We start from the raw sequence: 72,089 nt of genomic DNA, 5'->3' as shown, positions 1-72,089 counted from the left end.
ACAGGAATACCCACATTAGCTAGCTAAGTGAGTGAGAAGTAAACTTCTTTTATGTTAAGTCACTGAAATTCAAGGTTTTATTTTTTATGTTATGGAGAGCTACCCTAATTACAGAAGAAATTCAGCATTCTTCTATATACATGAATTCCCTTTTTTAAAAATTGCAGTATCTCAGTGATTATGTGAATGTTTATTAGATACAGTTACAAATTGGTCTCCTAATAATGACTTATTAAACGAAATCCAGTATATATATATATACACACACACACACATCAGTCATCCATACTTCAGCAGTGGGATAAAATCTAAGTCCAAAGGTTAATATTTAGAAAACTGCCTGAAAAGCAAAACACACGTGCATACATTTTTATTCATCCAACTTATCAACACATGGTGGAATAAAAAGGCAAGTTGGAAATATGTTTTCTTTCTCTAGGGATTACTTCACCTCCTCTTTTCTCTTTATTTTATCATGTTGTGACATTGCTATGGGGATATGGGAGGCCTATTATTAAAACAATCCTTAATCCTAAGGGAAAGAAACAAGCTGGTTATGCAGATGGGATCTAAGTAAAAAGAATAAGTTATAAAAAAGTTCAGTGAAATCATATTACAGGAAGAATATACAGAACACTGTTTTCCCCATAGAAATCTATGATTATATGAAATTAACTTTAAATTCCCTTTGTTATTACTGATTGATAGTCAGATGCAACATAGCTAAAAGATGAAAAGAAGAAAAATCCAATTAACTACTTGACTCTACTTTTAATAAAAAATATTTTATTTATTTACTAATTATATAATTATATTAATACAATTTCCATACATAACTGCCAGAAATTCACTGAAGGGTGAATATGAGTCTGGCTTTAAACACTCCATGGTAGGATCAGAATCCTTTGTTTGCAGAGACTCTCCACTTTATTTGTTCAGTCACATCTAACTAGACAAGGAGCAGGTACCTCACTTAGCAAGAATAATCAGAATTTCATCCCAAGGAATTTTTAATTGGTGATGTTAGAAATCGTTTTCTCATGGCACTTGGATGTTTAACTTGTAAACTCATGAGCTCTAAATAGGCTCTTTTGCCATATGGACTCAATTCCTTCTGGAAAAGGAATAATGTTGCGTGTGACCAGCAAGATAAAGAAGGAGAAACACTGTGGATCAGCTTCTGAGGGATGCTTATAAGCCTTTCCAATCATTAGCTCTCCTGTGCCCAGCTTAGGAAGGGACCCTGTATCATATCCCTTAATCTAACTTCATTCATTAATGTGCTATCACTTGAAAACCCCCCAGAATTTTTTAAAAATAAAAGCTCTAACTAATATAGATATATAAAATAATGTTGGAAGAAGAAATGAATTTCTTATTCTGGTAATTCTTTGAATCATTTATGCTTTTTGACCTGCTGTAGAACTGCTTCAGCAAATTTAACAGCATCAATGGCCTATATTAGGACTAGAGGAGAGACACTATGCCTCATTTTTCTGAACTCTAGAATGTATTCTGTCTTTGAAATCTGTGAACTTCTTTCTCTTCTGTGTGTTATAGTTTAACCTCTCACAGTTCACCCTGCAGCAGTTAAGAACAAAACCTCTATTTAAAGTGGTCCCATTCTCCATCTCTTTTGGTGAAGCATAACCCAATTAGCATAGTTGTTTTACTTTCTTTTCTGATAAATATAATTATGAAATTTTAATGAAAGTAAAATTGATCATTTGATGATTTTAAAGCTCCTGTAATTTACTCCATTAATTGTAAAATGTTGGGTGAAATATACGACTATAGACAATAAGGTTAGATCCTCAGGTAATATGCAGTTGAGGCTCAGAAAAATTGGCTAGTGTCCTGTGCATTTTGTTTGAAGCTGTTACTATAATTCATTCAATAACAGAAGTAAGCAATATTTAATACATTTTTGATAAGTATTGCTGTTGCTAGAGAAAAATTGATAAGAACACTTTATTTCTTTCCACTTGTAAGCCTTTTTATTTTGAATGGAACATACAAGGTTCAGTTTATTCTATTTATTGTACAGTAGGTATCACAGTGCCCTGAAGGACACAGGATGGGTCAAGAATGAGTATCAAGGATATTGGTGTGATGGCAGGTGAATGGACTATGGCTCAAAAAACCAGGTAGAGTAAAGAGATGGTGATTCAGAGACTCTGATTCTGACCCCTCAGTTGGGGTCTGCATATGAAAACCACACACGGGCTTCCCAGCATCTTTTGCCCTTGCTTGGCTGCAAATGTTGCACGTGGTAGTGATGCACTTGGACATAGAATCGGTGCCCAGGCCAGGGAGCGCTCAGAACATAATTTTCACACAAACTACTCAGCACCCACACTGCAGAGGCATCACTCAAAGACCTGGAAACCGGAGCACTACAACTATAAATATTTTTACAATTAACCCTTAGGATCACGTTCACATTTAAGCACGTTTTCATGAAGAGACAGGGCACACAGGGGCATGCATACATATTTTATTAGCACAATAAGTTTAGTGAACATCCATCATCTCCTATAGATATGAAATAAAAGAAAAAGAAACAAAATATTTTTGCCTTGGGATGAAAACTCAGGATTTACTCTCTTAGACACTTTCATATATAACATACAGCAATGTTAATTATACTTATCATGTTGTACACTACATCTCTAGTACTTATTTATCTTATAACTGGAAGTTTGTACCTTTTGACTGCCTTCATCCAATCCTCCCATCCCTCGTAACCACAAATCTGATCTCTTTTTCTATGTGATTGTTTCTTTGTCTTTGAAGTACAATTGAACTACAACACCATGTTAGTTCCTGTTACACAACATATTGACTTGATATTTCTATACATTTCAAAATGATCACCACGATAAGTCTAATCACCATGACAGTCTATATTTTGCCACTCCCAACCCCGTCTTCCTTGGGGTACACATAACTCTATTCATAGAGACGGTTCTGTCAGTTAACTGCAAACCGAACCATCCAAGGATTTGAGGAAAACAGACATCTGGAATATTTCACACGTCCACACCCAAGGAAGAGATAAACATGTTAAATTCCCAAGTTCACAGGAGGCTACCCCAGGATCTGTCTGTCCTGGCGTGCTGAATGTTTTATGTTTTTGTTTTTGGTTTGTTTTTTTGCGTTTGCTTTTAACTGGCTCACACTGACAGCAGCCAGGCTGGTCTATAGATCCTCCCACCCAATTCTTCCCCAGAGAAGGTGGAGAACTGCCCTACCTGGAGGAAACCAGTAAAGTAGCAGGGAGAGCAATAAAGGACTCCTGCACCATGGGGATGCCCCATCACGGCAGGGAGAACACTGGAGACAGAGAGGGCAGTGTGGAAGGTGACTCGCCAGTGAGGCATGGTAGGAGCTGAGCTTCACTGGCCTGAACATGACCTTTGCCCCAGTCTGGTCCACTGCTCACTTAATGCCAACAGGTATACAGAGGTAAGAAAGCCTGGGCCTGTATTTTGTTCCTACCTCTGGAACTTCTCCCAACCCTTTGGTCTCCAGGTCACATGCGATAATGCCTCACTCCACAGTGCGGCTGTAGTGCTGCACAGGTGAAGCTAATGCTCAACCCAAGAGCCATCACGCAGAGAGCTCTGCAAGTCCCTTGGGCAGGTCTCCCCCCTCCCCCCATTGAGGTTAGAAGGGACGAGGGTGGCAGACCACCCTGTGAGCCCTCTTAACACCTCAACAGTAAAATCAAGCATAAAATCACATTAGTGGATGTCTAGCCAGCTGACAGACTAGGATAGGGTGGGAGTTTCACAACAGTGTACTGTTCTTTTCTGTTTATTTTGAAGAGTTAAAGTGAAGGGAAATGGTCAAAACCATTTCCTTATGCTTCGAAATCCATCTTAAGGATTATAATAGGCAGATAGAGACAAACTGTGCTGTAAACCTTCAAGGATGGGTGTATCAAGGAACATTCCTCCAGTCCTCTCTTTTTTTTAAAAAAAAATTATTTATTTATTTATTTTTGGCTGCATTGGGTCCTCGTTGCTGCACACAGGCTTTCTCTAGTTAGGGCGAGGAGGGGCTACACTTCGTCACAGTGCGCGGGCTTCTCATTGGGGTGGCTTGTCTTTGTTGCAGAGCACGGGCTCTAGGCGCACGGGCTTCAGTAGTTGTGGCTCGCGGACTCTAGAGCGCAGGTTCAGTAGTTGTGGCCCACGGGCTTAGATGCTCCATGGCATGTGGGATCTTCCCAGACCAGGGCTTGAACCCATGTCCCCTGCATTGGCAGGCGGATTCTTAACCACTGTGCCACCAGGTAAGTCCCTAGTCCTCTCTCATGCACAGTATCTGTTTCTGTTTTTGACTGTTTTTACAGCTTTACTGAGGTATGATTGACAAATAAAATAAAAATATATTTCAAGTGCACAAGGTGCTTTGATATATGTATACATGGTGAAAGGATTCCCACAATCGAGTTAATTAACACATTCATTACTTCACATATTAGCCTTTTTGTTTTTTTTTGGTGAGAATACTTAAGTTCTACTTTCAACAAATTTCAATTATACGATATAGTTTTATCAACTACAGTTACCGTGTTATACATTAGATCCTCAGAATTTATCTTAAAAATGCTGCTCATATGGAGACTATCACCACTTTTGTAAGGAGGTCCCAAGGTAAACCTGAGTGCTGACTGGGAGGTAGGGGAGAAGAAGGCAGGTGGGGGACTCCCCTGGTGGACCAGTGATTAAGACTCCGTGCTTCCATTGCAGGGAGCATGGATCGATCAATCGCTGGTCAGGGAACTAAGATCCCACATGCTGCAAGGTGCAGCCAAAAAAGCAAATAAATAAATAAATAGTGAGCCTCCTGAGGCTGCTGCTTTAAAAAAAAAAAAAAAAAAAAGCAGGTTGGCAGTAGGAAGTGCTGAGGAGCGGAGCTGCCAAGAGGCTTGACTCTTCTGTCAGGTCAGTGAGTCCACATAATGAAAAATGGCTCTCAGAGCACAGCTAGTCTCAACATTGTCAGTTTTCTGAGTTAGCTTCAGCACTTTGTTCCCCAGAAACCTGAATTCTTGCAGCAGCAAACTGACAAAGGTGAGACAAGTGAATACATATGAAAGGGTTGTTCTGTGGGTGGATTTCCATTGTCCAACACACATACTTGGCTGCAATCTCAAAAGTCTCCACCCATAAGACTGCCTCCTTTCTCTGCATCCATGAGGACAAAATTTGTTGCAAAGTCATGATGCTAAAAAAATGCATAAAAATTCAAATTCTTCACTTCTTCCATTTTGTGCACTTTGTTCTAAAGGATTTCTGCCACTCTGCTGGCACACAGTTCACGGAGGCCAAATGCCTTCTGTCCCAATATGCTATATATTATTTCAACATGATCCCACTCTTCTTGGAACCTGGGACACAGACAAGTGCTGACCAACTCCTTTGCATCTTTAGCAGCTTTTCTCTCCTATTCAAAGGTACTTTATCACTTCATTTTTGCTGTTGTTTGCAAAGCCTTTTCACAGGATTTAGTGGTAGCATAGGCACTTGCAGATTTCTTTACATAAATGGTTGTTCAATTCTCTGGTTCTTCCCATGAATCCTGTATGGCCTCCTTTGTCCCATCCATGCATGCAGGTGTCATTCTCCCAGAGCAGGTAGGGGAAAGCTGCTTCTAGTTCTTCTGCCATCTCCCCTAGAAACACTTAATTTTATTATTATTACTATTATTTTTTAACATCTTTATTGGAGTATAATTGCTTTACAATGGTGTGTTAGTTTCTGCTTTATAACAAAGTGAATCAGCTATACATACACATATATCCCCATATCTCCTCCCTCTTGCGTCTCCCTCTCTCCCACCTTTCCCATCTCACCCCTGGAGGTGGTCACAAAGTACTGAGCTGAGCTGATCTCCTTGTGCTATGCGGCTGCTTCCCACTAGCTATCTATTTTACATTTGGTAGTGTATATATGTCAGTGCCACTCTCTCACTTAATTCCAGCTTACCCTTCCCCCTCCCTGTGTCCTCAAGTCCATTCTCTACGTCTTCATCTTTATTCCTGTCCTGCCCCTAGGTTTTTCAGAATCTTTTTTTTTTTTAGATTCCATACATATGTGTTAGCATACTGTATTGGTTTTTCTCTTTCTGACTTACTTCACTCTGTATGACACTCTCTAGGTCCATCCACCTCACTACAAATAACTCAATTTCTTTTCTTTTTATGGCTGAGTAATATTCCATAGTATATATGTGCCACGTCTTCTTTATCCATTCATCTGTCGATGGACACTTAGGTTGCTTCCATGTCCTGGCTATTGTAAATAGAGCTGCAATGAACATTGTGGTACATGACTCTTTTTGAATTATGGTTTTATCAGGGTATATGCCCAGTAGTGGGGTTGCTGGGTCATATGGTAGTTCTATTTTTAGTTCTTTAAAGAACCTCCATAGTGTTCTCCATAGTGGCTGTTTCAATTTACATTCTCACCAACAGTGCAAGAGGGTTCTCTTTTCTCCACACCCTCTCCGGCATTTATTGTTTGTAGATTTTTTGATGATGGCCATTCTGACTGGTGTGAGGTGATACCTCACTGAAGTTTTGATTTGCATTTCTCTAATGATTAGTGATGTTGAGCATCCTTTCATGTGTTTGTTGGCAATCTGTTTATCTTCTTTGGAGAAATGTCTATTTAGGTCTTCTGCCCATTTTTGTATTGGGTTTTTGTTTTTTTGATATTGAGCTGCATGAGCTGCTTGTAAATTTTGGAGATTAATCCTTTGTCAGTTGCTTCATTTGCAAATATTTTCTCCCATTCTGAGGGTTGTCTTTTTGTCTTGTTTATGGTTTCCTTTGCTGTGCAAAACTTTGAAGTTTCATTAGGTCCCATTTGTTTATTTTTGTTTTTATTTCCATTTCTCTAGGAGGTGGGTCAAAAAGGATCTTGCTGTGATTTATGTCATAGAGTGTTCTGCCTATGTTTTCCTCTAAGAGTTTTATAGTGTCTGGCCTTACGTTTAGGTCTTTAATCCATTTCGAGTTTATATTTGTGTATGGTGTTAGGGAGTATTCTAATTTCATTCTTTTACATGTAGCTGTCCAGTTTTCCCAGCACCACTTATTGAAGAAGCTGTCTTTTCTCCATTGTATATTCTTGCCTCCATTATCAAAAATAAGATGACCATAGGTGCGTGGGTTTCTCTCTGGGCTTTCTATCCTGTTCCATTGATCTATATTTCTGTTTTTGTGCCAGTACCATACTCTCTTGATTACTGTAGCTTTGTAGTATAGTCTGAAGTCAGGAAGCCTGATTCCTCCAGTCCATTTTTCTTTCTCAAGATTGCTTTGGCTATTCGGTGTCTTTTGTGTTTCCATACAAATTGTGAAATTTTTTGTTCTAGTTCTGTAATTTTATGATTATTATTTTTAAATAACTTCTGTCAATTATTTCAAGATTTCAAAAGGAAGAAATAAGGGGAGCATCCAACAACCTGAAGCTAGAGTATCCTTTACTTCTGTTCTTAAACAGTTTTCAAGGGTCCCTTTTTTTAAATTGAGGTATAATTGACATATAACATTATTTTAGTTTCAGTAATAAAACTGATTCAATATTTGTATATATTGTGAAGTGATTATCACAGTAAGTCTAATTAACATCATCACCATACATAATTACAGATTCTTTTCTTGTGGTGAAAACTTTTAAGATCTACTCTTAGCAACTTTCAAATATGCAATACAGTATTATTAACTGTAGTCACCATGCAGTACATTACATTCCCATGACATATTTATTTTATAACTGGAAGATTGTGCCTTTTGAGCCCCTTCACCCATTTACCCACCCCTTACCACTGAATCTGGAAACCATCCATCTGTTCTCTATACCTATGAGCTCATGGGGATTTTTTTGTTTTTTTTTAAATTCCATGCGTAAATGAGATTACATTTGTCCTCTCTGTCTGACTTATTTCACTTAGCATAATGCCCTCAAAGTCCATCCATGTCGTTGCAGATGTTAAGATTTCCTTCCTTTCTATGGGTGAATACTGTTCATATATATATATCTCACAATTTCCTTACCCATTTATCCATCAATGGATACTTAGGTTATTTCCATATCCAATAATACTGCAATGAACATTGGGGTGCATATATCTTTTTGAGTTAGTGTTTTCATTTTCTTTGGATAAATAATCAAAAATTAAATTGCTGGCTTATATAGTTGTTCTATTTTTTATTTTTTGTGGAACCTCCACACTAATTAATTGGATTGTTTGTATTTTTGCTATTGAATTGTGTGAGCTTTTTACATGTTTTAAATATTGACCCTTTATCAGATACATGATTTGCAAATATTTTCTGCCATTCAGTAGATTGCCTTTCATTTTGTTGATGGTTTCCTTTGCTGTACAGAAGCTTTTTAGTTTGATGTAGTCTCATTTGTTTATTTTTGCTTTTATTGCCTTTGCTTTTGGTGTCAAATCCAAGAAATCATCATCAATATTGATATCAAGACGGTTACCACTTATGTTTACTTCTAGGAGTTTTATGGTTTCAGGTATTATGAAGAACACAATTTTAAATGAAGCAAATTAAATTAATTTTAAATTAAAGATAAATTGCTACAAAAATACTTAGGCTTCAACACTTGGAAATATTAGAACCTAATATACTCATTTTTGTCTATGATGTTAATATAATTATAATATTTAAACACTACACATAAACTCGTATTATATCATATTTGAATATCCTTAAATATCTCACAATATTTTATTGGTATAGTTTTAAATTGAAAGTAAAATCATATATTTAAATACTTTGTTCAGATTACTCTAACTAATCAGAGTTAGGCCAGAATTTCTAGGTTAAGGGCATGGTCCTCCAGAAGACTGCCCTCACTGCAGACACTAGCTACAAGTTTTGGGGTCCCCAGGCCACCCTCACTTCTGACCAGCTGGTTATAAATTTGAGGGTTCTCACCACTGCTTCAGGTTTGATAATTTACTAGAACAACCCAAAGAACTCAGAGAGAGCTATGCTTATGATTACAGTTTAATTATAGCAAATAGGTACAAATCAGAACCAGCCAAAGAGAGAGACACATAGAGCAAACTCTAGGAGGATTCCAAGCACAAATCCTCTGTTGTCCTTTCCCTGTAAAATCAGGAAGCATCAACCTCCCAGTATATGTATGATAATACACAGAGAGAGTTGCTAACCAAGGAAGGTCACCCAAGTTTTAGTATCTAAAAGTTTTGGTTGGTGTTTCATTTTTTTTTTTTTTTTTCCTGGCCATGCCATGCAGCTTGGGATCTTAGTTCCCAGACCAGGGACTGAATATGGGCCCTCAGCAATGAAAGCATGGAGTCCTAACCACTGGACCACCAGGGAATTCCTGGGGTTTCATTCTATAAGGATGGTTGGTTGGATCATTGGTCATGCTATTGAACTCAATTTCCAGCTTCACTCATCTCTCCAGAGGGCTGGTTTATAACAAGTTGCTTTTATTTTTTTAAATGTATTTTAATTTTGAAATAGCTTTTAAAGTATATTTAACAATTTTATTTTAGTTATTTTACTTTATTTATTTTATTTTATGGCTGTACCACATGGCATGTGGGATCTTACTTCCTTGACCAGGGATTGAACCTGCACACCCTGCATTGGAAGCGTGGAGTCTTAACCACTGGACCTCCAGGGAAGTCCGGATATCATGTTGCTTTAAGTGCTAATCCTCACATGGTTGGTCCATGGCCAGCCTCTATCCTGAGTCACCTCTTTTGCACAAATTATCTAGGGGCCCACCCTAAGCCACCTCAGTATAAACCATCAAGTGTAGTCAGAACCCACCATGAATAACAATGACACATCTGTTGCTAAGGAAGATCCAAGAGTTTAGAGGTGACTTCCCAGGAACTGGGGACAAAGGCCAACAAAATTAATTATTAGACAAATGCTTAATCATAATCAAAAATGAGTTAAAGAGTACTTCTGTAGTGCAGGCAAGTTTCTTCTATAAAACCTGAGAAAGAAAATCAGTGTTCTCAGATAGTAAGCTATCTAAACATTACAGAAGAGTTGGCCCTAATGTTCTCTGCTGGCAAAGCAAGAATTGACCTCTGGAAATATTTTCAGATATATTTTAGCATATGGGAAAAGAAAAAAAAATAGGATAGTTTCCCCCAGAGTTCCATATCATAGCAGGTATCAGAAACAGTGATGCTTTGAAATATATTCCTAACCATTAATTAAGACTATGTTGCTTGTTGGTAGAAGAGATGTACTCAGGAATGACTGCACAGGCCAGCAAATTCCAGAGAATGATTTCTACCTATGTCTACACAACAAAATAGGAACAAAATCACTCCTTAGATACTTGAGGAGCTTACATGAATGTATAAGGTTGTATTATCTGTAACCCAGATGCAAACTAATTATGTTCAGATACTGAGCAAACCAATGTAACAAAGTGTTTTAAAATGCATTCCCTGAGTCCCTCCCATCAGGAAACTTGCACAAGACTCTTAGATGAATCATCCACCAGAGGGCAGACAGCAGAAGCAAGAACTACAATTCTGCAGCCTGTGGAACAAAAAACACATTCACAGAAAGAGACAAGATGAAAAGGCAGAGGGCTATGTACCAGATGAAGGAACAAGATAAAACCAAAGAAAAACAACTAAATGAAGTGGAGATAGGCAACCTTCCAGAAAAAGAATTCAGAATAATGATAGTGAAGATGATCCAGGACCTCAGAAAAAGAATAGAGGCAAAGATCGAGAATATGCAAGAAATGTGTAACAAAGACCTAGAAGAAATAAAGAAAAAACAAACAGAGATGAACAATACAATAACTGAAATGAAAAATACACTAGAAGGAATCAATAGCAGAATAGCTGATGCAGAAGAATGGATAAGTGACCTTGAAGACAGAAAGGTGGAATTCACTGCCACAGAACAGAATAAATAAAAAAGAATGAAAAGAAATGAAGACAGCCTAAGAGACCTCTGGGACAACATTAAATGCAACAACATTTGCATTATAGGGGTCCCAGAAGGAGAAGAGAGAGAGAAAGGACCAGAGAAAAATATTTGAAGAGATTATAGTTGAAAACTTCCTTAACATGGGAAAGGAAATAGCCACCCAAGTCCAGGAAGCACAGAGAGTCCCATACAGGAAAAACTCAAGGAGAAACACGCCATGACACACAGTAATCAAACTGGAAAAAAATAAAGACAAAGAAAAATTATTGAAAGTAGCAAGGGAAAAACAACAAATAACATACAAGGCAACTCCCATAAGGTTAACAGCTGATTTCTCAGCAGAAACTCTACAAGCCAAGGGAGTGGTATGATACATTTAAAGTGATGAAAGGGAAGAACCTACAGCCAAGATTACTCTACCTGGCAAGGATCTCATTCAGATTCGATGGAGAAATCAAAAGCTTTACAGACAAGCAAAAGCTAAGAGAATTCAGCACCACCAAACCAGTTCTACAACAAATGCTAAAGGGACTTCTCTAAGTGGGAAACATGAGAAGAAAAGGACCTACAAAAACAAACCCAAAACAATTAAGAAAATGTAATAGGAGCATACATATTGATAATTACCTTAAACGTGAATGGATTAAATGCTCCAACCAAAAGATACAGGTTCACTGAATGGATACAAAAACAAGAACCATATATATGCTGTCTACAAGAGACCCACTTTAGACCTAGGGACACATACAGACTGAAAGTGAGGGGATGGAAAAAGATATTCCATGCAAATGGAAATCAAAAAAAGCTGGAGTAGCAATACTCATATCAGATAAAATAGACTTTAAAATAAAGAATGTTACAAGAGATAAGGAAGGACACTACATAATGATCAAGGGATCAATCCAAGAAGAAGATATGACAATTCTAAATATATATGCACCCAACATAGGAGCACCTCAATACATAAGGCAAATGCTAACAGCTATAAAAGAGGAAATCAACAGTAACACAATAATAGTGGGGGACTTTAACACCTCACTTACACCAATGGACAGATCATCCAAACATAAAATTAATAAGGAAACACAAACCTTAAATGACACAATAGATCAGATAGATTTAACTGATATTTATAGGACGTTCCATCCGAATACAGCAGATTACACTTTCTTCTCATGTGCACATGGAACATTCTCCAGGATAGATCACATCTTGGGTCACAAATCAAACCTCAGTAAATTTAAGAAAATTGAAATCATATCAAGCATCTTTTCTGATCACAACGCTATGAGATTAGAAAGCAATTACACGGAAAAAAAGCTTAAAAAACACAAACACATGGAGGCTAAACAATACATTGCTAAATAACAAAGAGATCACTGAAGAAATCAAAGGGGAAATAAAAAAATACCTACAGACAAATGACAATGAAAGCATGACAATTCAAAACCTATGGGATGCAGCAAAAGCAGTTCTAAGAAGGAACTTTATAGCAATACAACCCTACCTCAAGAAACAACAAACATCTCAAATAAACAATCTAACCTTACACCTAAAGGAACTAAAGAAAGAAGAACAAACAATACCCAAAGTTAATAGAAGGAAAGAAATCATAAAGATCAGAGCAGAAATAAATGAAATAGAAACAAAGAAAACAATAGCAAAGATCAATAAAACTAAAAGCTGGTTCTTTGAGAAGATAAACAAAATTGATAAACCATTAGCCAGACTCATCAAGAAAAAGAAAGAGAGGACTCAAATCAATAAAATTAGAAATGAAAAACGAGAAGTTACAACAGACACCACAGAAATACAAAGCATCCTAAGAGACTACTACAAGCAACTCTATGCCAATAAAATGGACAACCTGGAAGAAAAGGACAAATTCTTAGAAATGCAGAACCTTCCAAGACTGAACCAGGAAGAAATGGAAAATATGAACAGACCAATCACAAGTAATGAAACTGAAACTGAAATTAAAAATCTTCCACCAAACAAAAGTCCAGGACCAGATGGCTTCACAGGTGAATTCTATCAAACATTTATAGAAGAGGTAACAACCACCGTTCTCAAACTCTTCCAAAAAATTGCAGATGAAGGAACACTCCCAAACTCATTCTATGAGGCCACCATAACCCGGATACAAAAACCAGACAAAGATACTCCAAAAAAAAAAAAAAAAAAAAAAATTACAGACCAAAATCATTCATGAATATAGATGCAAAAATCCTCAACAAAATACTAGCAAACAGAATCCAACTACACATTAAAAGGATCATACCTCATGATCAAGTGGGATTTATCCCAGGGATGCAAGGATTCTGCAATATATGCAAATCAATCAATGTGATACACCATATTAACAAACTGAAGAAGAAAAATCATATGATCATCTCAATAGATGCAGAAAAAGCTTTTGACAAAATTCAACACCCATTTATGATAAAAACTCTCCAGAAAGTGGGCATAGAGGGAATCTATCACCTCATAATAAAGGCCATATATGACAAACCCACAGCAAACATCATTCTCAACGGTGAAAAACTGAAAGCATTTCCTCTAATATCAGGAACAAGACAAGGATGCCCACTCTCGGCACTATTATTCAACATAGTTTTGGAAGTCCTAGCCACAGCAATCAGAGAAGGAAAAGAGATAAAAGGAATACAAATTGGAAAAGAAGAAGTAAAACTGTCACTGTTTGCAGATGATGTGACACTGTATGTAGAGAATCTTAAAGATGCCACCAGAAAAATACTAGAGGTAATCAATCAATTTGGTAAAGTTGCAGGATAGAAAATTAATGCACAGAAATCTCTTGCATTCCTATGCACTAATGATGAAAAATCTGGAAGAGAAATTATAGAAACACTCCCATTTACCATTGCAACAAAAAGAATAAAATACCTAGGAACAAACCTACCTAGGGAGACAAAAGACCTGTATGCAGAAAACTATAAGACACTGATGAAAGAAATTAAAGATGATACCAACAGATGGAGAGATACACCAGGTTCTTGGATTAGAAGAATCAACATTGTGAAAATGACTATACTACCCAAAGCAATCTACAGATTCAATGCAATCCCTAACAAATTACCAATGGCATTTTTTACAGAACTAGAACAAAAAATCTTAAAATTTGTATGGAGACACAAAAGACCCCAAATATCCAAAGCAGTCTTGAGGGAAAAAAACGGAGCTGGAGGAATCAGACTCCCTCTCTTCAGACTATACTATAAAGCTACAGTAATCAAGACAATATGGTACTGGCACAAAAACAGAAATATAGATAATGGAACAGGATAGAAAGCCGAGAGATAAACCCACGCACCTATAGTCAACTAATCTATGACAAAGGAGGCAAGGATATACAATGAAGAAAAGACAGTCTCTTCAATAAGTGTTGCTGGGAAACCTGGACAGCTACATGTAAAAGAATGAAATTAGAACACTCCCTAACACCATACACAAAAATAAACTCCAAATGGATTAGAGACCTAAATGTAAGATCTGACACTATAAAACTCTTAGAGGCAAACATAGGAAGAACACTCTTTGACATAAATCACAGCAAGATCTTTGTTGATCCACCTCCTAGAGTAATGGAAATAAAAACAAAAACAAACAAATGGGACCTAATGAAACTTAAAAGCTCTTGCACAGCAAAGGAAACTATAAACAAGATGAAAAGACAACCCTCAGAATGGGAGAAAATATTTGCAAACGAATCAATGGAGAAAGGATTAATCTCCTAAATATATAAACAGATCATGCTGCTCAATATTCATAAACAAGCAACCCAATCCAAAAATGGGCAGAAGACCTAAATAGACATTTCTCCAAAGAAGACATGCAGATGTCCAAGAAGCACATGAAAAGCTGCTCAACTTCACTAATTATTAGCGAAATGCAAATCAAAACTACAATGAGGTATCACCTTACACCAGTTAGAATGGGCATCATCAGAAAATCTACAAACAACAAATGCTGGAGAGGGTGTGGAGAAAAGGGATCCCTCGTGCACCTCTGGTGGGAATGTAAGTTGATATAGCCACTCTGGAGAACAGTATGGAGTTCCTTAGAAAACTAAAAATAGAACTACCATATGACCGAGCAATCCCACTACTGGGCACATACCCAGAGAAAACCATAATTCAAAAAGAAACATGCACCCCAATGTTCTTTGCAGCACTATTTACAATAGCCAGGACATGGAAGCAACCTAAATGCCTATTGACAGACGAAAGGATAAAGAAGATGTGGTACATATATACAATGGAATATTACTCAGCCATAAAAAGGAACGAAATTGGGTCATTTGTAGAGACGTGGATGGATCTAGAGACTGTCATACAGAGTGAAGTAAGTCAGAAAGAGAAAAACAAATTTCATATATTAACACATATATGTGGAACCTAGAAAAATGTTACAGATGAACCAGTTTGCAGGGCAGAAATAGAGACACAGATGTAGAGAACAAACGTATGGACACCAAGGGGGGAAAGTGGTGGGGGGGTGGTGGTGGGATGAATTGGGAGATTGGGATTGACATGTATACCCTAATATGTATAAAGTGGATAACTAATAAGAAACTGCTGTTTAAAAAAATAAATAAAAATAAATAATAAAAAATATAAAATGCATTCCCTGAAGGTGGCCTGCCTGGGTGCAAATACTTATTCAGCTGTGTACCTCGGGGAAAGTCAATTAACTTACCGTGTTGATATTAATAATACTCTCTCAGAAAACTCAAAAATTTAACTGAAGAGAATTCAGCTGAAGTTAAGCAATATCTGACTCACTTCAAATATTTAATAAATGGGAATTAATAGTAATAGTAGTGATAGTACTCATGTCACCGGCAAAGCTCATTAACAATTACTGGGAAATAAAAATAAAAGTGGGTAATAAAATAATGTCTAACCTTTTTCTTTTCCTTTGTGCTTAGTCTAGTCTCATGTGCTCATAGGCTGTCGTGTGCAGAGGCTTTGGCCCCGGCACCTCAGAGCAGAGTTCCCAGTGAGAAAACGCTGTGGCGACACCTCAGCTCCCTACGGTGGGCAGAAGCCCTGCCCACCACACTCAACTCAAGATGCTGGAGGCGGGCTGTGTGCAGAGTCGCTGCCCCAGGCACTGCTCTCTGGAACTTGAGCAGCACAGCTGCGCCCACCAGGCAAGAACTCTGTCCACTTCCCTTCCCTATTACAGAACCCTAGAACGCAGACCCGCCCGTCGCCCGAGGGGACAGCGTCAACTCTAGAGTGAGAGCTCGCACGTCTCCATGCTCTGATGGAAGAATCAAACTTTCCTTTGCTTCTGAATCCAACTCAGTCTCGTTCTATTGGCACAAGCAACACTGGGCAGAAGGACCCTTGTTCAGGGACCAATTCGGAAGGGTTGATAACAGTAGTAGTAGTAACACTGGTCTCAGAACATTTAGCATATTTCCTTCCATCTAAAATGTAAATTATTTTTACTCAAAATTAGAAAATCTAAAAATATGCCTTTTAAAACAAAGAAACACTAGTTTTAATTAGAAGACTTTAAAAATTATGTTTGTGAAGAATATAGTCTCAGCTTATGCCTTTGGTGAGTAATTTTTGATAGTTCAGAAATTGTCCTATAGAGAGCAATGAGAAAGGAGACAGAGCTCATGCCTGATGGTGAGGTTGAGAAACGGATATTCCTTTTTCCTCTCTTTGCATTGCTTGAGTGCCTCTGTGACTGCTCATCTAATGTAGCTAAGAGACCACTTCTAGGTACTGAATAAAGGCAATCACTTGTTTGTTCCTGGTTGCTACTGAATTTGTAAGGGTTTTGCTTTGATAAATATCCATTTGTCCCACTTTGAAATGCCATCTCCATATCAGTGCCCAGAGTAGAGTTCCTTCCATTCTCTAGTTGTCTAAGGCCAGTCTTTCTGACTATATATCCAGTCTGTTAACTACTGTCTAAAAAGCTGTATAAATCTATACTTTACCACTGTTGTTGTTATATAGTTCTTCTGATGAAATGAAAAGTACGACTTTTAATTCTGCTCATTTAGAGGATATATATTTTCCTTCTTCAGTCAAATGCAGCTATCAGGTCACAATGCAGCTGTCTTCCAGATTAAATGTTGGTTCTCCACCCTGAGCCATGATGCTTGTTGGGAGTCTCTAGTAACTGATTGTAGGGGAGAGATATTTAACCCCTTTTAAGTATGAGGGTAGGTAACTTCTAAGAGGGATTTAATGTAGAGCCCAAAGATATCTCATCTACCTGTTCACATACATGATCAGTACCACAAGTGGTCACCCCTGATGTATATTCTTAAAGCATTACAGGGGAATAAATAATTCTAAAGTTTCCTTATAGCATACCTAACTGAAAGAGCATAAAGGAGCCAATTTGGATAACACCCTTTCCCTCAGTATTTGAGGAGGCAAAGTGCACTACATTTAGATGTCACGTATTTCAAACAACATATTCTGGTAGAGCTTTGGCAGCATCACTGCTCATCTTAGTACACTCCTATCCTTGGAAAACTAACCTATTAGGTTGGTACAATATGTGGAATTTAAAAGGTTGCCATATTCAAGTAAACATATATTTAAAAGGTAAAAAAAGGGCTTCCCTGGTAGCGCAGTGGTTGAGAATCTGCCTGCCAATGCAGGGGACACGGGTTCAAGCCCTGGTCTGGGAAGATCCCACATGACGCGGAGCAACTAGGCCCATGAGCCACAACTACTGAGCCTGCGCGTCTGGAGCCTGTGCTCCGCAACAAGAGAGACCGCGACAGCGAGAGGCCCGCGCATCGCGATGAAGAGTGGCCCGCGGTCGCCGCAACTAGAGAAAGCCCTCGCACAGAAACGAAGACCCAACACAGCCAAAAATAAATAAATAAAGCATGACACAAATTAAGCAATGTGAATACCATCAAGCTTTCATCATCATTAAAAAAAAAAAAAAGGTAAAAAAAGACTTTATAGTTTATCTGGTCTAATCTCTGATTTTCAATAAAAAAACATTATAAATTTCATAATAAATCTTAACACATATTACATTTAATAAATATAGACATTATAAAGACTAACAAATTTCTCTGAATTAACATATTTACAACTGTATTAAATAAACGACAAGATTTATAAATCTGACTTTCTTAACACTCAAGCTCAAGAACATCCTTATCCTCATACTGGTAGTAAATGATTTTTTTCTCTATTTACAGAATGCCCTCCACCCATCAATTTTATGTGCTAATGAAAAAAAAATAATAGATCACTTAACATGAGCAATACTTTAAACATTCTGTTGTATTTGGTTTGGGAAAGCAATATTATATTTTTCATATCATTTTAGTTTAGGCCTCATTATCTTGTTTACTCTCAGTCAGATACAGTTTCTAACCCTTTCTGACCAGTTTTTTTAACCACACTATATCCACTAGTTTTAATAAACTAGTTTTGCACCATTTTAAGTGAACAGGTAAAACACTTTTTCATTTGTATTAACAAACATTACTGACAAAGCTTAACAAATTTCTATATGGGCTACCATTAATACAACTTTTCTACTAAATTCAATGTAAGTATCTTTTATTTTCTTTATGTTTTCAAAGCTAAAGCTAATAACTATACATGCCAATGTTTATGAAAAAATATTACAATCTATTACAATGTTACTGGAGACCATTTCATGTCTCAGGAAGATATTTCTGCCTACTGATTACTGAGACAAATAGGTACTGTATTTGTGAAGACAACTTTTATAACATTAAAATGAGAATAAATTTGAGTTTCTGGATGTATCAATATTATCAATGGCCAATTTTCTACTTTTGTGTAATAAAAAACTTATCTGGTATCTCCAACATTTGAGATATTAACATAAACACATTTAAAAATACATTGAAATTACCCAAATTAATAAAATTCTTTGTGTATGCTCATCCATATCAATCCTTTAACTATTTTCAATGGTGATTCTGTCATGAACATGAATAAAAATTAGTCCATGAAACCATTCATGTATTCTAGAATTATTGTAGTTGTACAATATCACATTATATTAAAATTGTTTTTTATAAATAAGTGGCATACATTAAGCCTAGCTTGCATCAAAAGTCAACATTTTTCAGTATTTCATTATATGATAAATGTGGTAACTAATATGGGAAACACGCCCAAATATGGGCACTTGAGTAGTTCATTGTGGCAGCTGCTGGCTTGACAAAATCATTATGTCTTATACTAATATTTTTTTTCCTGTATCTAACTTGCTATAGCTAAACTTCATTAACACTTTAGGAAATATGAGCCTTTCTCCATCTGGCACATGGTTTTTTACAACGTGTTTGCTGTAATTTAGAAAATCTGTAAACAGCTGGCAAAAAATCTATTTTTATTAAGATCTTCACCACCATATTTGAAAGATCTGTAGCTTTGCATACATTTCTAAAACTCAGAATATTTTCTTTCTTTTTGAACTCTGTAATCTCCACAATCTCTCTAAATTTTAAGAGACTAAGTGGCTTGGTCTCTAATTATGAACCTGTATGTAAATCTATCATATTTAAAGTTTATATGTGGATAATTCAACTGATATTTGGCCTTAAAATTATTAAAAGCACGAGAGACTCCATTTTGACTGTTTATTTTAACAACAAAGATTTCAGACAGTGCTTCTCAATTCATACAAGATCATTGAATGAATATTTTGTATGTTTCTGTTTTTAGGCTTCCTTTTTACGTATATTATATACCATATGTGTTTTTTCTATTGCTAAAAATTAGCTCATATCCATAGTCATCTTATATCTTTCTGATTTCCTCACACCTTTCATATTAAACAGTAATATCAGTAATTTATAAAGATTTAAGGATGCCACTAGAAAGTACAAGTAGTAGAATATGTATGTTTTATATAAACATAAATGATCTCATAAGCACATGACTGACAAAAGATAGGAAAAATTGTAATAAGATATTCAAGAAGAGCTGGTGGTAATAACTTTAAATAAATAAAATTGAGTCTTGTTTATATTAAAATAGGTGGCTAAGTATCCAGAAAACAACTAAAAAGGCAGCAGCTAGGAGAATTTAAACAATTTATCAAAATATTCCTAAAATCATTAAAGAGATAAAATATCTAAATGAAGGTGGGAACCCAGTATCAGAGACAATTTTGTTCTGGCTACATTTCTACAAAAATGATGAACTTGACAAGCTTTGGTTTTCCAAGACTCAATGTACACCAAGGGATGAGGACCCAGTCTCAACACCTGCTAAAGTTGAATTCAAGACCATTTTTTTATAAAACTACAATTCCACAGGGTTACAATTTCTGTGAAAGTAAGAATCAAGTCTAATTTTCATCTTAAGAAGATTGAAATAAAAGTTGCTCATTGTAGAGCAGGAGGTCTGTGGAGTGAGGATTTCCCTGAAAAGTTGTAATCAGAAGCAAATCCTAACATAGATCTGAAAACCAAGATCACATCACATTTTTAGTCCAAAAGACAGTTCTCCTAAATGTCTACTATAGGTAAAGACACATCATCTTTGGAGTAGTTTTCCTTAATAATTTCATAAATTATTTTAAGAGACAGTGAGCAAATCATGATCTAACAAGACCAAATGGATGAACAGATATCCTATGTTTATCGATTAGAAGACCTAAAAGTGTAAAGATGTCAATTATCTCCAAATTGGGCTATAGATTCAAGAATATATAAATTAAAATCCCATTAAATTTTTTTTCTTTTGTTGACGTTACCTAACAAAATTTTCTAAAATTTATTTGGAAAAACAAACAGTCAAGAATAGTCAAGGTACTATTAAAGAAAATTCACAGAGTTGGTGGATTTTTCTTCACCACAGGGTTTATTGTAAAGCTACGGTAATTAAGACAGAATTACATCAGTGAAACAATAGGAAAATATATAAATGGAACAGAAAAGAGAGCTCAGAAATAGATCTATATTATATAAACACAATATTTAATTGAGATTGAATTGCAGATCAGTGAACAAAGGATAGACGTTTAAAATAAATGGTGCCAGGTGATTGGTTTTCTAACTAAAAGAGGTTGGATTATAGTCATTAAGGACGCAAACCTGGAGCCAGATGTATACATCCAAATCTCAGAAATGCACCTACCAGGTTTGTAATCTTGAGCAGTTAATGTCTATGTGTCTCAGTTTCCTCCTCTGTAAAGCAGGGATACTAATTATATGCTTCCTTCGGAGGGTTCTTGTGGAGATTAATTAAATTAATATATGTAATGTATTAAGATAAATAACTGACAACTAGCAAACATAACATGTATGGGTTATTATCCATGATTATCATAATTACCTTCAGCATCACTAAATAATCACCATCATGATGTGGGAAAACAAATTTGTAATCCTACCTTGTGACATACATAAAATAATTTCCAGGTAGACTAAAGACTAGAATGAGAAAGGCAAATTAAAGATATTTTATTTCTATGTTTAAGGGAGTTAGGTGGTTTTGTTGGACATAGAGATGGAATCCATTTTTATTGTGTTGTCTGAGAGTTGAAAAAAGGTTTAATATTTCCCAACCAGTTTTCATGTTCAACAATGTTATCACTGAATTGGCAGATAATTATTTTAATGTATATTTATGTTTCAGTAAATTTTACAAATTCTTAAAAATCTACCCTATTCCTTCTTCTAGGCTTACCTAAATAACTATCATCTTTCATAGAGAAAATGCTGCTTTCTATTCTACATGAAAACTTTCTAGCTCATCCAAAATCAGAGTTATGTCTTTCATATATTCAATACTGTTCACAACACTCATTTAGCACTCATCACTTTCTCCACTTTGAATCTGTCCAATGGCTAAATATTCTGAGTTTAGAGTAAGACATATCTAAGCTTGAGAACAAATTCTAGCAGTTATTAATTGAAGGTCTGAATAAATGACAACATTTCTAAACCTCAGTTTTCATATTTATAATATAGGAACAATAATATTTGACCTATGAGATTTGATAGGCTTTAATATAAACAATATGCCTATCATAGCAGGTCTGATTACTTTGTCATTTTCAATTTTACTGTAAACATATCAGCAGGAAATGTTGCGCTATATTATTTATATTCCCCTGAGTGCTATTCAAAATATCTTGTACAAAAAATTATTTAATAAGTGTTTACTGTTTGTTATGGGAGCTGGCTGCATAAGTTAAAGTTCAATCTCCCCATACTACTGTACGTTGTCTTTGGAAAGCCCTGAGCACCAAATGTATTCGTCTTCTCCTATTTTCATGCATTTTGTGCTACACAAAGACGTCCACTTCTACAGTTATTGAGGAAGGAGTCTTTTTCATTCTATTGTTCCCATATAATTATAAAACAAATTTGAAGGAGAAAGAATCAAGGGAGTAATATAATTTTGCTCTTGTGCATGAAAATATTACTACCAATGGTCCTGGGTACTCTAGAGTGTTTTCATTAAATGTCATTACCTTACCTTATCTAAATAACACCTCTTTTTCTAATTGTTATTATATTATTTGACTTTCTAAACTCCTAATGTGCTTGAAACACTTTAGTCTTTCAAAAAAAAAAAAACACTCCAGAAGAGCTTCTTTTCAAAATTAGTTTCCAGCTGATCACTGAGACTGCAGAGCATGTTTAATTATACAAGAGACACTAAAAAGCAGTCACCAATCACCACCTTGTTAATGCAGAATGCTTTCTCTCTCCCTTTCTCTGTCACTCCGTCTCTTTCTCTGTTTGTCTTTCTCTCTGGGGATGTGGAGCATAATTTTATTTGTATTGTGCCATAAGTGGGGGAGAGATACAATCTTTATTTGCCATTGTCTGATAAGCAATATATTCAGGTTACCTGGGCAAGCTGTTATGCACAGATCTTTCTGGCAATTTATATGATTGCTTTTTTTTTTTTCTCCTGAACTTACCCAGTATCTTTTAAGAGGCAATGTGGCTTTGCTTTGAGTGAATATTTATTTTCATGGAATCCATTTTAAATGTTAAGGTAGAGCCAGTCAATTCCACATAGACTTACTGAACAGCAGAATTAGAAGAGCTCTTTGTATGTACTCCATGAGACTTTAAACTTCACCACTGAGGAGTTGCTATCTGGTCTCTGTTTCAAAACATCTAAACATAGAAATAGCTACTTCTCAATGAGGTTCATGCATCTTTTGTTTGTATATAACTTCAGGAAATGTTCTTTTATACTAAACCCGAAGTTTTCTTCTTAAAATTTCCACCCAAAGAAGTTTATCCTTAATTTTGAAGTCACATAAAATAAGCCTTATACTTTTTTCTTCATTAGAGACCGTTAAAGAATACAAATTGGGAGGCAACAATTTTCTCACAACGAAAATCATTTGTACTCTCCTAGGCACTTTGTACAAATTTGAGCATTCAGTTTTCACAAAAGTTATTTTGGGTAGGTATTTTTAACCCAATTTTTTGTAGGAAAAAAATCAAGGCACAGCTTCTAATAAAAAAGATAACCACCGTGGCTTCCTCATGACTTTTTTCTCTGAGAAAAATAGCAGTTTATTTACTCATACAATTAGTTTCACCTCTTTCTTAGTATCCCAGTTTGTATCCATTAGGCATGCTCTGCTTTTCTTTATTTTTCATAAATTCTTTTTGTTTGTTTGTTTTTGTTTTTAAATACCTTTGCTGAGAAGGAAAAAAAGAAGGAAGGGAGGGAGGAAGGAAGAGAAGAAAAAGAGAAAAGAAGGAAAGAGAGTAGAAAGAAAATGTATTCAGATGCAACCTCTCTAAGACTTGTGTTCTACACTGAAGAAAAAGGTCTCCCTTGTCACCATCTGTAATTTTTTTTGTAATTATAATTTGGAACTTTAAGTCTCCAAGTTTGTAATAAAATATTTTTGATGCACTCATGGCTCCTGGCTTCTAAGTGTGTAATTATCTATAATATGCTTTGAAGTATGGTGTGAGAAAAGAAAATAGCTATATTCCTAAAATTGTCATCCATGAAGCTAAGTATCAGAACATGGCAGAAAATACATTTTTAACTTCTGTAGTCATTAAAAACTAACATAAGATAGTTTTAAGTCATTTTTATTCTATAAGTTGAAATAAAATTATAATCCTATTTAATACTATTATACTTTATACTGTCTTTCCAATTCTATTTGATATTATATTAACACATTTGGATCACAGATACAGACATATTGCTTGTACTGCTAAACACTGATTCTCACATTTCAACAGCTCTTACTCTTATCACTTTGTTCAGATAATTTTACATACTTAGTTAACATATCAATATTTATTACCCAATAATAACTGAGAAATATTGACTGGAATAAATCTTAATATTTTACCTGTATTAACTCATTTAATCCTCATAAAAAACCTTATGTGACTGTATACTACTATTCTTCCCCTTTTAGAGAAAGATGCTGAAGCCACAGAGAAGTTTCATGATATGACCAAAGTTACAAAGTTTGGTAATGGCAGAACCTGGGTTGGAATCCAAGCAATTTGGCTCTAAAGTCCATGTTCTTAATCACCATCTCTAATGTAAGTCTTCATTATTTTAAATATCCCTAATTCTTATAAATGCAGTTTATATTAAGTTAATTTGTCTTAGAACTCATGGCTTACAACACAGTGTATCATGATTGTTGAATTATATAAAATAGCATTCAATTAGCGAATAGCTACACCATTGTCACACATGTACACACACAAGCAAACTCACACACACACACACACAGAATTATTCCTAGAAAATATCTTTGAGGTCCAGTCCACTCTCAGATTTCTTAATTTTAGGAAGCAAATGCTGGGATGACAGATGGCTCAGCAGTGAGCGTTACACACAGACTTGAGTGTAAGTGCATGATTATGTCACTTACCATCATTTTCTGATTCCTTCACAGGAATTCCTGGTAACAGTATTTTCAAAATCACTTATTCTACAATTTGTTACTTACTAGACTCAAGGTATTCTGCTTTCCCCGACAGATTATGACCTGAACACCAGCATTAGCAGCATACCCTGGAAAATTCTTTGTAATGCAGAATCTTAGGACTCAACCCAGACCTGCCAAATCAAAATCTTTTACCAAGATTCCAGGTGATTCATATGCACATTGAAGTTTAATAAGCATTGCATTAAAGTATCCAATAGGTTTTGCCTTCTTGTAGCTTACGATCTTTGCTGCACAATATGGTACTGACATGTGGCATTTACGTTTAAGTGTAAATTATTTAAAACGAAATAACATCACAAATTCAGTTCTTCAGTAACACTAACCACAAATCAGTTCTTCAGTAACACTAACCACATTTCAAGTGTTCAGTAATTACTCATGTGGCTAGTGAATACCATATTGGATTTATTGGATATATATTGGGTAATACTATATTGAAAAGTGTCCATATAATTTCCATCATTGCTGAAAGTTCTATTGAAGGCATTTCTCTGTATCCAGAATAGACTATACTTGTTGTTGTTATTGGTCAAGAAGTAAATATTTTAGGCTTTGTGGTCTATGTACAGTCTCTGTTGCCTGATCTTTTCTTTTTGAAAAACAACTCTTAAAAAAAAAAAAGTGAAAGCAATTCTTAGCTCATGATAGTGTGAAAACAGACCACGTGCTAGATTTGACCTGTAGACCATAGTTTATAGATCCATGCTCAATATGACAACTTAGTAGATAAATGTGTAGATAAGAATACTTAGAGGAAGATGTGCAAAGTACTGTGTGTTGACTCAAAAAGACCAGAAGTCAAAAGTAAAACACACAAAGCTTCTAGATTTCATTCTCATTTAAGGCATCCCTTGATTTTAATCTGATTTCTTTTCCTATTAAAAGATTTTAAGGAAGGACAAAGGTGGTCCAACAAATACCCTGAATTCTACCCAGTGCTAGAGCAGCCCTGCAATCAAGCATAGCTACACTAAGAAGGGACTGACTGAACCGCACTCTAAATTCACAAAAAGTTGATACCTGTAACTATAACAGAATAGCATTGCAAGAAACAATAATGACGAAATCAAATTAGTCAAAACAACATTAGTCCACTTTACCTGTGGCATCTCTTTCTCACAAGAACCTCAGGATCCTATAAAGCTTTACAATTGTTTCTGTGAGAGTCTTGAAATATTTCAGTTGCACTTTGAACAAAAAGCAAGCAATCAACACCCTTTATTTAGTACCTATGTGGATGGAAATTCTGTTTTCTTCTCTAATCATAGCCGTGAGCTCTCAAAAACCACTTCACAGTGAACCCTTCCTGAGAGTCCACTATTATAATGTTTCCCAGGGAATGAGACAGGATGTCTCAACATAACTTATGTTTTCTTACATTTTATATAAGCCCTAATCTGACCTCAAACTATCAGAAAAGTAAAGGAAAAAATTATCCAGTGGCAGACACTGGACTGTAATCAGAATTCCTCTTTTTGAAACAGAAGAGTTACTGAATCTAGTTCTTAAGGTCTAGTCTAATTTTCCCTTTGAATGAGTTTCCTTCTAGGAGGGGCCTCTCCTCCTCTATAAAAAGACTTCTATTGAGCCTATATGTTCTATTTTCAAAGTTCCCAGACATGTCTGGACTCTAGCACTGATAATAGCCCGGATTCAGGTGATATCCCTACAACACATAAGTAGAGAAGGAATCAAAATAATTTAAAAATTTTTGATTTTTTTTGGTAACTCCACAAGGAAAAGTATAGTTACTTTTTAAAGATATTTCTAATTAGTAAGTTAAATACAGTTGACCATTGAACAACATGGGTTTGAACTACTTGAGTCCACTTATAAGCACATTTGTTTTTCACTAAATACTACAGTATGACACTCCCCAGTTGGTTGAATCTGAAGATAAGGGTATGGAGGGCTCACTGTAATGTTATAAGCAGATTTTCAAATTCAAGGAGGGTTGGCACCCCTAACCCCAGCATTGTTCAAGGGTAAACTGTATTATATTATTTTATGATAAATATCAAATACATTAAAGGTCAAATTGTAAAGCCATAAAAACATTTCATTTTACCTTTGTTGACAATCATTTATAATAGTAAAAAAAAAAAAAAGAGTATACCTTAATGATAAAATTTATTTTTCTACTTTATTTGGGTTAAACATCTCTTCTGGTTTGTGACACTTAAACTATTCCCTGTATTTAAACTTAGCCATTACTTCTACTTGTGAAAAGTCCTTTATTTATATAGGAAAAAACTCTTCTATCTGAACCTCATTAAATTATTTGTGTGATTATGTAAATTATAAATTTTTTAATAATGGAGTTACTTGAAATACATAATGCTACTGATTGCTAATTATATTGTAAATTGCATTATAACATGTTTGCTATTTCAATTTTATTCCTCTGCCAGGAGGTATAAAATTTGTAGTTAAGTATTCAAAGTATAATTACTTTAATAAATGTGCCATACCTTGCATATATTTTCAATCTCCTATTTATTAAAAGAATTGTAACTATGCTCCAACAACAACGAAAAACTTGATTCTCCCATATCAAAAGATAATTGAATTTTAAAACTATAGCATTTAAATAGTAGAGTGTTAAGAGCCTTGAAAGCATACTGATATATTTACTGACAACACAGGTGTAAGTTAACTAAACTCTATTTTCACATTGTATGTAGTTTACTCTAAAACTTCATTAAGTAATTTCTTATCAAAAAGATAAGCTAAAGAATATGGGAAACAATATTATATAAATATATATAGTAGCTCTTCAGGCAGAGAACATGAAAAATAATTAGATTATTCATGAAGATGACTACAGATACCAACCACTCAGGGCAAAGAAGGAAGCAGGGTGAAAATCTCTATTTTACACATTCATTGTTATTATCAAGGACATCATGCCTTGGCAATAAAAGAGATCTGTTGTTCCTAGGAGACCCTCATCAACCAACGCAGCATTCACACTGTACAACTCAGGTCAGTAGAAAATGTTCAACAAGTTGATAACACAGCTAAAAATGCCCAGAACTTAGATAGACAGAATATTGTATATTACACTCTATTTGAGGATTGTTTTTTGTTTTTTCTGTGTTGCAACAACTCTTCTAGAGGATGGCCTATTAGCTGCATGTTACGCAAGTACAAAATTGGGAAACAAATTTTGCTAAAGCCTTACTACAAAATCTTTTGATCTCAAAGTGGTGAAGTAGTCTATGTGAACTTCAGTGTACAGTGTGCATAAAAGATACATGCACCCCAGTGTTCATAGCAGCGCTATTTACAGTAGTCAAAACATGAAAGCAACCTATGTGTCCATCAAGAGATGAATGGATAAAGAAGATGTGGTACATGTATACAATGAAATATTGCTCAGCCATAAAAAAGAATAAAATAATGCCATTTGCAGCAATATGGATGGACCTAGAGATTAGCATACTGAGTAAAGTAAATCAGACAGTAGAACACAAATATCATATGATATAACTCATATGTGGAATCAAAAAACACGATGCAAATAAACTTATTTACAAAACAGAAACAGACTCACAGACTTAGAAAACTAACTTATGGTTAAAGGGGAAAGGTGGAGGGGAGGGATAAATTAGGAGGTTGGGATTAACATATACACACTACCATATATAAAATAGATAATAAACAAGGACCTACTGTATAGTGCAGGGAACTCTACTCAATACTTTGTAATAACCTATATGGGAAAATAATATGAGAAAGAAGAGATATATGTATATGCATAACTAAATCACTTTGCTGTACACCTGAAATTAACACAACATTGTAAATCAACTATACTCCAATATAAAAAAAATTAAAAATAAAAATAAAAATTAATTAATTAACTTTAAAAAAGAAGAGTTAACATTGCAGGCCCAAGACTCGATCCTAAGAAAGGGCTTACTTGCCAAGCTGGCTCTTGGCTGGTGGTTGGGAACCTGGTGGAAAAACTTACTTACATTAGTATAAAACTTTCCTCAGTGATAAAACTAGCCTACTGTGCTAAAACTGTAGTTAATCCTGCACATCTGCTTTCATTCTAGGAGTCTGGAAATTTCGTATGTGCCTAGTAGGGTGTCATAAATTGTTTAACTCCAAATTTTGATATTTGACTGCAGATATTAAATTTTAAGCCTTGTCCTTCCTTCTTACGCTTCTAGCTCACATCTGGGTAAGCTAATAAGAAAGCAGGGGACTTGCTCCCTTCTTTGGTGCTGACAAGAGAGTCAAACTGTGTGACCTTCATCCCAGCCCCATCATCTAAACACCATAAAAACCCCCAGCCAGTCTTCTTTCCAAGACCTACTTCGGTGCCACATGCTCCCACTCTTTTACCAGCAAGTCTCAATATGTGAGTATAAACCGCTTCATACATAGATCTCCTCACTTATGTCACATCCTTATTCTGGCAGTACTTGGCTAGATTCACTTATGCAACTGATCTAGGTACCATGTCTGCTCTATCTGTACAGAATCTCATGATCAGTTGTTTTAGTAATGTACGCAGGAACAAAGAGTGGTTTTTCTACAGTCTTTTCCAACACTAACCAAATGATTTATGATAATAAGTTATCATTGTGAGAGATAACAACATGATTTGTCATACCACTGTAAATAAATGATGTTAAATATATTTTCTAATAAATGTAAATATTAGAGAAAAACTAAATATAGATTTAGAGAAATAATGTTATAGTCTTCCAAAAGCAAATCTTGAAGTAAAAGTATATATGGTATATTTAGAAGGCCTTTGAATACATAAAATAATTGCATTTATACAGACAATTATAAATATGCTTTAGAAAATTAACTTAGTTTTGAGATTGATCCTAACAAAATTATGGGTTCCTGTTTCAATTTGAAAGATTGTTCACATTATGAAAGCAATTCATGTTCATCTTAACCATGTAAATTGCAGGAAAAATCTTTAAGGACAAAATGATAGGCACTTGTATTCTCATTATCCTGTGATAAATTTGTTATGATTTAAGTGTGTGTACTTTGCATGTGTATGCCTCAATCTATTTTCCTCTTTCTCTCTATGTACAAATTATCTAATTAGTAAAAATTCTGAAACATTTTTAAATTGTTTTCACTTTAAAATATGTTATGAACATTTTATTTTTTGTTTATTTCTTTTTCCAAAATATGATTTTTATGATCTCACATCATAGTTTTAATATTAATATTTTTTATTAGTCTGGAAAAAGTCTGTACAGATAGTCAAGAGAGAAAGGATATTAAGAATAACCTTATGCCAATAAAATTTGACAATTTGCATGAAAGTAGTAACATTTTAAAAACACCATGTGTCAAAAAATAAAGGAAGCAATAGGTAATCTGAAAGTCTGGTGTCTATTACAGAAAAAAATATAAAAATCCCTACAAGTTACAATCCACAAGCTCAGAGCCATATGTCTTCCTTAGAATTCTTCCAAATATATAAGAAAGAAATGATAGCAACCTTACACAAAATACTCCATGTAATGGAAAAAGAGGAACACAAAGCAATTAATTTTATGAGGCCTCAGTAACTTTGATACTGTTACTGACCAGGGTTCTTGGCCTCCTTAATCAATGGAATTTGATCAGAGGCTAGACAAGAAATTCAGGCAAGGCTTTTTTGGGGCCTCTGCTGCAGCAAGGGGGAGCGAGAACAAACAACAGCTTCCCTTGTTTGCTTGCTCTCTGAGGGAGGGTGAGCTTGTTCCTTATATAGGGTGAGGGTAAGGGTGTGTCCAGGTGTCGGGTTGGAGGCGTGGCTTAGGTGGTGTTGTGTGCAGGGGGCATGCGCAGTACCCTGCTTTTGTTCCCGACCCCCTGGTTTTGCTCTGGGCTCTTCAAAAGTGGCTGTTGGGTTTTTTGGTCTCTGTATCTTTTGCCCAGAATCTGCCCCAACTGTGCATGCATGCAGTTATTTTTAGTCCTATAAAATTTCTTTGTATTTTGTTGCTTGAGGAGAGGTATGTCCAGGTGCAAGCATGGCAGCACTGCAGCAAAGGGTCCCAGGTTCCAGCCTGTCTCAATACCAACTTCAGAAAAGTGTATTAGAAGGAAAATAAATGCAGACACCTCACTTTCATGAGCACAGATTTAATAATTATAAACAAAATATTAGTGAAAGAAATCAGGCAAGCAAAGGGATAAATACATCCAATAAAGTATGTTAATTCTTTGAATACATAAGTGATTTAGCATCCACAATACAGTCAATGTAATTTATAGCAGTAACAGAAATAAAAGACCCTAGTATTTCTATAGATACAGAAAATTAGGTTGATGAAATAATCAATCCATTCATGATATAAACTTTTAGTAAGCTAGAAATAGAGGGTATACTTTTCATTTAAATAAAGATTACTGTCCCCCCAAATCTACAACTATGATCAATAATTCTGAAATATAAACCCTAAGTTCTTATGAGGCAAGGATGCCTGACATTGCTAGTACTAATAAAACATGTTATAAGAGTGGGTCACACAGGAACAATAAGGCCAAAAACCAAAAAAACAAAAAAACAAAAAAAAACGCAATGTAGGATAATATATAATATCATAAAAAATATTTTAAAAATATAAAACATATGGTTTGGAAATGATGAGATAATTGCCATTATTTGCAGATGACACAATGCCTCCACCAGAATGACTAACATGTCAAAAAGAGACAAAGCAAAATGTTAGGAAGGTCTTGAACTACTTGAAATATCATCTGCTGTTGGGAGTGAAAATAAGTAGAAAAACTTTAGAGAAGTGAACTCATGCATGCCCTATGACTAGGCAATTTCACTCCCAGATAAATAATCTAACAGCAATATTTTAATGCTTTTATAAAAGACATGTATAAGAATGTTCATGAAGACACTACCTGTTACAACCTAAAACTGGAAACTAGCCAAATGCCTATCAATATCAGAATGAAGTTTAGTTATATTATATGATAAAATATTATTCAATAATTAGAATGAACAAACCTCAACTACATACAAAAATATGGAAGAGTCTCATAGTATAATGTTGACACAAGAGCCAAACCTAAGGGTATTTTCTGTATTGATCAAGTTCAAGACAAGAAATACTCATCTTTGGTATTGGAAATCAAGATAGGGCTTTTCTTGGGGTAGGTGGGGTTAATGATAGGAAAGAGGCACAAAGAAGCCTTTTAATAATTTTATGATTATTGAGTGACTTGCACATTTTCTGTTTCTATGTAATATTCAATGAAGAGTTTAAATACTTTCTTTGTACTCTATTTTACTGTAATTTTCCCTAAAAGTACATCTTAATTTATTCTTGAAAATTTTTATACTTATTACCTTAGAGTATCATATAACAAAACATATACATAATTTGAAGCTTATTTCTTAAAATATCCTGTTGCTCTAGGTCTCTAATTTTTATAATTGAGTTTTTAATAACATTTTATAAAGTTATTATCAGAGTTTTTAATATAAAATTATTATATATCAGTATGCGATTATCAAAACAATGCATATATAAATATACCTTACATTTGATAAATATTTATTAAAAATAAAATCTTCTGGTTTATGCATGTCTTAATTTGATAGAAGAGACCTATTTAAAATCATTAAACTCACAAATAGATACTAACATTTCCTGAAATGAAACCATGTCCAACAGTCTTCCTTTTTATAACTATAGACTCTTTGAGAAAATTTGTTCACATAAAAAGTAAATAGAAGTGGCAATGTATTTTATAGTGATGTCACTCAACTTCTTGTACACCTCCTTACATGACAAAAATTTCATAGTGATTTACATTAAAAATTATTTTTAATGATCTTCAATAATATGAGAACTGAATTTTTTTTTTCCATCCAATATGTTTAGAACAAAAACAAAAATAAACGGAGTGGTTTAAAAGGATTTGTTACTCAGGAATTGGCATTTCCGATTTTTTTCAATAACTTTACCAGTTAAGCACTATATTTTTAAACATCCCTTTGTTTGTTATATTGAAATTTTTTTTACTCCCAGGATATTCTTCTCTGGTAAGATTCCAAATATATGAGAAATACATGAGAAGGGACAATTTTAAAAGTGTAAATAAGAAAGATTGGCAGATGAATTCTTACAAAGATCAGTTTTAGGGAAGAGTGTAAAAGAGTATGAGGATCTGAAAATTATCTTAAGATTCTTTGAAGTATCATGAACTTTGGAAAGTGTCGTGTTTCCTGAGATAGCCATACATCATTATAAAGACTGCTACATTGTTCTGCCTTTCAACTTGAACACTGTCCACATATCCAACTGTAAGAACATTCTACAGCAGGCCCACATGGCCGAATAAAGAAGCTGACTTGAATTGCAGAGGGTTGGGGGAATGGTGAGGTAGAAAGCATTAGTAGTGTGACTTTTTAGAGGAATAGCAATTCAAGCGCGAGAGTAAGTGGCTTCTCTAGGACCACCCATAAACTGCTTAACTCTTCTGTGGTCCTAAATAAGAGAGAAGACAGAGACAGACAGAGACAGAGAGAGACACAGAGAGAGAGAGAGAGAGAGAGAGAGAGAAAGAGATTTAACAAATTACTTATAAAATATATTAAATGACTGTTCATAGATTTTATTTGAAAGAAAATTATGATTTAATTTGAACATAGCAGGGCACTTGATACAGAAGTGGGAGAAAGTAATTAAATGGCAAACATGTTCATTTCAAGATTGTTTTTCATTAACACAAACTACATTCTTAATGTAGAGACAGTCTTTAATTCCAGATAATCACTTCAATTATTGTTTTCTTCATATTACATTATAAAATGTTACTGATGTTGAGAGAAGAATCATGAAGTATACATACATAACAAAGCTGGTATTTCTGTATATGGTTTGATGAGAACAAATTAATTAACCTTTTATTCCATACTGAAAGAAAATTCAATTTATATAAAGTGATATATTAAGGTTCTTTAGAAATACTTTATAAAAATGTAAGAAAATGCTTTTTTTTTTGCCATAATGAATTACCTTTTCATGTTTCTATTGAACTTGACACTTTGGTTCCTTTGAATAACATTTTAATTGAAGGCCATGAACCTGAAAGTTTATACTTATTTACTGACAGCAGGGAAATTCTCTGAACTTTTTTTTTCATGTCATCATTCTGTAATAGCAAAGAACAAATCTGACTCCATATTGGATCTTTTCTTTTACTTTAAACTTTGTCCTCTGTTGCTTTTGCTACAAGTTAAGAATGTTGCCTGTAGCCTGAAATATACAGGATAGTTCATTCTCAAGGCTCTGACCTTCAAAGATATAACACTTTTCTCTTCATATAGAGATAAAAAGTTGCGGAACAGAGACTAACATTTGCCTTGCTGAAGGTTTACAGGAACATCATGATCTGACCTATGGGGACAACTGCAAGAACAAAGGATTCTGACACCTGAGAATTTGTAACAACCAACCACAACCCCTCCCCTTTTAGTATGAAAGAAGCCTGCATTCTAACTCAGGTAAGATCGTTCTTTGGGAAACTAGTCCACCATCTTCTCAGTCTGCTGGCTTTCTGAATAAAGTTGCTATTCTTTGCCTCAATAACTCGTCTCTCAATTTATTGGCCTGTCATGTGGCAAGCAGTATGAGCTTGGAGTCAGTCTATTGTTTCAGCAGTAGTTTTCCTTGACTGGGAAACATTTGTTTTCTCTCAAATAGTAAAACTTACTGGTATGTTTCATTCTCCTGAACAGCTCTTCCAATTTATTTTCCTTTTCTTTCTTGTTTTTAGTCAGGTCCTAGACTTGAGCAAGAAAAGATTGATGACTAAAGTTGTCTAGTGATTTACTAGACCATCCACTGCATTCACTGTGGAAAATCTCATTCCTTTATTAATGTTATTATTTACTAAGCAGCAGACGCCAACTGCTGTAGCTGAAACTACTTAGTTTCCCAAATTAATTCTTTAAGAACCAACTTTATTTTTAGTGTTAAATAACTTATAAAATTGGTTTCAAGTGAAGCTATGCTAAATGTCTAAAACTGGCTTGTAAAATAATTGGCCACTGTAGCTGCAAGTTCAAACCTAGATTAGTATTCATTTGGCATCTTTCCAAACCAATTATTTCAGATTTTATCTTGGGGTTACTCTTTGTTGCAGTGTGTGGACTTCTCATTGCGGTGGCTTCTCTTGTTGCAGAGCATGGGCTCTAGGCACGTGAGCTTCAGTAGTTGTGGTGTGTGGACTCAGTAGTTGTGGCACTCAGGCTCTAGATAGCAGGCTCAGTAGTTGTGGCGCACAGGCTTTGTTGCTCTGCAGCATGTGGGATCTTCCCGGACCAGGGCTCGAACCCATGTCCCCTGCACTGGCAGGCAGATTCTTAACCACTGCACCACCAGGGAAGCCTCTCTCTGTCCCTTTTTAACTTACTTTTAGTCATCACTATCCTTCTCCTTGAAAATGTGAATGTTGGGTTAATTAAAAAAAAAAAAACTAAACTGACAAAAACAAAACTGAATACTTCATTGTGAGAATTAAGATAGTAAAAAGCAATGATTAATGTTGTGAACACGTACAAAGTTTATATGCATTTACTTTTTAATACTAACACCGATGTTGCTGTAAATAAAGAATATAAGCGATGGAATGGTCATCCCTATAAGTCAAGATCAGAGATGCATAATCTTTTTTGTTTCTGTAAGAAGAAAAATTTAGTTATTTAATATTTTATCATCTGATTTTGTGTATATATTATTATTATTGGTTTTAAATAACTTTGGCTTTAATCATAAACTAAAATAATTTTATTATATTTATTACAAGAATTAAAATGGCCTGCCCCTTGTCTTCTGTTGTTGTCAATGAACTGTACAGAAGAACTATCCAAAATTTGAAAATAAGTCAAAAGAATATACAGTAGGATTTCAATGTCATACTGGGTATTGTTTAACAAGATTCCCGTGAACTTAGGATTATTTAGTTATCTAGGGGAATGTTCCTGTGTGCTGACTTTGCTATTTACTATTTGATTAAAGCCTAGACAATCTAAAATGCATGCTAACATGCAGGTTTCTGTCAGATAGAGAAGATAACCCCCAAATTTATGGTTTTATTACCCTATAGGACATTTCCTAGTTTTATATCTAATTTAACTACCTTATTCTAATATCTTTTTTAATGACCATCAATGCCCAATTTTCAAAAAAAATTTTGAATCAGCTTTATCATTTTACTGATTTCCTCATTAATGAGTGAATAAATCTTTGACACATGTTCATATCATACTTGTAGAAGAGGTATGTTTTTAACTTTTTAAAAATTATATTTTGTCAGCATAAAATATAGTTTATTCCCCTATGTGTTTCCTATGTTTCATTATTGAGTTAAATTTTATATATTCAGCTACCATAACTGAAGTTAAGTCAAAGAGCCAGTTCAAGTTTAAAAGCTTTACTTGATTAAAAATGTTTACCTTTCTGTGATTGACCAAAAAAAAAGAAGTTTTTTAGATAAATGTTGATTCCCATATGATTTTACAGTCGACAAAAATTGTGCAAATTAACGTCAAATTTTCTGAAACTGTTCACTTTGATCTCAATGCCATTTAGCTCTAGACTGTTCACAGCTCAACAACCATTTTAAGAGGCAGATTTGTTCACTGGTTCATGTGTCTTTCTTTCCTTTTTAAAGTGCATAAACCCTGAACTCGTTTTATCCCCTCCCTCTGGCTTAGCTCTTTAAACTATCTAAGTGGAATTAATTTCTTCTGCTCTCTTCTGTCTTATGCTAGTTTGCCCACAGAAATCTATAGGAAAGTGCATTTTCCTTCTATTTTTACAATTCAACTTAGTTTATAAGAAGGATTTAGATATGAGCTTCTCTTCTCTGTCAGGAGCCAAAATATTCCTCATCACATTTCTTATTGAAACTATGCACACAAGTCTAACTCAAAGGCAACAATAAATGAAAATTTAAAATTTAAATATTTTATATCATTTACAAAGTATAGTAAGCAGAGTATGTTTCTTATAAAGCCTCTTCTATTGAAACATGTGCAAAAGTTTCAGGGAATAGATGGGTAAATTTTACTTGGATTGAGGAATCAGTGTCAGGAAATGATGTCATCTGCATGATATAAGTATTCATAGCTTTTAAAGTCAAAGCTGATAAAATAGCAAAATACCTCCTTTTACTCTACTGAGCATATTGCATTTCTACTGGGGGAAGGTAGTTTACAAAACTGCAGAGAAAATTATGTTGGAATTTTCAAAGTATCCAACTTGATGTGTTGATGTGTTTCTTCACACATGTCTTGGCAGCTCTGAGGTTTGCCAGTCAGAAGTGCATGAGTTGTTACTAGTGAAAGGCATTGCCATATCACAACAAATTTGTCTTGCTAAAGCACCATCAATGTAAACCAGAAGATTTTATTTTCCACTATTAAAGAATATAAAATAACGTGTAAACCAACATAAATCATATTTTTCTTCACGCAAATCATCTTATTGGAATATTTTCTCTATTCACTTAAGCTCTAGTGCAAACACTAGAAAGACATCTCCATATTCTCTTTGCAAAGTAAATTGTACTTCCTCACAAACTACATGTAATTGTTGATTTACAACATTATTTTTAACATTCTCATTTACATATTATCCTTTTCCCCTATGTAAACTGAGGAAATCAACCTACTTTAGATCTTTCTACTGAACTCTTTCTCATGTATGCTTTCTCTTTGTTTCTTCTGGGAATTACAATAGAGGTTATTATTTTCAAATAAACCATTATTATATTCTTTGTATTTAGGACCAATAACATTGCCATTCTGTTTTAGGAAAGTATATTTTTCAGGGTTTGGTCAAAGAAGCAGAACCACTATGAGTAATAAAAGGAATTTATTATGCTGAATGATCTTATATAATTGTGAAACTGAGTTAGGCCCACTACATAAGTCTGTTACCCTGGCATCTGGTATTGGTCCTGAAGTCAGCAGGTCTGGCTATCAGGGAGGAAAGATGAACGTGAAAAAGGGGTATCCAGGCAAACTGGTCCCATCAGGGATGAACTGAAATCCATTGAAATTAATCCATGTTTTTCTCTGATCACTTCTATCCTCCAACCTCAATGTAACTTGCAGAAAAACTGATACACTACATCATAGAACTCCATATGAACCACGCCTAGGAATTGAGGAAACTAAACAAAGGGATCAGGTGGAAGCTGAAGGAATTAAAGCCCAGCTGCTGCACTAAAGCGATGGAGACTTTGGAGGAGCTGAGGGCCCTGAAACCACCAGTCAACAACAGAGTGACCCAGCTGAGACTGACAATGTGCTTGAGTTGAAGCAGCTCCTAAACTTCTATGATATTTCTGTGCTTCACTTCTCCCTGTTAAATCCTGTGCAAATTTATCTTGTAGCCTAAGAAGCATGCCATCTCACTGTCTTTTTAAATTTAAATTTCCCAATTTGCTGTTATTTTTATTCATCTCTAACTTGTCCATATAGGGATTAATAACATTTTTCAGGAAATTAATATGCATAGAGAATTTTCTATTTGTTGAGCATCTGGGAAGCTTTGATTTCTTTTCAAAATTCTGAGCTATTGAACAACTTTTTGTTATTGTTTGTAGTGGTAGTGCTATTTTTGCTGCTGTTGCTGTGTTATGTTGCTACTCTTATTATTGATTTGAGACCTCTAAGAGCACAGCTTCATTTATGCTTTCCTTTTTATCTTCTGTTTTTTACCTCATAAAGATTAATTATAGAGGATTATATTGATCTTTGAAATTCAGCATTTTCAGTGGTATAGATATCTCTGCCCATTAATTTTCACTGTAGTAAATGAGCTATTTTCATTTGCAGATTCATGTCTATTTCACCTCAGGATTTTTTTTTTTCCACAGTAAATAATTAAAGTGTCTTTTTGTTAGTGTCTAATGTTCTTGTTGTTGTTTTGATTTTTAGGAGTCAATTTTTTGTATGTTGAGGTGCTAGCCATTTTCAGTCCCACTCTCAGCTGCTAATTAAAAAAATATTTTTTTGCAATTTTCATCACTGTTATTATCTATTAAGCTAAGGAGAATATCTTAGGTTTCAAAGGCTTTTTCACTATATTAATAGCTAGATATTTTTCCTGGTTGAGTTTGTACTTTTCTGCTTTGATGATAGTTTAAATTTATCTCTGCAATTATTTGCATTTTAATTTTTTTCATAAATCTGATGACACCTTTATATTCATATACATATTTTCCACACTTTTTACACCTTTCCTGATCATATAATCCCTTGCCACACTGGGCTCCAACTTCTATGCATTTTTATTTTTATGATTTCCAAGTTGTCCAATTTTTCTTTATAGCCAGGACTTCTGTTCTTTATTCATCAATGGAAACTAAAATTTAAAACCTATAAACAGTATTTATTCTGTCTTGACTTTCTATACATTTATCTATGCTGAGAAATATAATATGATAGAATTGCATTTCTTTTTATATGAATCCTGTGTGAAGACCCCTGGTTGAATAGAAGTTGAATGTTGTTTTTAAGCATTAGCCATATACTCTAATAACTGCTTAAAAACATACCAGTTAGGAAATTTATTTTGACCCTTTTATTATGGGTATCATTTTTTCTTTTCTTTAATTCTCTCTTTTGAGTTTCAAAATGTCTTTCTTGTTTTTACTATATTTGTGTTAGAGATATACACTCAATATAATTCAAATATTGAGTATGTTCACTTTCTGGTTTTCAGAAATGATTCTCCCAGATTTCTCCAAGTTTCTTCTTTGAGAATGGGAAAGAGAACCCTTAACACTCAGGGAGTGTACAGAAATCACCCATTTTGTTTGTTGTTGGTTTGTTGGTTGGTTTTTCATTTTCTCCATTATCTGGGACTTCAGCCTCCGAGCAAACTTGTAGCTGTGGCAGTGGTTGCAATTGGAGGTGCAGGGACCAAAATTAAGAGGGTCTGGAAACTTTTCCAAAATTTGGAATTGTGGTTGCAAGAGGATGGGACCATCCCCTGCTGCTTTTCTTTTCTCACTGATTTCCCATCACTTAATCCTGGATGTAGTTTTAGTTGCTGAGATTCAGGTCAGAGCGAACTTATTAAAGCAACTCCATCTTTATGGTTGGGAGAATAAAAAATGGAACCATAGAGAACCAAAAATTACTGGAGAGATCAAAGAAAGGGGAGAGCTCAAGAAAGCAACCTCACAAAATTTTTATGAATTCCTGAGATCACCACCGATTTGAAGAAGAGTTTCAAATCAAAAGTGAAACCTTCCTTTCACTTTCAAAAAAGCCTCCCCAAAATGAGCAAAATAAATCAAAGAAAGCAAAAGAAAGGACATAATAATTATGTGCTAAATCAATATAATTGAAAGCAGAATTATAGTAAAGGAAACAAAATAACCAATAATGTTTATTTGAAGTGATCAATAAAGCTGATAATTGTTTAGCAAGACTGACCACAACAACAGCAACAAAAAATAGAATACACATATTACCAATATCAGGAATGAAAGATGGGATATAACTAAAGACACCATAGAAATCAAGAGAATGAGGGAATATTATGAAGAAACCTACACACATGTTTGATAGCATAGATGAAATAGGCCAATACCTTGAAATCTATAAATTACTAAAACCTACTTAAGATGAAATGGCTAATCCCTATAACTAGTCCTATAACTATTAAGAAATTGAAATTGTAATTAAAAACATTTCACATTAGAAAACTTTGGGCCCTAATGGTTTTACTGGAAAATTCTACCAAACATTTAAAGAAGAAATAACACTGATTGTACAAAATCCCTCCTGGAAGATAGAACACAAGAGAACATTTTGCAACTCATTTAATGAAGCCAGCATTATCCTCATTCAAAAATCAGAGAAAGACAGTACAAGAGGAAAATAGAAGTTTAATATTCCTCATGTACTACATGCAAAATTCCTCAACAAAATATAAGCAAGTTTAATTTAACAATATAAAAATGAATACATCAAAACCAAGTGTGGTTTATTCCAGGAATGTAAGTCTGGTTCAATAATAGAAAATTAATCAGTTTAGTTCACTATACTGTGAGTCTCAAAAAGAAAAAAAATATATATATATGTGTATCAATTGACACAGAAAAGGCATTTTGCAAAAATACAACATCCATTCACAATGAAAACTGTCACTGAACAAGGAATAGAAGGGAACATATCTGACTATAAAAAGAATCTATAAAAAGCTTACATCTAACATCATGCCAAACGATGAATGACTGAAGATTTTCACTGTAAGACTGAAAAGAAAAGAAAAGGCAAACATAGCTACACTTACCACTCCTACACTTGTACACGCCTACACTCCTATTCAGTATTGTACTCAAAGGAAGAAAGGAAGGGGCAGGAAGGGTTATATGCATACAATAATTTTTTTTAGTTGGTTAAGCCATCTAGAAATAAATAAAACAACTAACATCACTTTCAATTTGAGTTTTTCTGAGAATGCAAGTTTGGCTTGGAATTTAAAAGTGAATTACTAAAATTTATTATATTATTGATTTCAAGGGATATGTCATATACTTAATACAATAGATGTAGAAAAAAATTACTTTTTATAAATCCTAGTACCCATTACAGGAAAGAAACAAAATAACAAATTAAGAATAAAAGCTAACTTTTGTAAACTAATGAAGATATGTACAATAAAGCTATGTAATACATTGAAAGCATTCCCTCAAATATTGAGAACAAAAAAAGGATATCCCACATCACCAATTTTATTAAACATTGCATTGGATGTCCTAGTCAGTGCATTAATATGTAGACAAAAATGTATGTCAATTGGAAAATAAGATTAAAAAAAACATTATTTTACTTTCAGATTATATGATTATATAACAAGAAAATCCAAAAGAATCTTTTACATGTAATTATTGTAATTGAAAAGAATTCACCATATTGCTGGATACTAATTCAATATTAAAAAATAAAGTGCAAATTACAACATGATCCAGCAATTTCACTTATGGGTATATATCCAAAATAATTGAAACAAGGGTCTCAAAGAGTTATTTGTACACTCATATTCATAGCAGCATTAATCACAATAGCCAATGGAATAGTATTCAGCCTTAAAAACAGGGCATTCTGACATATGCTCGCAATATGGATGAAACTTGAATACATTATGCTAAGTGAAAAAAAATGGTCACAGAAAGACAAATACTGTATGATTCCACTTACGTGATATACCTAGAATAGTCAAATTCATAGAGATAGAAAGAAAAATAGTGGTTGTTAAACACTGGGGGCATAGGAGATGAAGAGTTGTTGCTTAATGAATATAGAGGTTCAGCTTTGTAAGGCAAAAAGAGTTCTGGAGATTAGTTTTACCTCACTATGAACACACTTAACACTACTGAAGTTAAAAATAATTAAGATGGTAAATTTTGTTATGTTTATTTAACCACAATTTTAAAAATTAAGGGCATTTATACATATCTTTGTTAGTATTCTTTTTCCTTCTCTTTGCCTTGTAAAATCCACTGTCAACTATACTGATGTTTCCCTACTCATTTTCTCTAGGTAATACATCTTTTTTTTACTTATCCATCCTGTAAATATACATAGAAATTTATTAATTTATTTATTGAAGTCACATCTATTAAGTGCCAAAAGAATCTAGGCACTGGTGTATGTACTAAGGAAACAGTGGTCAATAGACAAAAAAATGCCTTGTCTTGACCACCAAAAAACAGTACATATATAACGGTATATATATATATATATATATATATATATATATATATATATATATATATATATGTGTGTGTGTGTGTGTGTGTGTGTATACTTTTTAATTCAAATTGTGTAGATACTATTTAAATAAATGAATAGAAGGTAATAAAGGTGAGGTGCTCAGAGAAAGCTTTGCCTAGGAGGACATTTAGGCATAGGTATGGATTGCAACTAGAAGCCTGCTTTGTAAATAACTGCGGACAGCTTTCATGGGACGTGGAAGAAAAAATATAAAAACCCAGGAAACTGGCACATGTATAGGGTTTTCAATGGCCATAATAAGACTAATATGAGTGGAATAATTAATAAGGACTATGAGGATTAGGAGATTTGATGGTAGGGATAGGAGAGGCCAATCATGTAGGGAGTTTGTAAACCATAATAAAGACTTCAGATTTTTTTTAGCTAACAATAGAAGACATTAAAAAGTATAACCAAGAAAATGATACAATATATGAAATTGTATATACCTATATATATTTTTAATATAGACAATAGATTGAATGGTTATACAGTAGTATTGGAGATAATTGAAGAAGCCAAAGTCCTAGAGTAGATGAGAGAGGATAGAATATATCTTCCATAAGATGAGTTTAGATGAGAGCAGAGCTGTTTCTTCCAATGTGCCAGGAGGAAATAGAAGCAGCAAAAAGTTTTACTAAGAAGCTAATGAAGATTAATCTTCAAGACCACTCTCTTGTCTTAGTCCATGAGGAACATTAATAATGTATTCATGTAGGCAAGGGTTTTTTGCAAAGTTTGTAAAATAACATATTTTATCTGCAATTAGGTAGCATTGCTATTTCTTACTGTCATTGTTTCCCCTATAGTCACAATACCCTGGTGTCAAATGGTGTTGCAATGGCCACTGTTAATCTATATAAAGGGAAAATGGCTAAAAGACACATTGAGTTTGACTTTAGTGTTTTATGTCTATGTAGTTCACATTCATTTCTGGCTTCCAGGAATACTTGCACCTACTATACTGATCTTCTTGTTACAAAAATGATTTTACTCAACTAATGTATTGTAGAGTAATGGAAATCATGTGTAACTTTGACATTTATTCCAAACACCGTGTGTGCTAGGAAGACATACTTAGTTGATCTGAAAAAAAGTAGAGGAAATGTGGAACGTTGTGCCATTGGAAGGAAAAAGCTGAAACGTGTATAAGAAAGACTAAAGTGACATAGTATGCAAGAGTGAAGTGGAAATGAATTACTATTATTAGATTTTTAGAAATTCAATTTGGATAAGAAATTAGGACTTCCCCCTATTAGAACGAAGAAAGAAGGGAACAGAGGGTAGAGATTTACTAAATTATATAAACACTTCAACATGTTATTTAACACATTGTGTCATTAAATTATTATAGGACAGTCCCTGTTGTATCACCCTTTCTTTAAAGATAAATCTATAAGAAAAATATAGCTATAGCCAAATTCTTACCTTTGGATTCCCTTAAAAGGTAGTGCTATACAGGCACTTAATTGATCCTACTAAAATTTCCCCCAACCTCACCAATCATAGTTATATTGGAATAGCATCATAAACTATGAAGAGGTGCAGAATGGTGTGTCCCTTCTCTGTTTCCAATAAATTATAATCTTTTGACTTTTCCAGTAATTCTTAGGGCTACAGAAGTGAAACAAAAAAAGTAGTCATTAGCTATTGATCACTATATGTGAAATCTCATGAAGCTATGGGATTCTTTTCTTTTAATGATGGATTACTGTCTGTAGCCCACAAATTCGACCAAGTGCCATTTATATATTTCCTAAAAGGCAGTGATGACATAATTATTTTTGTTGTTTGGAAAGAGAAGTGGTTCTACATTTTGTAAAGCAGAGTGATGAAGTGGAAAGAGAACATAACCTAGATTCATGAGCTCATATTTTCAGTTAGTAACTAGTTATGCCAGTTTGGACAAAATAATTCATCTTTGTGAACCTCAGTTTACCAATCTGTGTAGTAATATAGTTAGATTCATATCCTCTAAGTTTGTAGATAGTACAAAATTATACCTTATCATTCTGAGCAGCTGGAGATACAAAGAGTCATTACAGTTTATAAATAGGATTCCAATAAACTAAATAGACATTATTTTTTGTAAATTTACTTTGGAAATAATAGAAAGATTAGATATAGTACTATAAAATCAATTCTTAAACCCTTAAATAAAATAACTCAATAACAAATAATATTGTGCTTATTTCTCAGAAACTAAGGTATCTTCACATCAATGTTTTGTACATTCATTGGGGATCATTCGTATCCTTCATCCTAGGATACACTTCTGTAGAATTACACTTATTTCTTCACAAAGTACTAAAGAGGAAAGCTGAAAGAGTCAACACAAGAAGATAAGAACCATTTCCTAGGTGAGTCATTTTCTGACATGCCATCTGGTGCACAATTGACAGATTACCAGCTATTTTGGATGCAGCAATAAAAAAAAGTGAAAATCTAGTTTTACTGGAAGTTTGAAAATCAACAAATGTCCCTCACTTAAGTAAAATGTTTCAACACATTTTTAAATCTTATGAAAGCTTCACAACTACTTCTAGAATGATGGCATTAAGATCTTTGTAGACACACTTTCAAGTAAAACAACTATAATTGGTGAAAATTACCACAATTTTTAAGTTTCTCAAAATTGTCCTAAGGAAATACAATAAATGAGGAAACATTTATTCAAATAAATCTACCAAATCTTGATAAGAACAGTAAAAATCTGTGGCATCTGAGCTTTGACTCTCTCCCTTTACCTATAAGCTCAGCATGACAGAAACTTCTACTCCTGCATGTGCAGGTAAGATCACAGGGCTTCCTATTCATCAAGCAACCAATCAAAAAATAGAGTATTGCCCCAGGAGGGACAGGCCACCAGCACGTTTCATGCATCCCTGCTTCAAACTGCAGAAGCTCTGTGCCAGGCAAGAACAGCTAAGAAGCTTGGGGTTCTATTCTACCTAGTCCCACTCCTTAGATTGAGGTTCCACCTCAGCTACAGCTAGCTGAGAGTATGGCAGCCCCAACTGTACTCACTGCAGCTCAATAATAGGGCTGAGGTTTCATGGGTGGAGAGGCAAACCCAAAAGACCATAAGCTATTGTCCTTGCTGAGTACTCCCACTCTTACAGAAGAAGTGTCATACCAAGAGAAGTGGGCACTGTATCCATGCCCAGGTATGGAGCAGTGGCACAGGGGTTTTGCCCAGGGGGAACCTCTGAAGTAATCCCAAAAGAACTGACTTTATTTGGAACAGAGTTTTGGGAAGATTAAGCTTAAGAGCACTTTAGAACACAACAGAGATTTTGGTGTTAAGGAATTAGGAGTAGGCTGGTATTTCCATGAGTCAATAAGCTAAACTCTACATAAACTACAAGTTTACCAGAGAGAACCAGGGAAAGAGATTTCCAATAATAGCTCTCCTTGGGTCAGAACAAACCTCAGAGACTGGCCTGAAAGAATACCCTTGAAGAAGGAGCTTAAATTTAATTTGATCAGACTATGGAACAATATATATCTGAGGTCATTGTCAAAAACAATAGAGAGATCAGCTGTCAATTAGTGGAAACTAAAAGCTGGATGTGATTTCAACAGAAGTACGCAGATTAACAAACATATCAGAGATGAAGACATTCAAACACTACATTGTGAAAACAAATATCGTCCCAGGGTGACTGTGTGCAAGCCCAAGGCTGTTCCCTCTGGAGAATGAAACCAGAGTAAGCATCCTGCTGGGAAAATAACAGGAAGTAAAATAGTACACCCAAGGTACTAAACATATCAACAGACAATGTCAACAAGCTCTCGGAGGGGCATGAGGGGTCATGGTGGGTCATGGTGGTGGTGGTGGTATCAGAATCCAAAATTATTACAATATATTATCTAAAATATTCCATCTCTAATGAGAAGTTATGAGATAATAAACAAGCAAATAAACAAAAAGGAGTGATGCATAGAAAGGAAATAAAGCAGAAATTGTTCATGATGGGGCCCACAGCTTGGACATAGCAGACAAAGACTTCAAAATAGCTATCACAAATTTTCAAAGAACTAAGCAAAAACCATGCTTAATGAAGCTAAGGGAGGCATGATGACAATACCTAATCAAAAAAACTATATCAATAAAAATTATTGATATAGTAATTATAAAAATTATAGAAATTATAATTGAATGAACATTCTGGAGTTGAAAAGCATACTAATTGACATGAAAAATCAGCTACAGGGACTCAACTGGCAGATGTAAACTGGCAGAAAAAGAAAAAGCAAAAGAATAAGAAAACATGTAGATAGATCAATAGAAATTATGCAATCTGAAGAAGAAAGAAAAAAGAATAAAGATAAATGAACGAAGCATTGGAAAAATATGGGACACTTACTTGTACCAACATACAAATACTAAAAGCACAAAGGAGAGGAGAGAGATAGAGTAGAAGAAGTAGTTGAGGAAATGATAGTTGAAAAATTTCCAAATTACGATAAAAATATTAATTTGTACACTCAAGAAACTCAATAATAAGTGATAATTAGGATTAATTTAGAATTTTCTTAGTCACATCACAGTAAACATACTGAAATATTAAGACAATGAGAATGTTGTGAAAGCAGCAAGGAAAAATAACTTCATGTATATGGAAAACCCCAATGATATTAACAGCTAACTTCTCATCAGAAAAAACGAGGTCCAGAACAGAAGTCAGTAGGATTATATATGCATAGTGCTGAAAGAAAGAAAAAAATATATCCAATCAAGATTGTTATCCCCTGGGACTTCCCTGGTGGCACAGTGGTTAAGAATACGCCTGACAATGCAGGGGACACGGGTTCGAGCCCTGGTCCAGGAAGATCCCACATGCCACGGAGCAACTAAGCCCCTGCGCCACAACTACTGAGCCTGCGCTCTAGAGCCAAGAGCCACAACTACTGAGTCTGCGTGCCTAGAGCTGGTGCTCCGAAACAAGAGAAGCCACCGCAATGAGAAGCCCACGCACCGCAACAAAGAGTAGTCCCCTCTCGCCACAACTAGAGAAAGTCCATGCGCAGCAATGAAAACCCAATGCAGACAAAAATAAATAAATAAAAATAAATAAATCTATTAAATAAATTATAAAAAAAGAATGTTATCTCCAGAATGTTTTGAATGTAAACTCTCTTTCAAAAATAAAAGTTAAAAAAATACTTCCCCAGAGAAACAAAAGAGAGTTTTATTGCTATAAGATTGGCCTTATAAGAATTAGTAAAATAATCATTTAATCTGAAGTTAAGTGGCTCAAGACAATAATTCATATACACGCACAAAACAAAGAGCATGTTAATTACATAATTATGAAAGACAAGGTAAATGCATATGCATTCTCTTTCCTTACTTTAGCTGATACAAAAATCAATTCCATAAAACAATAGGTATATAACTGTGCTGTTTGGCCTGTCACATATAGAAATGTAATATATTTGACATAGGGCAATGCAGAGGTTGGACCCCAAACTGTACTGGAAAAAGGAAATGACACAAGATAGTAACTCAAACTTACGGGAAGAAATGAGGTGAACCAGAAATGATTAATAAGTTAATGTAACAAACTCTATAAATATATACTTGCTCCCCTTTATTTTTTCAGTTTCTTTAGAAGACATAAAAATGCATAAAATAATAATTAAAACATTTTATTTTGGAATTTATAACATAAATTTTATGTAACATGTATACCAATAATAGTGCAAAAAGGAGGAATAAGGAATTGAGCTATATAGGAGGAAGATTTCTATATCTTACAGGAATTAAGTTAGTATAAATTTGAAGGTGATTATGATGTTAAGATGTTTATGGTAAGCTCCAGACCAGCTACTAAGAAAATAACTCAGAAAAACATAGTGAAAAAAGTAATTAAAGGAATTAAAAATGTTTCACTGTAAAAATATTCATTTAATGAAAAAGAAAGAAATGGAGGAAAAGAGGAGCGAATAAGACATGAAACATTTTGAAAATGAAAATAAAACTGCATATAATATAAATCAAAATATATCAATAACTGTACATATGAATGAATTAAACAAACCAATCAAAGAGAGGTTGACACACTGAATAATAAAAACAGTATTGAAGTCTGTTTTCTACTGGAAACACACAAATCTATGATACAAATAAGTTAAAAGTATTGATAGAAGGATGAAAAATCTCCATCATGTGAACAGCAAAAATAAGGAAGCTGGAGTGACCATAACAACACCTTACAAAAGAAACTTTAAAATAAATAATGTTACTAGAGATAAGATATTACTGAACCATAAAAATGAATGAAGTACTGATATGCTACAGCATGAATGACCCTTGAAAATGATATGTTAAGTGAAAGAAGTCAGTCCCTCTCCCCAAAAAACCCTACATATTGTACAATTCCACTTATGGGACTTAACTGATTGTGAAAGAATTGTCCTTAGGCCATTACGTATGCATTTCAGAACAGGAGCTACAAATATAGCTTCATCATAGAACACCCATTCATCAATTTAATCAGTACCATGTTAGCTGTATAAAAATGCTACTCATGCAGAAGAATAGCCATGCACCAAACTACAAATACTTATTTAAAGTATTGTAAGAAATCGTAATATCAAATTAAAACAAAAAAATCAAAAAGGTATTCTTTTGTATCTTTGCCTAGTACTTTGAAATCTTTTCTAATTAAAAAATAATAAACTTCTAATAACTTAAAGTTTAAAGATACTTACATAGATTCTGCTCTACATTAGTTGAACACCAGAGCTTGCTCTAAAAGCACCACATGTTGATGAGTTGCCAAAGCCTTTCAATTAATTAAGTCACTATATTTGGCTCTCTCTCTCTGGTGGGTTTACTGCTTATCCCAAGCAGGTGTTGATGGATTAAGACATTTCTTTCTGGCTGATTCCTGATTAAATTTGGACAAAGAATTGGACAGCTGTCATGTCTCTGTTTCCCAGAACTCTTTCCCCAAATCAGAAAGCACCCAGCCTACCACATGAGAATAGTGTGTAGAGCTATCTTGTGCAGATAACTCTAAAGTTAGCAAAAGGTATGAAAAAACACATTATTTTAATCTTAATCATCTCTTACTCAGCCATAAGGTCCATTTAAATTGAACAAGCAGGAACTTTGAAAAGTCTTATTGTGTGCAGTTAAAAATAAGACAGTGGTGTCCATTTTCCATTATCCCTATTTTATCCTATTAACAGTGCAAAATATTCTCACGGTCTCAGATTCCCACTCTCAAGATAAATATGAGTAAGGGTCACAAATTGCGACTTGGCTGCACTGGATTCCTTCTAAGGCCTTTTTGTCCAGGGAACCATGAAGAAGATAAGTTGGATTTTAAATCATCATCAAAACAGAAAGCTGATTGGCCTTCTATCTCTTTATAGTATTCAAATTATTTAAACTCATTTTGCTTTTGTAAAGGAAATTTATTTCAGAATAAAATTTTTATATAATCTTTATGTTCCTTACAGATCTATTTCTTCTTTTTTAATGGACATGCATGAAACAAATTGTTGCTAAATTTATGAATAATACCTTATATAGTAATTGCATCTGCTTGTTGCTTTTGTTTTCTGGAAATTGATAGTATACCTTCTTTGCAGCAAGAATAATAGAAGTCTCTACATCCATCCCTCTCTCCCTTATATTTCCTCTGGGCAGAAAAATGCAGAGTAGAACTGTTTTTGAAACACATGAGACAAATTGTATTGTACATATAATCTTCCTTTCCTTAGTTTCACTCAACTCAGGTGTCTCCTGCCTCGTTGTGGCTTTCTCTTTATCTCTTCCAAATCACTGGATTATTTTCCCTTAGCCTAAGATGTGCTAAATTCCCACCCATAAACAAAACAAAAATACTCCATGTCTCTCTTCACTAACAATTTAATATAGTTTATTTTAAAGTCAAGCTTCTACAGTCTGAAAATATTGTTGTCATTTTTCTGACCTCACATTAACTCCTCAATGTACCATAAAAGAGCTTCTACACTCTATATTTCTAATAAAACTGTTTTCCCCAGTTCACAAATTACCTCTTAGTTTCAAACTATGATAAATCCTTTTCAGTTCTTGTCTCACTTGACCTTGCTGCACCACTTAATTTGTGCTCCATTAATTTATTCTTGAAAGTGGCCTTCTTAGTTTCCATGACACTATTCTATACTAGTTTTCTCTCAGATCCTCTGGGCATTCAAGCCTAATAGCGAATTTCAATTTCTTTGTCTATTTTGTTAAAGAGTGTTCCTGCCTCAGGCCTTCTTCTTTTTTAATATGCTAGTCCTATTCCTGGAATTCTTTCCTGTCCCTGCATATGGGCATCCCTCCACCATGCCCATACTACTCCATGTATTTCCCCATTGCTTCAGATCCTCAGTCTTTGACATTTTTCTCTACATACTTAGTGCCACTGTAGTGTGAGGTCCTGTTGGCAAGAGCAGAGTTTTCATCCAGTTGGTATTAATAATTTCTAACTTAGTTTTGAACATATTCTAAGTACTTAAGAAATGAATTTAAATGTAATCTTAATTAAATTATGTAATTAATGGGTGATATTACCCACTCCCATTGGCATACACCCCCTACCACATCTGATGACTTCCATATGTGTATTTCAGGCTCTTCCCTAAAGAAGTCTCATGTCATTACTCACAATGGAGCCAGAGTTATCACTGTAAAATGAGCTCAAATCTTGACAATTTTCTTGCTTAAAATTTTTCTGTATCTCCTCATTTTGTACAGGATACAACCTACACTAAGTGCTACTTCACTTAGAAGGGAATATAAATTTCTTCACTTTCTGACCTCTGCCGACAAACTAACTAATTTTTCTTTGTCATCATGACAGTTATTTTGGTGCTTCAGCTTGTCTAGACTACAATTCGCAGGTGTTCAGATGCTAACTTGGTGTTTCTGTGAAGGTATTTTGTAGATGTGCTTAAACTCCATAATCAGTGAATTATAATCAGTTTAAGTAAGGAATATTAAGTAAGGAATATTAAGTAAGGAAAACAAATATCGTATATTAACGCATGTATGTGGAACCTAGAAAAATGGTACAGATGAGCCAGTTTGCAGGGCAGAGGTTGAGACACAGATGTAGAGAATGGACATATGGACACCAAGGGGGGAAAACTGCAGTGGGGTGGGTATGGTGTTGTGCTGAATTGGGCGATTGGGATTGACATGTATACACTGATGTGTATAAAATTGATGCCTAATAAGAACCTGCAGTATAAAAAAACAAACAAACAAAACAACTAATACTAAACTTTCATTGGGTTATTTGTATGGAAATATGTTAATATAAATGTTTCAGACATTACATGAAATTTCTAAAAATCTTATATGTTCTGGTATAATGTTATAAGTCATAATCCTAGTTATTACCTTAAAATATATATCTCAGAAATAACTAATTTTCTTGTCAACTGCATTATTATGAACTTTCATCAAATTTTTAACTGTGGTCATTTTTAAGTCTTTTGTCATTTACAGACAGTTCTGTGTGTACTCTGATGCTTTTGCAAATATGTTCCTATAAAAGGGTTTCATCTTTAAGAAATTCATGGAAAAGACTGACAAGTACAGGTTTCTGGTAACTGACTGTACTGCTGAACTGAATGAATAAGCATTTTCAGAACTCTAATGAAAAACTGATGAACTCATAAAAGTGCTAACAAAAGATCAAGATGAAAAAAAAAATTTAATTACATAGGACTGAGTGAACTGATGAGGATGAGTATAATTTTTGTGACTTTCTGTCTGAATTAAAAAAAAAAAAATCCAACAAGGACTCAGAGGCAAAGAATATACAAATCAATTTTCACTGCAAAGTAAAGGAGCTGTTACAGTGGAGGATTACTGGACTGAATGTCAATATTATGACATAGTATGAATGTGTTTCATGTTTGGTAATTGCAATCATTGTTGCTTTTGTTGTGGTCATCCATGTAAAAAAAAAAAAAACAAAGAAAAAAAAAATAAAAAAGAAAACCCTGCCTATGGGTAGTAGTTTCAGCCTGTGTCCCTGAGTACAGGTATGCTCTACCTGATGGCCTACCTTATGGATTTTGAATTGCCTACCTGGCTTCCACAACTGTGTAAGCCAATTTCTTGCAATAAATATCTTAGTATATATCTCTTATTCATTCTGCTTCTCTGGAGAACCTTTACTGAAACAGATTTTGGTACTGAGAGTGGTTCTAGAGGAACAGAATCTTAAGAATGTGTTTTCTGAATTGGTTTTGTGTGACATACAATTGGTTTTCTAATTTGATCAGATTTAGAGACACTCAATTATTCTATTTTTAGTGGTAGAGAGAGTACTGATAGCTCATGGCATAATATGGCAATAGGGATACACAAAATATCATCACTGGATACTTCTAACCAAGTACTTATATGAGACAAGATTCTGGGTGACCATGTATTTAATACCGTTGAACATTTTTGTCAAACTAATGAGTATAATGAGCTGGTTGCTCCTAATTGAGCTGGACAAAGTAGAGAAAGAAAAAGATGAGCTCAGGGGTTCAAATTCCCAGCTCAAGCTCCGCATACATGATATAAAACTTCTATATTGCTCTAAAAGAAACCTTTATATCCTATAGTCATAGGGCTGAGATTTCTGAAAACTAAACTTAGAGTCTAATCCTTTAAGTGACTGAATTAAAATACAAATTGTATTCCCGACTTTACAAGTGTTTTCTGTTAAATCAAGAGCATTGATTGGGAAGGAATATGATCCTAAAAATTGTAACTGGGACACATGGGCAGATGCTGATGAAGCTGAGAACACTGAACCCCCATATTCTGACAAGTCTTTGCCAGTTGAAGCAGACCCCTCACCTCTGCCAGGGGATGTTAGCCATTATTTTCCTGTTGAATCTGGTATTGTGTCCCCTGAAGTAGTTGTCTTTCAAGGCCCTGCTGATTTTCCTCAGGGTCTACGCCTGCCACACCTCTTTTCTTCTAGACCTATACGTATACCCAAGTACAGACAAATCCCCAAAGAGTGAGGTACAAAGTGACCCACATAGAGGTGTAATACATACCAACATGTTTACATGGTTTTCCAATGATGCTTGGAGTGGCAGTGGCAGATAGAGTTGCTGTTTGGAGTACATGGCAGGTACAGATAATTGGATCACAGTGAAAGCCCTTGGAATCTGGGGGCAAAACCTTAGCAGCCTCTGTAGATAACTGCTTTACTTTTGAGAACAGGTTTTAGCTTGCTATTTGGCCTCAATTTCAGAGTCTGAAAGCTGAGTTGCTCATCATGAACAACATATTTTCTGATAAACCAAGCCATAAATATGAGCACACACAGCAACACTCCATCATCAAATGGCAATGATATATATGAGATAAGGCTCCATCTGGTCCTGAAGGCACAAGTAACCTGTGTTTAGAAGTGGGACAAATACCAATGCCCCCTACTTCTAGTGAATTATCATTTCTCTCCTTGCCTGTACCTATGACTTCATTAGGAATTTCCTATGACCAGTAGACTGAGGACAGAAAACTTGAGCCTGGTTGACAGTTAGTTTGTACGGCACTCAGGCACTCTCTGGAAGGGGGCAACCTCTTTATGAAGTATCCCTGAAGGACACTGGTGAAGAGATATTCTCTCAGTGAGCAATACCACTTGTGTGACTCTGAGGAAATCTGTAATGCCACCTCATGCAAGTTTCCTCATCTGTGAGATGCATAAAAATAATACCATTGCATGAGCATTTTGGAAGATTATTTGAGATAATACATATAAAGCATTTAGGACAGGTATTCCATTACAAGCATATAATGTGTTTGCTATTATTATCTATTATTATTCCACAGCGTTCCTTGATTCTTCTCATATAATGTGTGCTAACATTTTCAAAAACCTCTGTTTAAGAACTACTTAGATATTGACAAAAGGAACTTGAGAATTGGTAGACAGAACTGACCATTCAAATTTCACACTAAAGACTGCTAAATTGGAAGTTACCTAAAAGTTAGCCAGACATATATGATTCATAAAATTGAATAATATAATTAAATGAGAAATCCAGTGTTATAAATTACCTTAAAAATTAAATATACAGAGTCTTATTTTGAAAGATTGGATATTTACAATAATAAATACTTCACCAACTTTTTTTGTTTTGTTTTGGATGCACAAAACATATCATCTATATTAGCACAAAATGTCACACAAAAGAAGAGAAAAACAAATATAGAAAAGAAGTTCTTGAGGATTTGAATTAAATCAACAAAGGATAACTTAAAACTGACATCTTTTTAAAATACCATTATGAAACAAGAATTCACAACAGGAGTTAGAAATGTCAACTGTAAAGAATGAATTTCTTTGCTCTTGTCAATGTAACAAAAGGCCTAAAATATTGTTTTGAGTACATTCAATCTTTTCATATTTAAAAATATCTCAATGGTTGAAAAATTACTATTATCCTAATTTAAAAGCATATTACACATATACCTTTTATGTGCTCATATTATGGGTAACCCACAGGCATTTTGCATATCTCTGTAGATTTTTGACAGGCATTGTTAATAGTTGAAATAATCTGCTGGGGTGTGAGCAACTTCTTAAAAAGTCTTCTCTGAAAAAGGGTTGTGTGGAAAAAAACATGTTCTCTTCTCCTATGAATTTAAATTTTCTTGTGTGGAGATTTAATTGTTAAAATAGCCTTGTCCATTTTATAAATATGAGAGGCTAAACAAGAGGCAGCATGCTGAGGATGGCAGAGGGGACAAATTGATATAATCTGTTCCTTGATGATATTGTTGAGCTCCTTACTTAACCCTAAAGTTGCCATCTCTTTCAAATTTTCTGTTAATTTTAATAATAAATTTGCCTCATTTTAAGATACTTCTACTTATTTTCACTTTCTTATTGCTTGACCAAAAGCATACTAAATGACACATACTTCAAGAGACATCCAAACCTGGATATTCTAAGTCACCTTCAAGCTGTTATTTTTGTTATCTAGAAATCATGGTCATACATAAGCTACACCTTAAAGACAGAATTGCACCAGTACCTGCAATCTGAGAAAATATTGTGGGACATTGCCAGCAACCTTAGGGGAGTCAGGTAAGGAAAAAGAGCAATAATTTTGTGTGGTATCCATAATACCGGATTCTATGGAACATGGGGGGATATGGTGGCTTGGTCCTCCAGAATTTTAATTCCAAAGATATAACGAGAGACCAATGAGACAAAAGCCGATGGATCTTGCTTATTCTAAAATTATGATGTCCTAGGAAGGAAGTACAGTTATGAGCTAGGCAAGGCTAACTTTGTTCTATAGAAAACAATGTCATGGTTAGCCTAATCAGACATCTCTGTCTTGGTATCCTATTCATAGATACCAAGTCATAGATAACAAAACTTACAATAGACATATGGCCTAAATGTCAGCCAAATGGTCCAAAAGTCAGCTATGAGACAATTTGATGTTAGCCTATATGGATCTCTTGTCTCAGGTATAGTATTTTTTAGGCAATAGTTTATCTGATCTCAAAATTACTGTCCTTGTGAATCACCTTAACATATATTTACATATTTGATTCTTTTGCTAGAATACAGAAATTCAATTATATTTTGTGTATTGACTTTTTGTTATGTAAGTTTGCTAAATTCACTTATTCCTTCTAGAAGTTGTTTATTGAATTCAGGGGAAAATTTATGTACGATCTCCTGACACCTAACAGTGCTACAAAAAATAGTTCAAGAAGGCCTTATTTTCTTTATTGAATGCTAGCAGGTGTAGTTCATTACAGCTGATATTCATTATAGTTTTACTAGTCTAGTCTCATCGTCAATTTTTTTGCAGCGTTTATTTTTCTGAAAAAATGGTGATCCAATGTTCAGATAAAGTATTCCATTATTTTCTCTCAATTCTTCTACTAACTCTTCCAATCACCTTTTCCCATCATTTGTGTATTTTATTGTATATATTTCCAGTTTCATAGTAAGGAAATCAAATATAACAAAACCAACTTGAGAACATATTATAATTCAATAAAATATATCTATTTTGCTTTACAGTACATTTTTCACTAAAAAAATCAAACAATTCACCTTGAACTAAAATTAATTCCCCTAGTCAGGTGCTATGTTTTAAATTTATTCTCTGTGCTGATAATAAACTTATAGGATATGCTTCATGCAGCTAAACAAGAATCCTATTTTTTAAATAATTAAGTAGAGGTAAAGGACTCAAGAAATTTAAATCTGACTATACTATTTTCTTTACCATGAGTAAAAGAGGTTTTATTGAACTTGTGGCATTCAATTATAACGAACTCTGGATCATGTCAAATAATTTTGTGACATAGTCCATCTTTACCATATGAAATATTAACCGGTATCTTATATAGATGATAACGTTCCTTAACATATTTGTAGGAAGTCATAAAAAATGATTGATGATATTTCATAGATTTTACATATTGTTAATCATTTCAGATTTATCTGAATTTAAATTTAACAGGTTGAGTTTTTCTGTTTATTTCTCCCAACTCAGTGTTTTTATTACGCACAGTAAAATTCAGTACAATTTTTGGTATTTGAGACAATTCACAGTTTTTCTCCTGTAGCATTTTACAGAAGGACCGAGTCAAATTAAAAGTACTTCTGTCAGTTTCTAAATCTAGAACACAACATGAAGCTTTGTTTCTTTCACTATACTTCCAGTATTTGCTTCAGTTTCCTTGAAAGTATAAAGGATTTTTTCTTTCATTTTTTCCCTGAATATCGTATACAGTTCTGCACTCTCTAGCATGCTGCTTTTCTGACCAACTACATAAAGTTAACATGTTTCTTTTTTGTGGGTTGATTCATCTCTTTGGCTTATTCATCTGTAGCACAGACAGTCCTATCCAGGTTTGCAATTGTGAAATAGCAACATGAAAAATGTTTTTTCCTAGGCTCTTTTTCTTATTTACTTTGGCAATATTTCCTCCTAAAATTCAAAATGTAATGTGCTAAAATTTTTTTGGTGTGTATTCTTTTCTCTCTTCTGATTTTTTGCCTCACATGGCAAGACCAGATGATATGTCAAAAGCCTTCTAACACAGCTGTAAATAATAGAGCCTTTCAAAACTCTTCCTTGAATTCTACACCATGTTAAACATTGAAAGTAATATGTTTCTATGTCATCTTTCAATTTCGTTCAAACGAGTCTGTCTAAAATATCGTGTTCATTTTTATGATATGAGGTGGTTGCTAGTCCCAATCTCCATGTAGTTGGATATTTGCTTTTGTTTTGGGGGTGTGTTTCAGAAAAGGGTATTTAACAAATTTTCATTGTTATCTTATCTTAATGAAAATATCTTTTGATCTAAACATATAAAGGTCTAACTTCTTTAAGATTCATTGTGACATTTTCTGCAAGTTAAAAATAGGACTGTATCCTTTATTGATCTGTGCATACATAAATAATATTTGTAAATGTATAGTATGTATCTGGTATAACTGTATCCTAAATATAGACACAATATAATTTTGGATATAATATCCTTGTATTGCATACTTAACCAACATACTGTCAGAAAGACATTCCTACTATATATTTTCTGAAGTGATAAATTAGATTCAGCATACCAAACATTTAAAGCACATATTCTGTGAAAGTTACTGTTTGGTGCAGAATATCTATACATAACAAATGATTTTAATTTAAACGCTTAATTGATGTGAGGTCAACATGTGATTACAGTTGACCCTTGAACAAGGCAAGGGTTAGGGGCCCCTACCCTCTGCACAGTTGAAAATCCTAGTATAATTTATAGTCAGTCCTTCACACATGAGGATCCTCTGTATGTGGCTCCTCCACATCCCTAGTTCCACATCCAGGGCTTCAACCAACCGCCAATCCTGTGGTACTGCAAAATTTACTATTGAAAAAATGCCATCTATAAGTGGACACATGCAATTTAAAACCCATGTTGTTCAAGGGTCAGCTGCATAAATAGGATGCATAATTACAAGCAGAACTTATTGTTTGACAAGCTTATTACAGAAGAATAATAAACCTATCTTATTTGAGAATTCATTCCATTTTGCCTGCACAATTATTTGAAAAACAGAAATGTCAATGTGTCAATGTTAATAGACTATCTCTACAAGCCATTATGTATAATGCCAATATATAATCATACAAATTAATAGTCTTTTTTGAAATTATAAATCTCAATTTGTATTTTAATTCAATATTTTATATATAAGAAAGAGATGAAGAGTAAATAACATAATTTTATCTACTGAGTTATGACTGTGTATGTAGTAGTAGTAGTATTTGATAATTGCTTGAAGATGTCTAATTCTCTAGAGTCATATGGCCTCCAGAATTAAAATTTAGTAGTATTGTGCATGGTAATAATTTCCAATTGTTCCATAAAAAAACTCTAATTTTTGGCTAAATTATGAGGTAGGAAAAAATTATGGCACTCCCTAGCCAAGGAGATGGCAATGGCAGGGTTACTCCATGAAGAAGAGAGTGGAGAGGAAGAGTAAATTTTCTGATATACATTGTTTCAGTAATCTTGTCCTCTATATTGCAGTGAACTCTATAAATAAATAATGTATCTTTAAACAATACACACACACACACACACACACACACACATTTCTACCCAGAAACTGGTTTTCAAGATCAGTCTCTTACTGAATCAAACTTACTCAAATCTGTTTATTTAAATAAAACTATTTCATCTGTTAAATATATAGAGATTTCAATATACCAAAAATTACAAATTACTAAATTCATTTCTCTGTCCTTTTGAAAGTAACTTGAAGATTTTAATTTCTTCAGTGATGAGATATATATTTCAGGATTCTAAGTGAGTTCAATGAGAACTATATAGTAATTCATTTATTATTCAATAACTATAAGAATCATAATTAATATGTGCAATAATGACCACTTAAGTAAGTATTATAGGTAATAAATTGTGCATGCTAATTTATTATTTTACTTTCCTAATTGTAGAAATACATAGCATAGCAAAAAAATTATTCCTGCAATTTGCTTTTGCTAGAAACAAATATTTATACAACACCTATTCACAATTCATCCCTTTTACCAGAGCAAAATGTTTCACTGAATAAGCCTATTATATTAAACCAATATACTAAGCATCTAAATAATTATGTTCAACAGGTATATTAACATAATGCTTTCTGAATGGATTCTCCGTGTTTTATTAAAATGTGTACATATATTCAAAACATTTTATTGTATTCTTTAAAAGTAGTTATTTATATTTCTCTAGCACATATTTTCTTAAGTTTAATGGTTCCATTTATATGCGAGATTATTTGATCAAATGGACTTATTATCTCCAACAACTATTTTCCTTTTCTAGTCTTGTGAATATTATTATATTGTATTCCTTCCTCCCAGCCTTTCATGACACAAAAAATGGTAATCATTCTTGTGCCTCATTCTCCTTCACCAACCATCATTCAACTCCCAAATACTGCCAGTTCTATCTCCAAACTTATCTTTAATACTTTTACTTTTCTCTAACTCCCCTACTATTATGCTAGTTAGAGAAACCATCATCTCTTACCTGGGCAAATATAAAGCCCACTTTTCTCAATTCTTATTATCATCCAACCTATTGGGAGACTTTATATCTTTAAGCCAAAATCCAGTATGGCTTCCCAGTCATATCTAGTCCTTCTTAGGGCTTCAATCTTCTCTGTAATAAATCCACACAATAACACAGTATTTCAGGGATCTCAGTATGTTGCCTCCCTAACTAGAGCCAGACAAATACTTTTCTGCTCCTTTGCCTTCAAGAATTATGTTCTCCTTGCTTAGAAGATTATTTCCCTCTGCTCTCTACCTGGCTAATTCTCAATGACCTTTCCAGACTTAGGTAAAATGTTGAATGGCTACTCAGTACATCACAGATCTCAGAATTTTGTCTTTATAGGGCTTAACAAAGTTTGTTTATATGAGTAATTATTTGCATACGTCTATATCATACATTGCTTTATAAGTTTTATAAGAGTAACCTGTTCAGTTTTATGCCATATTATTTTAATCTACAGAAATCAATAAACATATTTTAGTGAAGGAATATATGTTTAGAAGTTAGAACTTCTAAATTTTAAGTAAAGATAAGAAGATGAAAGATGTCTTGATGACTCTACTTGACTCTTTATCTGGAGACATATATTGTTTCACCAATCCTTTGAAAAGGACATATTTGCTCCTTGCTTAAATGTGCTACTTGCGTTTTTTGAGTGCTCAGTAGTTTAACAGTAGATCTGATTCATTTCCATGTTTATGTGCATTTTTATTTATGTAATAAGTATTATTTTTTTGCCCCCTTTTTATGCTAGGCACTTTATTAATCATTCTATATACATCACATAATTTAATCATTTTCTAATTGTCTTCATTCATTTTTTCTCATCTGGATACATATACTCCATCTTCCCTCTGATTAATTTGGAAATGCTTTTCTAAAAATCTTGAAATCATCCATGACAAATATCTTAAATTCAACAATTAACCTGTTAGGAAATCCTCAAACAGCTAACTTTCTTTCTCAAAGCCAAAATTTGTACAATGCCCCACCAGACATTATGTAATAGGTTCTTTTGCCCCTGTTCTTACAACTCTGATCTTGCCTCCTATAATTTGTGAAATCCTTGCTTACTGCACCCAGAGATTAATCAATTGATTGATATTAGTGTCACCTTATTGGAATCTATTTTATCCTATTTAAAACTAAACCTTTTGTCTGAGGTTATCCTTTTTCCAATTTCATATATTTTTCTTCTTAACACTCATAACTATCTCTCATATATTTTGCTTTTTCATTTATTTGTCTCTTTCCCTTTGAAAAATTCTAACCTAGATAAAAAGAAACATTTTATTACGTTTTTTAATGCTATTTATTTGAAACATAGAACAATGCCTAACACATAGTAGGTCCTCAATATTTGTTGAATTGATAAAGTGATCTTTTCCAAAACTATAAAATATAATAAAAGAGGATGCTAAGACATGCACATGTCATCTTAACCACAAAATATTTTCTTCATATTTTCTTGCATATTTTAATTCCTATCTATTAAGTTCTGTATGATAATGTAAGTATGAGAAACAAGTCACTTTAATGTTGTTAATATTTACTTATATTCTGTGAGACAGTAGGTTTTACCATACTGAAAGTAGTTTGTACTTATGATAGAGTAAAATAGGCTAAAATAAATCTATTGTTGCATAATGCTCAAGGATTTTAAAGACATGATATTCTAGTTATATACTGATATGATGAACAAAAATTAAAATCCAATTACCACGAAATGTACAAAGAAAAATTAAGGATGAATAAGTGCATTTTCAGGGTGGTTCAAATCAGACTTTGAATAATGATGGTAAGTTGAAAAGAATCATCTAGTTTCCCCCCCTTTCAAAGAAACACTAACAGTAGAATTCACTGTGAATCTAGTTAATCTTAAACTTTAGAGCATTGATATTACATGGACTGCTTCCAAGATCTGTGTCTAATTTTGCATTTTATTCATGTTTGCATATTATCTTTCTTAAAGAAAACCCTGTTACATTATATAATCTTCATTAATCCCCCAAACTATACCTGCTTTTGAGAGTAAAGATTATTCTTTAAGGTAAAACCCTCCTAAGCAAGGAAAAAAATATAAAACAATACCAATCAAATGTTGAAGAATGGAAAGCAAATAAATGAGTGGTAACTAAATTAGTAAACCATAAAAAGGGAAATTCTAAACTGGCAGTAGGGATAGCTGATTATCAACTTTACATTTAATACATAATATTTAAATGATTTATGAATTGACAGCATCTGATACCTCTGCAAGTAGTGATAAGACTGGGTTTATAAAATGTATTAAAGAATGAGTAGGTCCCTGAATTCCTTCTGATATTTCAGTTACATAACTGACAGTCTCTCAAACTAGCAATAAATTTTCCCTGGAGATGGTAAAAAGCCTATTAATTAGGGGAATTCAGATACAGTTTCAAGCACAGGTACAATAACAAAAGCAGAAATCATAATTATGAATGCAAACTGAAAGCTGATAGCCCATCTCCAACTTAATCTTCTGTTCTAGCATCACACAAAGACTTTCCAGGAGTAGTCCCTAGGAAAAATGACCAGCCCAAGAGGAAATATTAAAGAGAGTGACACTGAAATCTTTCCCTAATATGCACCAGTCCTATCAACATTCTCTGGAGCTCCTAGTACAAACTGCTCTTTGGAAATAATAAGAGAAAATAGAAAGTAAATTATGAAACCTGAATGAAAAAGACTAAAACCAACAGATAATAAGAAACATAGGGAATATGTTAAAATTTAAAAAAAATTATATATTTATATGTATATTTATAAAAATATAAATTTCAGTGATATTCTCAGATTAGTGAAGATATTGATTTTGTGGTACAAAAGTAAGATACCATAAAAATTCAGAGAAAACACTAAAAACCTAAGATAGCAGAAATTTTAAAAAATATTTTAAGTTATTTGAATGTTTGCAAGATAAAGTTGAAGAAATAACTTAGAAAGTCAAAGATATGGAGAATAGGAGAAAAAAGGAATGATCAACTAGACTGAGCATAAATGTATAGATTATTCACCCAAAGGAAAAAAGGGTAGGAAATCTTATAAATTAATAAAAATATGTCAGGACTAAAGAACATTTTCCAAATTCAGAATCCACTGAGGCCCTGGCACAATGCATGAATGTAGACTTTTACTAAGGCAGGATGTCAAGAAATTTTAGAACACTGGCAAGAAAAAGGAGAGAGAAAAAGAGAATGGATCACATACAAACATAAGGAATCAAAATGACTTCATATTTATGAAGAGCAAAACAGGAAGCCAAATATAACAGAGATAGTGGAGTAATATGGTCAACATTGTGAAGAGAAATTGTTTTTTCACCTGAGTTTTATAGTAATTAAGGTATTAATCACATATAATAATAAAAATATTTTCAGACATGCAATGTATCAAATGTTTATAACTCCACGTATCCTTTTTCAGACAGAGGGCCTATACTGAGAAGATGATAACTGCTGAAGGAAACCAAAAACCCAGCAGAGAAAAGAGGCAGACCATGCTTCTAGGAGGAGACAAATATGACATCTAGATATGCACATAGACACCAAATATAAAGGGAAAGCAATCCAGGCTGAAGCAGATCAAAAGACTTTATGAAAATTTTCTTTAAGAATAAAGTTATTAATAAACGGAAGTAAATGCACACCAAACAAGAAGATTTAGCTAACAGCAAAAAATTGTGGCTAAATTATTGATACATAGCAAATTAAGCAAATGTAACTGTAAGACATGTAAAGAAAATAGAGTATGCAGGTAGAAATAAGTAAGCATGTGTATGATGTGGCTCATTTGTGAATACCATTCATTAACCAAACATTCAATACTGACCTCATAAATATAATGATATATCCATTTTTGGAGGATGGTAGATGGGAAATGTGTGTGTATGTGTTGGGGCTTGGGGAAGGAAAGAAAGTTAAGTCTTCAACTTCTCTTGTGGGAAGTCAATAGAAAAGGCCTGAAGGATCAATCAAGTGTAATACATTCTCTGGAGATATGGAAATAAATCACAAAAGCTCAGCTAACATATTTGAAAACAGTTACCTAAGGAAGGGAAAATGAGGAAGGGTAACGAAGAGGGCTTGTAGACTACCTTTGTTCTTAACAAATCTTATAAAACTGGTTGTCTCTTTATATGGGTGTCTCTTTACATTATATTTGATAAATTAAATAATTATAATAATTCAAATCAGAAGGTACAGAAAATAATATCATCATCTCTATGTAAAAACATATATATCATTTTTCAGTGCAGATGTGCCACAGTCAATCAAAGTAACAATTATCAGGACAGTAATTGTAATAAAAGGCTAATAAAATAAACTTTAAATTGCAACTAATTCAGATGTATAATGAAAAAAAGATTATTCAGTGAGAAAATGCAGTTGATAAATCAGAGAGAACTGAATATGCTTGTAAATTCTTTGATGATACATGTGTATTGTATTTGGCCTGAAGTGGTGTTAATAAGACCACTAGAGAAATGTGGTGCGTAGAATTTCCTTTTAAGTATCAAGTGAATTAACATTTAATCTTTTTGATTTAGTCAATTCTCTCCTTTGTTCTTTCCACAAAATAAATCAATTTGTCTCAAATAAAGCTTAAGTATTTTTATAGAGTGCAGGTTGGCCTTCGGAATATGTGTTTCTCCAGCTCTGTCCTTTAAAATACATTAGAGGGAAATTTTCATTTTACACTGTTTCTAACACCAAAGAGTGTATACTAAAGCATTTGGGGAGCTCCACGTTAATCATAAATTTAATAAAAGTATGTTAAGATTGTTTCATTAGATGCAAAACTGGTTAAAGTCTCACAGAGCAATAAATATGGAAGATTATACTTTTCATCAGAAATACTGGGTTGGCCAAAAAGTTCATTCGGATTTTCCATAGCATCTTACAGAAAAAACCGAATGAACTTTTTGGCCAACCCAATAAATAATTTGCATTTCTACAAGACAAAAATATACAAAGCACCATATGCTTTCCCTAAATTAAAGTCCTGTAATCAATTGTTTTATTATCATTGAGTCAAGTTTCTACTATTAATGAAGAAGGAGTTTTGACATCTGATGCCTTGCCTCTTCTGTTCACATGTATTTTTGCTTACCATTAGAAAACTTCTTCACATCCACCTTAGACTGGGTGCATCTCCTATATGCCATATTCTGAATTATCTATGTTTTACAGTTAAAGGATATAGAAAAATCCTTTTCAGATCAAGAAGGCCTTATTTCCCAGAATATGATGGCTCAATAATTTCATTTACATCTTTTATTCTTTTTGCACTTTCATAGTCTTAATCTCCCTTTAGGCAAAATGAAAGTGTCACATTCAGTAGGAAAAAGGATGCATACGAGAACATATAAAAACCAGTATTATAGCTAAATATTAAACTTGTTACATAGTTTTAGTCCCATATCTTTAATCCTTGGCATCACTATTAGTTAAAAATTATTATTCCCATATCACATAGGAGAAAACATGGGATAATGAAGTTGAAATAATTGGTCCAAGTCATAAAGAAAATAAATGTATAGCAAGGATTTCAAAAATATTTCTAACACAGAGACCCTTCTTTCAATAAGCTACACGGATTCTCAAAGGACCTGTTGATTAAGATATTAAATGTGACACGTAGTTGACAGAGGAAGTGTCTAGTCTCCTTTTAATTTTCTGATCAATTCTGTCTGACATAGGAGAAATGTATGCTTTAATAAAAAATAAATCAACAATTAAATCAACCAAAGCAACAATGAAGTAATAAAAACTTCACAGAGAGTAGGAAACCTTACAGCCATTATCATTTATTTCTGAGTGTTTATATTCTAATAAGATATTCAATAGTCATATTCCCACCAAATAGCTTTGTTAATGTTTTTAGAAGATTACAAAGGTAAATTCATTGACTTGTTTTCATTATTTGAATTAATCATATGGATTAGTTAAATTGAAATTTTTTTCAGATCATAATGAAAATACTGGAATTTGTTATTTAAGTCCTTGATCAATAATTTTAATATGTGTATGAAACAAATCACAGATTTAAAAAGTTTATTTAAAAAACATTGTAATGAAACAAGAAAAATCTCACATTAACAATCTAACCTTACACCTAAAGCAATAAGAGAAAGATGAACAAACAAAACCCAAAGTTAGTAGAAGGAAAGAATTTATAAAAATCAGAGCAGAAATAAATGAAATAGAGGCTAAAAAACAGTAGGAAAGATCAATGAAACTAAAGCTGGTTCTTTGAAAAGATAAGCAAAATTGATAAAGCTTTAGCCAGACTCATAAAGAAAAAAAAAGAAAGGGCTCAAATTAATAAAATCAGAAATGAAAAAGGAGAAGTTAAAACTGACACCACAGAAATACAAAGGATTATAAGGGACTGCTACAAACAACTATATGCCAATAAAATGGACAACCTAGAAGAAATGGGCAAATTCTTAGAAAGGTATAATCTTCCATGACTGAACCAGGAAGAAACAGAATATATGAACAGACTAATAACCAGTAATGAAATTGAATCAGTAATTTAAAAACTCTCAACAAACAAAAGTCCAGAAGCAGAGGGCTTCACAGGTGAATTCTACCAAACATTTAGAGAAAAGTTAAGACCTATTCTTTTCAAACTATTCCAAAAAATTGCAGAGGCAGGAACGATTCCGAAATCATTCTATGAGGCTAGAATCACCCTGATACCAAAACGAGACAAAGATATCACAGAAAAGAAAATTACAGGCCAATGTCAATGATGAGCATAGGTCAAAAATCCTTAGCAAAATATTAGCAAACCAAATCCAACAATGCACTAAAAGAATCATACACCATGATCAAGTGGGATTTATTCCAGGGATGCAAGGATTTTTCAATATCTGTAAATCAATCAATGTGATACATCATGTTAACAAATTGAAGAATAAAAAAAACATATGATCATCTCAATAGATACAGAATAAACCTTTTGATAAAACTCAATATCCATTTATGATAAAAACTCTCCAGAAAGTGAACATAGAGGGAACATACCTCAACTCAACATAATAAAGGCCATATATAATGAACCCACAGCAAACATCACACTCAATGGTGAAAAGCTGAACACATTTCTTCTAAGATCACGAACAAGACAAGGATGCCCACTCCCACCACTTTATTCAACATAGTTTTGGAACTCCTAGCCACAGCAATCAGAGAAGAAAAAGGAATAAAAGGAATCCAAATTGGAAAGAAATAAGTAGAACTGTCACTGTTTGCAGATGACATGATACAATATATAGAAAATCCTAAAGATGCCACCAGAAAACTGCTAGAGACCATCAATGAATTTGGTAAAGTTTCAGGATACAAAATTTATATACAGAAATCTGTTGCATTTTCATGCACTAACAATGAAATATCAGAAAGAGAAATTAAGGAAACAGTCCCACTTACCATCACATCTAAAAGAATAAAATACCTAGGGATAAACCTACCTAAAGAGGTAAAGTTCCCATACCTGGAAAACTATAAGACACTGAGGAAAGAAGTAGAAAATGACACAAACAGATGGAAAGATATACCATGTTCTTGGATTGGAAGAATTAATATTGTTAAAATGACTATACTACCCAAGGCAATCTACAGATTCAATGCACTCTCTATCAAAATACCAATGGCATATTTCAGAGAACTAGAACAAATAATTTTAAAATTTGTATGGAAACATAAAAGAACCACAATAGCCAAATCAATCTTGAGAAAGAAGTACAGAGCTGGAGGAGTCATGCTGATTTCAGATTATACAACAAGCTACAGTCAACAAGACAGTAGGGTATTAAAAAACAAACAAACAAACAAAAAACAACAATATGGTACTGGCACAAACTGACACATAGATCAATGGAACAGAATAACGAGTCCAGAAATAATCCCACACACTTAGTCAATTAATCTATGACAAAGCAGGCAAGAATATACAATGGAGAAAAGACAGTCTCTTCAATAAGTAGTGTTGGGAAACCTGGACAGTTACATGTAAAACAATGAAATTAGAACATTCTCTAACACCATATACAAAAATAAATTCAAAATAGATTAAAGACCTAAATGAAAGACTGGTTACTATAAAACTCCTAGAGGAAAACAGGAAGAGCACTTTTTGACATAAATCACAGCAACATTTTTTTTGGATCTGTCTCCTAAAGCAAAGGAAATAAAAGCAAAAATAAACAAATGGGACCTAATTATACTTAAAAGTTTTGGCACATCAACAAAATGAAAAGGCAACCTACTGGTTTGCAAATGATACGACTGATAAGGGGTTAATGTCCAACATATATAAACAGCTCATACAACTCAACATCACAAAAACAAACAACCCAATTAAAAAATAGGCAGAAGAACTGAAAAGACATTTTTTTCTGAAGAGGAAATGCAGACGACCAACAGACACAACAAAAGATGCTCAACATCACTAATTATCAGGGAAATGCAAATCAAAACTACAGTGAGATATCACCTCACACCTGTCAGAATGGCTATCATCAAAAAGAACCCAAATAACGAATGTTGGTGAGGATGTGGAGAAAAGGGAACCCTCGTACACTGTGGGTGGGAATGTAAATTGGTGTAGCCACTGTGGAAAACAGTATGGAGGTTCCTCAAAAAACTAAAAATAGAACTACCATATGACCCAACAATTCCACTCCTGGGTATATATCCGAAAAAAACCCCCAAAACACTGATTTGAAAAGATACATGCACCCCAATGTTCATAGCAACATTATTTACAATTGCCAAGGTATAGAAGCAACCTACATGTCCATGAACAGATGAATAGATAAAGAAGATGTGGTATATGTATTCATAATGCAATACTACTCAGTCACAAAAATAATGAAATTTTGTTATTTGCAGCAACATGGATGGACTTGGAGGAGATTATGCCAAGTGAAATGTCAGACAGAGAAAGACAAATACTGTGATCTCACTTATATGTGGAATCTAAAAAGTACAACAAACTAGTGAATAAAACAAAAAGAAGCAGACCCACAGATATAGAGAACATGCTAGTGGTTACCAGTGGGGAGAGGCAAGGGAGAGTGGCAATATAGAAGTAGGGGGGTGAAAAAGAGGTTATTATTGGGTTATATGAAGTCTTATGTGTGAAACTTTTGAAAATTGTAAAGCACTATAAAATTTAAATAATCTGCCATTCAATTTAAAAAATAAATTAAAAATGTAATGTGTATATTGACAATTTGATGGTTAATTTATGTTACAAAACTCTAGTATAATACATTCATTTTAACAGTGTTTTAATATTATTTTAATGTTATTAATGTTATTGAAGTCTCTGAGGGGTGGCGTCCTCTAATTAACAGAATCCCTCTTTTGCGTCTGGTTTCTAAATAATTGAGAAAGCAAATAAATAGCAGACAGAAGCCTGCACTTCAGTTTTCGAAAGCATAGTGTAGTATGGAAACCAAACGAGTCAGCTAAGGGAACTCCAGATTTGGCAGATATGACCCATTCCTAGACAGTACTGTATTTAGACTATCTCTTGTATAGACAACTTTAAAGAATGGAAGGGTGAAGGAGGACACATACTAATTGCAGGTAAACCAATTCCCACACTTCCAAATTTACCAATAAATTCTGTCTACATATTCCCAAAGGCATCTCCTAGAAGGCTCACAGTAGGCTTAGGAAAGATTTCTTTTAATGGAAGGAAATCAGGACCTATGAATGTGCATTTCCCTTTAACACATTAATTATTGATTTAGATTATGTTAAACATCATTATCAGCATGCCGTACTCCTTAATAAGACTGGGGGTTGAAAATTCTCTGGTAAGAAATGTAAGCAAACCCAAGGTTTACTTAAAAATTAATTGAAGGTAAACCAATGAATGAAGCCGTTTCCCCCCAAATTAAGTTAAATTGCAAAGAACCTTGAATTAGGATACTATCCTAGTGTCCCTTGCTATGGATTTGACTTATTATAAAAGAAATCTTTGCTTGAGGTATTTTGTTCAAATGGATTGAAGATTAGGTGTAGAAAAATCATATTTTAAATGAATGGATTAATATGTTTAACAAAACTGTCAGGAAGTTCTAAAATAATCTCTACAAAAATTACTCAAATATTTTTTAAAAAGGAGAAGTATACTGAAGAACCACTGTTACTTATTTTTCCATTTCTGACATATTTCTCTAATTTGATGTTAGTTATTCCATTTCCATGGAGATTCCTTTTATTTCACTGAACACAAGTAATCCAGAGTTAGTATAATATTCATAGTCATGACTTCCAAAGCTTAAATATTAATATGTTTTCTGATTTTACAGAGTGAATTTAAATTCACATGTAAACTAATCTTATAAGTATTACATTTAAATCACCTGGTTATGAATTTCAAGGGGGTATTATTTTATCACCACTTACTACGAAGGTTATTGACCGGGGACTTTCTTTGTCATTTTCTGGGGTTGGGATAGATCCATCTACTGAGTGGTTAGAAATTTTGGCTTCCAGCTTTTTATGGGCTACCTCCAACTGAATTTTCCGTCTTGGTGGATATGGGGTTTTTATCAACTGCACCTGTGTTCCTCAAGGTCAAGAAAACTGAAGCTCAAGCACATCCCTTTTGCAAATGCCCTTAACAAAAATGTCAGATTTGGGATTCTTAATTTTGCTTGGTTTTAATATGTAAATATTTCTTACTATTTTACCTTGGTTTAATTTAAATATTTTTGCTTGGTTTAATATGTAAATATTTCTTACTATTTTACCATTTCATTAATTACATTTAAAGCAATTTTAAAGATATCCTCATCATCATTCATTTTTTGATATTTTTGTCTTATTCTTCATTGGTGAGATCACCAATGAAGGTACTCAGCCTGTTTGCTGGATAGAAAACCCTGAGTTTTAAAAATTATAATTGCACATTTTCTAAATATAATTTTAGACATCACAGCCTGTAGTAAAATCTTTCCTCCATATCAATGATGTTTAAGTGTAATTATTAAATGCCTATTTTGTATTACAGTGAAAGGAAAAAATTTGCTCTATGCTACTTTAAATTTCTCTCCACAAATAAAGGAAATACACATTTGTCTCATACTTTCAGCCTAGAGTTGTAGATATCACATTCTGATTCACTATTATTTAGGTGCTTCCAAATGATTTATACCTCCCAGTTTTCATGCTTTTGGGAAGTCACCTTACACTTTGACAGTGGGCTTGTTCATGTGACTGGCAAGCATAAGGGAAGCAGAAGCTCACCAGCGTCTCCCATTAGGGCTTCTCCTCTGAAAGTGTTCTTTCTTGGAACCCAGCTGCTTGATGTAATAAGGAAGATCAAGCTATCCCATGGAGAGACATCACGTGCAGATATCTAAGGCTTGTGGTCAATGGCTCCAGCTAAGCTCTCAGCTAACAGCCAGCATCAACTCGCCAACAAAGTGAGTGAGCTATCGTGAAAGTGTATCTTCCAGCCTAAATCACGTTTGCCAGCTGAAGCTTAAGTAGAGCAGAGATGAACTATTCCCACCAAACTCAGTCTCACTTACAAAACCCTAAATCATTAAGATTTAGAATGAGTTTATATGGCAATAGATAACTGATAGTATCAGTGCTAGCTAAACCAACAATATGACCTTTGCAGATGAATCATTGCATATTAACAAAGAGAATTAATACCTCAAGGAACTTCGT

The sequence above is a fragment of the Balaenoptera borealis genome (assembly GCF_965194805.1).
Source record: "Balaenoptera borealis genome assembly, chromosome: 2".
Lineage (NCBI taxonomy): Eukaryota > Metazoa > Chordata > Mammalia > Artiodactyla > Balaenopteridae > Balaenoptera > Balaenoptera borealis.
The sequence above is the reverse complement of the archived record's forward strand: the minus strand, read 5'-3'. Positions refer to the sequence as shown.